This window comes from Gymnogyps californianus, chromosome 2, assembly GCF_018139145.2.
Source record: "Gymnogyps californianus isolate 813 chromosome 2, ASM1813914v2, whole genome shotgun sequence".
Taxonomy (NCBI): Eukaryota; Metazoa; Chordata; class Aves; order Accipitriformes; family Cathartidae; genus Gymnogyps; species Gymnogyps californianus.
The window spans coordinates 121,251,375-121,322,761 of record NC_059472.1 but is presented as its reverse complement, the minus strand read 5'-3'; the positions used below and the strand labels follow the sequence as shown (position 1 = coordinate 121,322,761).

The 71,387-nt window shown below is 45.8% G+C and overlaps 1 protein-coding gene across 5 annotated transcripts; it reads left to right on the top strand.

The window, feature by feature from the left end:
- The first annotated feature begins 34,520 nt into the window (after positions 1-34,520).
- On the top strand, positions 34,521-68,124 carry POMGNT2 (protein O-linked mannose N-acetylglucosaminyltransferase 2 (beta 1,4-)). Of its 5 annotated transcripts, none has more exons than XM_050891226.1 (3): positions 34,542-34,571; positions 62,158-62,307; positions 65,823-68,124. In XM_050891226.1, exon 3 carries the CDS (start codon positions 65,915-65,917, stop codon positions 67,649-67,651), a length of 1,737 nt encoding a protein of 578 aa, XP_050747183.1. In that variant the 5' UTR covers positions 34,542-34,571; positions 62,158-62,307; positions 65,823-65,914; the 3' UTR covers positions 67,652-68,124. The 5 variants fall into 5 exon arrangements, with proteins under 5 accessions (XP_050747186.1, XP_050747183.1, XP_050747188.1 ...); XM_050891228.1 differs by lacking the exon at positions 34,542-34,571 and adding an exon at positions 59,170-59,193; XM_050891229.1 differs by lacking the exon at positions 62,158-62,307 and having other exon boundaries at positions 34,521-34,571.
- The last annotated feature ends 3,263 nt before the right edge of the window (positions 68,125-71,387 follow it).

Genomic DNA, 71,387 nt, shown 5'->3' with positions numbered 1-71,387 from the left:
TTTCCTTCCCAGTATCCATACTGGGACCTGGGGATGTCCAGATGGAGACCCCAGAGCCAGGCAGTGGCACAGAGCGGGAAAGTAGCACAAGTCTCGGGGAGGGTGAAATTATTGGGGAATTCCACCAAATTACTGAAGTTCTTACATGTATCTTAACATATGGTCTTGTTTTCCAAAGGCTTATACCTAGCTCAAATTTGGGAAGATTTTCACAGGAACAGCAGAAGGCACAGCCCAAAGGCCTCTTGCACCTGCCAAATTTCACAACTCTGCTCCAAACCATGGAAAAATAGAGCTCGGAAAGGTCACTGATATTTTTAGCCTTACTTCGTAAGGAAATACAGCTATGCAATCACGCTGCCGCTTGCTCCCTTTGCATTCCCCGCTATTACGTTGGAATCGTTGGCCGGCCTCAGCCAAATTTGACAGAGGAGCGGAAGGCGCAAAGATATTAAGTTCCTACAAGCTTCATGAAAATAGGAGCTGGGCAAAGCAGAGATCTCAATAACGCCAGCAATGAGAGGGAAGCAGCAGGCGCTCAGCCTTTACTGGACAACAGATTAAATATCCTTCCCCTGCTTTGGCAATAGGTTCCCTCTAGGATATAGGGGATATATTTTGGTTGCATCGTATGTTAGCACCTCGTAGTCTCTGGGGCCAGAGCTGATGGGCTCACGGGGAAGGGTCCACAGCTCTCTGTTCCCTTTATGAGATGTAGCAGCTGGAAGAGTCCCTGTGGTGATGCCCTCGGTGCAGCTTTGCAGATGGTGTTAGGGTGATCTCCTCTTGCCTGGTGATGGTGTTACCTGGGTGTAGTCAAATATTTGGGTGAGTTTGTGTTAAATAAAATGTATTCTGTCATCTCTAGAACCTGAGGATTTTTCTAGAGTATTAGCCAATATTTAAAAAGGGATGCCTAATATTTGAGTAACATAATTTATTTGCATCCCTCAGTGTAAATATTGGCTAATTACTTTCTCACTTTAACTTCAATGACCTCTCGCATTTTATGTGGCGTATAACATCCTGAGAGGACATAAAAAATGGCACACAAATATGAGGCTATTAAGGCAAAGATTTATTTGCAACATTTGAAGGAAGGATGTTTTGTGCCTGAAAGCAAGTCCCCTAGAGATTCTGAATCATCAGCAACCCAAAGACAGCAGGACTCTGCCCTTGGCCCCCAGGGACGAGCCAGCTGAGCACCTATGTCCCTTGTCCCCCAGAGGCAGTCTGAGTGCGGGAAGCCTCTGGGAGGCCACGTGTCGAGGTGGAAAATAACTGCAGTCCTACCTCTGTAGGGTGTGCAGTGCCTCGAAACTGGGAGTAAAGAAAGAGAGCTCTGCAACTACAAGGAGCCTTTAATAGAGCAACAGGCAGGTCAACAAACAGGAGGAGGAAGAACTCGGGAGGCATCCGAGCGTCGAGCAGGTCCAGGCTGGCTGATGCAAATGTCCGGGGGGCTCTGCCAGGATCTTCTAGGGTATTAAATTGCAAATAAGGCTCTTACCAAACTAGTTAACCTCACAGGCCGGATGTGGGCACAGGTCACCTGCCTTGTCAACATCTTCTGGTCCTCAGATGTATGGGTTTATGCTTGGCTCTGCTCACCTGAGTATTTTTTGCTCAGGTGCACGTCACCAGGTGATGCTGATCTGTGATATCCTTTCTTTGTTACTGGTGTATCCCACAGCATCTGTGTCACCCGCAAGCATTATCAGCGGTGATATTAGGTTTTCTTCTAAGAAGTTATGAAAAATATTAGCTGTAATGGAGACAAAATAAATGATCCCTGAAGTGGCCTGCATGCAATGCACACAAGAGAAGATGATTCCTATTCACAATTTATTTTAAGATGTAGACATTAAGCAGCTTGTAGTTGCTTAATTTAATTTAATATTGACACATCATTGATTTCATGCCATTCTAGTTTCTAAGCCAATGTCAGGCAGTACCAAGTCCAAGGCTTTTTATCTCTTTCAGCAAAATTTATCATCTCATCAAAGGCGTCCGGTTAGTTTGAGAAAGTACATTTTATATAAACCAGTGTGGATCGGCATCATTTTTAGTGATCTCCTTTAGTTCTTAGAGCACTGTGCCAGCTGTTGCATTATTTGGCCTGTATCTTATCTCACTTTATTAGTTTGAATCTTAATCCTGTCCTGCAATAGAGCCCTGAAGCAGTTAATGTGAGAGTCCTGTCAGCTTATATAGAAATTACCTGGATAATTTCGTTCTTGTAGTTTCCTCGTCTTATTCCACTCCTAAGCCAAAAGTAAATGACAAATTTTGAAATATCCCCTGGAATCAAAATTCACTTTACAAGAGTATTTTGATTTAATTGAAAGGTTTTCAATAAAACAATGGATCTGTGATGTTTTAATAAGATCAGAACACTTTGCTTAAACAAAGAAAACTGTAATTTTATCAAAATCAGTACACAGGGCATTTTAATTTGTGTAAAAAGGCAATCTCTAATAGAAAAGTGTTTGTTTGGTCAGAACATTGTTGACCAGCTCTGCGTAGGATGAGTGAGGAGAAGATACAGTGATGCTTCCCAAATTATTGCCTACCCAAGTCTGATGCCGTATGAAGCCCTGGCACCTTGCGTGGTGCCCGCTAGCTCTTTTCCTGGTTTGATTGCAGTAAGTCCCACCAAAAGAGGAGACAGACCTGCTGTGTGCGCTGATAGAGATGTGCAGCACTGGCATCCCGCAGCAGGTCTGCCTGCATACCTGGTGGTCAGAGGAAGGGTAAGGGTCTTTTCGAGTCAATTAATGATAAATAGGAAAGGAGATGAGCCTGCGTGCTTGGTGTTCATAACAACTGGGGAAACATCAGTCTTTCTGTCCAAAGGGGAAGAGGAGAAAGAAGGTGAATCGGTTTTCCTGAGCTGACCTCAGTTTATACCACTGTTTTTTACAGTTCCAGAAGAAAGAAATCAACTTTTTAATTCCAGCAGTAGCAGTTTATACATTTACATCTGGCAGCCAGGGCTCAGGCCCCCACGTTGCCTACGATGGCAGTAGCAATACGAGCTCACCAGGGGCACTGATGCCTCAGAGCAGTGATGAGGTCTCAACAGAGCAACGTCTGTGTTCGGATATCAGCTGTTCCACAAGGAAAAAAAATGTCTTAGGAATACCTGTTTTACCCTCCTTAGCCAAAGGGTAACAATTTTTGTTGCCTTAGCTCATGCTGCCTCCGTGGAAGTGGGGAGGTTGCCAGGGGGCTGGTGGGGTGTGGAAGGAGGAGCTGGAAGATTTTTGAGGTGCATCCCTGGACCAGGTGTGGTACCTCTGGCCCCAAGTCCTGATGACCTTTTGCGCAGCTGGTGGTTTGTGCCCATGACTGCCACATCCTCAGTGTGAGCAGGGATTACCTTTTGTAATCAGAAGTCATGAATGGAGAGTACTTAATCAGGCTTTTTTTGTTGCTGTTGTTCTTATGATAGAGGAAAATATTCTCCTGTCATGTATTTATTAACATTTTATATGGAGGTAACATGTCTCAGTCTGCGTCTCTGTTACAGCCAAATGCGAAACCTACTGTTTTCTGTTCTTACTGTATAAAGCAGACCTCTAAGTAAGGGAGGCAAACCCCCTCTGTGTACTGTGGAAGACTTCTGATGTTTTTTTCTTAAAAGCTGCATGTATTTCGTTGAATGTCTATCGTATTATCACTTGGCCTGGTAGTCTAGATACTTTGTCTCCTTGACAACAGATAACATCCAGCGTGGAGTATCCCACTGCTGCCAGATGCTGCGGGAATCTCGCTGCCCCGACGGGCAGGAGGGTGCCTGCAAGGGGAGGGAGGCAGTCCATAGCCAGCCTGCCTTCATCCCTGCTGTGCTCAGCCCCAGGTAAGTCTGAAAAGCCATGAACCACAACAAAATTAACTTTTCTGCTTTTCAGAAATGTAAAAAATCAGTGCGATGGAATAATTAACACAGCTGATGAAAGGCAAAGATTACACATTAACAAAGGAAGATAAGCATTTAATTTCCAGCCTTATTGCATTTCAGACTTGAATATTGGTTCCAAAGGTGGCTGCAGACTTATTTGCCTTTCTATATATGTATGTACATAATATACATACGTATGATTACAATCTCCTGCCCTGCTTTAATAATATGCTTAATTGCTTTCTGGCCCCACCTCAAGCTGCCTAAATTCATTTCACAGGGAAAAGATTATTTGCTGTTGGCCTTTAGCAAGTAAATTGCCTGCCATCCTTAATCTGGGTAATAAAAGGTACTGCATCAGCCTGCTCGCAATTCTGCACGTTGCATCTGCTTCCACACAAAGTATTACTGACAGCTATTTTCCTTGTGCCATTCCCAGCAAATGGAGTGAGTACGTAATGTAAAATGTAAACCCAACTGATTTGCTGAGAGTCGGATTCCTTGTCTCCCATTACTCTTGCTGTGACACTAAGTAAATTATTTGCATATAACATTTGCATTACATATTACATCTACCGTGCTATCTTTTTAAATGCCATGCATTATAATAAATTATAAATATACAGGTGCAATACTTTCATCAACTCATATGTTTGCATATATGCATATTTACACACGAAAGCACACATGCGCACATGACACACACCCGTACATCCACACATCTGGAATCACAGAAACCATGGCTGTGGTTCACACTGTTCAGGTCAATAGGCTTTTCCCCAAAAGTATTATACAACAGGACACAAATTGGAAAGGGGAGAAGACACATAAAAGAGAAAGAGGGACCAATGTTCAGGTCCGATTTTTCCATCCGAGGAAGAGTTGCTGATGTGATATTTTTCATTACAGGAGGGCACCAGGAGGCAGGATTGACCAAGGACGGGGGGAACATGCAGCCCTTCACTCTTATCGCTTTCATGTGGGGGACTGTGGGGAGGTAGAAGGTCCACGGTGGTACAAACGTCACGGCCAGGCAATTCCCAGAACATCAGGTGTGAGGCTGCAAAGATGAGAAGCACGTCACATGCTTTAAAAGTAATCCAGCAGGAGGAAGGAGCTCCTGAAGATACCGTAATCTCCTCCTTGGGGTGCACGCTGCGCTGCTGTGCTTAAGCATTTAGGCAGCTGTGAGTGTCTTTGGTGGAAGAATACAGGGCATTGAAAGCTTCCAGACTGCTTTTCTTTTTTTTTTTATATATATCAGGAGGAAGGGATAGGAGGTGACATTTTTTCTCTGATAAATATCAGACACATTCCACATTCAACTTACCAGAAAATAAGGACAACGCCAGCAAATGTCAGCGCAAATTTTGCCGTAGCCACCTTTTGTACTGGTTTTGTTCAGCTCCCCATCAAGTGAACAGCCAGAAAGGGCATGAAATCATGAGAGGTGGGATGTGGTCGGGACTGGGGGACAACCTGCAGCAGAGAAAATTGATCAAGGTTGGTCCTCAACATTAGCAGACACAGAGGAATACAAGATAGATTGTATATGGGTTTGGTCCTCAACATGCTTCACAGCTGGTCCCCATTTAAAGCCAGGCAGATATGAAAACATATGGGATATTGCCAGCCTGCCTGGTTTAATGATGGTAAAATATCATTCCTCACTCAAGCAGTGGGGGGTGGGCAGCTTCTCAAAGGCAGGAGGTAAAGGCGGTAATTAAAGTAAATTGCAATAATACTCTGATGAGCTCAGGAACAGCAGGGCAATAGAGGAGGTGGGTGCCGAGCAGGGGAGTGCTCCCTCCGCTCCTCATGAGAGGGAAGAGCTGCACCCGCCCCCCTCCAGCCTGTTTTATCCCCGGGGAGAAGCATCCTTTGCCCAGGATGTGAAGTAAGAGATTTCCTCTGTGATTGCTCCTGAGCCTTCCTCACGTATGAGCTCTGTGTTTGCCTTCTGGGTGCTCTTGGGCACGGGCTGAGAAATTGAGGCAGCCGTGCTGTTCCTTCTTCAGCTGTGCTGTTTTCCAAGATGGGCCAAGTGATGCTCAGCTGCATCCCTGCTGCACCGTGGTTGTTTGGTCATGCCGGGAGCTGGACCCAGACAGCCTTGAGCTGCCAACGTTCTCACAGGCACGTCCAGCAACATCATCCCCATGGCTGAGCATGCGTCAAAAGGAAAACAGTGAGACTTTCCGTGTACAGGGCAACGCTGCACATGGCATGATAACCTCAGACAGAGCGTCGCGCTGGTGTGGCTCTTTCTACCTGTATCTCCGTTGCCTCATTGTGAGGTGCCTCAGGTAGATCAACACAGCTAGCGCTGCACTACTGGGCAAAAAAAGGCAGGCAGAAGTAGGGAACGGCTTCTGCAGGAGGATGGGCTGGATAGGCTGGGATGTATCGGCCTGGAAGAGAGATGGCTGCAGGGCAAGGGTGAGTATGCTAGAGGTCTGTGAAAGAAAGGGAAACGGGAAGGAATTTTAATTCCTTCTCATCAGACTTAAAGTCATAATGTAAATTTATTAGGTAGCAGGTTTAATAGAAGCAGGGGGAAAAAAAGGTATTTCAGCATTTAGTTGCCCTTTGAGATTGTTGGCACAGGATGGTGTGGGTGCTGGGAGCTTTGTAAGGGGCCAGAAAACAGCTAGACAAATTCAAGAAAGCAAAAACCTTCAAGGGCTGCTAAACACACGGATGTCACCTCAAGCGGGTGAAGTCCCTGAGCCACCGGGTGGGATTGCCCTGGGCAGACTCGTCGCATGCCTGTGCTTTCCTTACGCCCTCCCTACACATCTGCTCAGGCTGCTGGGTAGGGGCTGGCGGGGGCTGGCTGCCCAGGACGGCTGTTTTCTGTTCTTGCAGCCTGCTGTGCTGTTTTGACATTCCTCCCGAGTGAATCACCTCGGCCAGCTTTGCCTCGTGGAATTAGACATGGCAAGGGCAGAAGCTGAAGAGACCCGGCGCGCTCAGCCCATCGGCCGAGCGGGGAAGTTCCCCCCTGAGCTACACGAGTCCCACACTTCAGGGAGGCCTGAGTATATTTACATCCCTGCCACACATGAAGGCTGCAGTGAGTAATTGCATGCTAATGAACGGGCTGCTTTGCAGATTGCAAGATACTCTAGAATACTTTGCACACATTTGTCACAGGGCTCCTAACTTGCCCTGGCCCTTTTTTTCCCACTTCAGGAGTAAGGCAGCCTCTGTTTTGCAATGGAATATTTTGCTCCTTGTGAATATCATGAGCAGCAATGATTAATGGCAGATTTTAAAAAAACAAATTAAATATGAATTTCAGAGTTTCTCATCTGGCGTCTTTCGATGCCATTTCATTGTGCAGCTTGATGACACTTAAAAAAAAGTTTCGTGAAAACTTTCTGGCATTGCTGCAGCTCCCCATTCCTGTAGCTCTGGTCTGAGAAACACTAAGGCTACAAGGAGCCCTAAGCTTGACTAAGCTCACAGGGATAGAAAAATAGAAAACTTCGTAGCTTGGTGCTCAGGCCTGCTGCCTGCTAACAGCAAGGAAGCTGGTTTTAATTTTAGAGGTGCAAATTAAACCGTACGGGAATAAATTGCGAACAAAAACTAAACCACACAGGTGAAAATCCTAAAAATTAAAGTGTAAGAAAGGCAAGGCAAGGCAAGCTGTGCTGTCTGGAAAGAGGCTTCCCAGAGCCTTCACTGCAAAAGCCCCTGGAGGCTGCCCCCAGGGAGGTCCCCGAGGATGCTTGCAGGCCAGCCAGGGGCCGGCTGGCTCATCAGGTTCCCGGCAGCTTCAATTGCGCTGCATCTTGGATCTTCCTCCTTCCTCCCCCTCTTTCTCACAAAGCGAGTCCCTCAGTACACATAAGGGGTCACGAGGAGAGGCACGCTGCCTTGGCAAGCCCTCAGGGAGCCCTGTGGAGCGGAGGCGGACAAGTGAATCTCTGGACTTTACCCTTTATCTTTCCAAGTACAGCAGCTGTGTCTGGCCAAGGGATGGCTGAGGCCATCATTTCAAAATCATGCTGGAAAGGTAAAGGTGCTGCATGGCATAGCCCTTGCCCGGGGCTTAGCTGTCTCCTCTGGCTGTTGGCCCTGTGTCCGGGCTAGCAGAGCTGGGGGCAGCGGGAGCTGGTGGAGGGGCCATGTGCGCTCCCAGCAGGCAGAGGAGACCCAAGGGATCACCGCTTGCTTTGGGAGGGGGAGAGGAAGAAGAGGTGGTGGGCAGAAAGCCTGGGCAGCCTCGCCAAGGCAACCGGTGCGAGGAGCGGCAGGGGAGATGGGCTGGGGTGTACCCGTGTGTGGTCACCATCCCCGCTGTCACATGTGTCCTTGACTCGGACCCCTTAGGACCTTCTGTGGGAGGGGACTGGGGATGCTGGATACATCGCTGGCCTACCCGTGCTGGCTAATTGGGCCATTCTCCTGCACAGAGGGCACAGCCAAAGGGCAGGTGAAAGGGGCCAGATTTGTCCTTACCAACTTTATTCAGCGTATGGGAGGCTTGGGGGCTGCTGGCAAGGCAGCCGTGCTTGGGGCACACCGAGAGTTGCTGGGCTCCCGCTTTCAAGGGAGGATGATCTGCACCACTTAGCGCCAGGGCTCAGCTTCAACTTAGATTTTAAGATTTTAAAGAAAAGCATTTTTTCCTTCAGTTTCTGTTGGAGGTGGGCTCAGACTGAAGCCCTGAGTGCACACTCCAGCTCAAATTTGGTATGTAAATGCAAATCTGGGGTTCCCAGGCTCCAGCATTACCTGGGGCTGCAGCAGCATCCCAGGCACAGGCATCAGCGATGCCGGGAGTGCCCGGAGCTGGAGCTGGAGAGCCGCTTGCATCTTGGGTCTCTTTACTTAATTTATTCTTAATGAGAGCTGGAGTTGCCTGGGTATGTAAATCACTCTGATTATTGTAGTTTTACTACAGCACCATCTGCTTTCATGGGACTTTGTGGCCATAAAGATAGTGTGCGTGTGTATATTTACACAGGGTGTACGGGTCAGGTATCCTCAGCTCTCCACAGGCAGCAATCCCACTGAAGACTATATAATAATCCAAGAAACTCTGTATTTGGAGGCAGTGCACCTCCGTACACAGAGCAGGTGAGAGACCTGAATTGTTTCAAGACAGTGACTGGAGTATCCGTTAAAAGGAGCGTCTGTTTCCCGATACGCCTTGCTCATAACAAAACCAGCTTCTGTGGCATTGGTAGCCTGATGTCGGGAATTTTTCTGCCCTGAAAGCCTTCTATTTTAATGCTTTTTAAAGTTACTAGCATAAAAGAAGGGATGGGTATTCTTTCCCCTAGTTTAGGACAGCGTTTTCTAAAGAAAAAGCTTGCTCCAGCCCAGGCAAGCAGGTTTCTGTTCCTGAAACCGGCATTTGCACCAGGGCTGGAGCAGCAGTGGGTGACTGGTGGAAACATTGGGTGCACTCAGGGCTTAGAGCATCCTGAGCAGAGCAGGGGGACGTCGGCCCTGGTGAGACAAGCGAGCCTCGGACTCCAGAGACAAAGCACAAAGACCTGCTGTTGGAGAGAAGTACGAGAGGAGTGAAGGAATAAATCTGTTAAAAGAACAAGGTTTTGTATATCCAACAGAAATAACATTTCAGACCTGCAATAACACGTAGCATTAAATCAAGCAGAGTGTTCGAGCTGCTAATATATCTCATTGTCATGTTTCTTCTAGGTTTGCTTTGTGCTGAAGGGATGCTGTTAGAGAACCTAAGCCAAAACCTTCAGGTTTATAAAACAAAAGGGTCTTTTTAATTTTTTTTGTCATTATTTCAATAAAATAAAATGTCTATTGCTTGTTTAAATGTCCCTGGCTGGTCTTGGGAAGAGAAACAAAGCAGGGCGCTCTGACGCAGGAGGAGCATAAAGCATGAATGGCAGCTGCGTGTTCTTGTCCCGGCCAAGCAGGACATGAAGCATGAGCCCACCGCCTGAGTCCTGGAAAAAACACTGCATCCTGAAATGTGCTCGGATAAAAACACACCCCAGGTCTGAAGGGCAGCTCAAATGAGGACAGAGAAAAGGAGTTAGGGGGCTTTTGTCCCCTCCCCGGCTTTAGCAGGAGGCCTCAATGTTTGATAATATTCTACATATCTCAAAATACAACTGCCTTGCTGAAGAAGTTCGGGGTTATTTTTAAGCATTTGGGATTGTTTTTTGTACCCAAAAGCTCTCTCCAGGACTACAAACAAGAGTCCAGCTGGAAAGCTCAGGTTTTAGGTTTGCTTTGGACGGCCAGCGCTTCCCGGAGAGCTGGGGAGGGTTTGCTCCAGCCCCTGGTCCCCCAGCAGCACGGTGGCACCAGCAGCAGGGATGCTGGCTGTGCAGGCACCCCGCATCGCAGGGACAGGGCATGGCACCACTGCTGGCCCCAGGGTTTGGAGAGGGAGCCCCGGAGCACTGTACCGCAGGTGCCTGCATGGCAGCCCCACCAGCGGGGTCATGCTTTGGGATAGTGAGCTGCTGTTTCCCCCCTCCCCGAAAGGACCAGGATGGAAATATCCTGATCTGATCTTCTGGGGCTTTTTGCTGATTTGTTTTCTTTATGCCCCATGCTAACACTGTGCTGGAAGGTGCAGTGTCTGTCATGGGGACTGGCTTGTATCTGCCAGGGCCATGCGTGCAGCCTGTGCAGCAGCAGCTCAGAGCGATGGTTGCAGTGCCACAGCTGTGCCCCATGTGAGTGCCGGGGGACAGAAAGCTGCGTTTCCCATCGGCACGTCTCACAGTGATTATTTACAGTCTTTTGAAGAGATTCCAAAGATTTTTGTAAAAAATGTTCAAAGTCTTTGAATTGGGGCCGGACCCTGAAAAAACAGGTGTTACCTCTGGCAGGACTCGTGAGCTCAGCGTAGGAATCGCTGGGTGAAGCTTTACAGCTGAGTTGCGAGGACATAAAACCAGATAATGGTAATGGTTTCTTCTGGCCTGAATATGGACAGGAATTGCAGGGAGCGGGACGGAGCCTGGCTTGGTAAAACCAGGGCATGGGGGAGGCTGGGCCACCCTGCAAGGTGGAAACAAGGTTGTCCCTCAAGGCCTACCTCCTCCCAAGTACCCTCCACCAGTTTTGGCATCCGGACGGGGATCCGCAGAGGACATCGGAGACGGGAGCTGCGGGATGCCGTGCAGCGTAGCCTTCCTTCGCACTCCTCCTCGGCTGAGCTCGGAGCCGTGCTTTGCCTGTCCCGCTTGGCCAACCTGGGGCGTGCAAGGAGACGGGCGGGAGGGAGGAGCTCTGAAAGTCCATTGCGGTGGCCCCGCTTTTACAGCCAGTTAATAATGAATCACATTTGAGCAGGCTGCAAACTGAAGGTTATAGCATTGCCAGAGGAGGAAAACCCAGCGGGAGCAGGTGGCAGGAGAGCTGACTCCAGGTACTGTCAGCTATGCTGGCTCGCAAGCAGATGGCATGGGGAAGCGGAGGCTCTGAATTAGCGAGTTTTGGGTTTATTTTAAGCGGGGGACAAAAAGCACTATGGAAAATTGACCCAAGGTGCACGCCTGTAGTCTTGATTTTTCCCCGTGTGTTTCTGCGGGGCTGCACTAGGTTGTCACCTCAGGCACGGTGCAGGTTCCAGCTCTATATTTATCACACGGGGAGATAAGCCCTGTGCTGCTTGCACGTTACGCCTTCTGCTTTGAGGTTACTATCTGCCAACAACAAGCGGGATGTTTGTTATAAAATAGAGCTGTTTTTAGAGTAGGAGGCCAATTGCTGGCCACCTCCCGGTTATCTCCGGAGAGGCAGGCAGCCACACACCAAACCCTTCATTGACCTCCAGGGCAGGCAGTGGGAAGGTGAAGAGGACTTTTCACCTTTAAACTTTTCCATGAAGCATGCCCAGGTGACTTGCAGCAGTAAAAGCTATTCCCAGCGTGGCTGGGTGAGGACGGTGCCGGCACGGCTCCCCGGCAGCCCATAGCTGGCATAGCTCACCCCGTGGGGAGCGTGCTGCTCCAGGCCCAGCTCCTGCACCAGGCACACTGCCCCGCGCTCCTCCTCACAGCGTCTGTTTTGTCTACAGGCTAATATTTTCCATTCGGTGCATCCAAAAAAAACACAGCCCAGCTGGGCCGGAGAGTCCTCTGCACCTTCACGCCCCGGGACTGCAAATATCCCCCCTTCCAGCAAAGACCTGCATCCAGGGCTCTGTGCTCCCCACCGCCCCAGGAGGCAGCTCCCACTGCTGGTGATGGCTTTTTTGCCTCCTGGGCCCCCTAAGGCGGGCTCCTTGGGGCGGCTGGATGCTGGGAGGACGGATTGCGCTTTGCCCATCTCCGGGCACACAGCTGAGAGCTGGGATGAAGTGATGCTCCAGCCAGCCGTGGAGCTGCCAGGCCTCCATGCTGGCAACTAGGAAAGGCGGCAGAGGATGCAGGTGCCATCCCTCCCCTGTCTTAAAGTACAAACTGTCTGACTGGGGTTGCGTCCCTCTCTTTCTTTAAAACATCTGGTAGAAAGGAAAGCCATAATCTGAGGCTGGCTTTAGGCTCTTCTGCCTCCTCGGGGCTGTATCCCACAATGCATTTTCGGAAAGCGTGGTGTTGCACGAGGGAAGGATTCCTGACAGGTTCTCCCCCACCATCAGGTAGGAGGAATGGCTCAAGGTGCCAGACAAAACCAGCACGACGGTGATGGCCTTGCCGAGCGGGAAGGCTGCAGGCGTCTGGCTGCATAGCATGGCGAGCAGTTTAATAAGCTACCCATCCCTCGCAGAGAGCTCAGGACTGGCCACTGAAAAGTGGCGGGGGGAGAAACCCAGGGTGCGTAATGCAGACCCGCCGTTGCACGTCTGCCTCAGCTATCACACAGCAGCCCCGCGGCTGCTGCACGAGGGCATCGCGCTTGTGCCAACCCAGCAAGCAGCCTGCCCTGGCACAAGGGCATTTGACCCGGCAGGGCTGATGGCCAGCCAAAGCAAAAAGCAGTGGATGTGAAACTCACGGCCCCAAAATGTACTGAGAAGAAGAGTAGAGGACGACAAATGAATATGCGCCAGGGAAGCAAAAACTACAGTGGGGGAGGGATGTTTGTATAAATAAAACTAATTGCCCGGCGTGGCGGTGGCCTAGTTTTGCTGTTTATATCTTTTCTTTCCAGGTTCTGCCTATCCCAGATTGCAGGTGCAGCACAGCTTCCTGCAAAAAGCCACAAAGCAGACCAGCAGCAATGGGAAAACTTCCCTGGATGCCTCTCCCATGCCTCCGGAAGAGTTGCACGACACGACCTTGACACGCACAGCAAAGAGAGTAACCTTGCAGCCTGGCCGGGAAGCGCAGCAGCAGCACCCGCTCCTCCCCAAAGGCTCGTGAAGAAATTCAAGCCCTGATTCTGCGACGGACGTGGGGGATCCTGATTACTAACACACCTTGCATAATCATGACTGGGAAATCGCCCCATCTCATGAGGGAAAGCATGGCAAAACAGAGACGGAGGCAGAAAATAAGGAGCTGCGATCATTTTCGTCAGGATAGCTGTAGGAGCGATTTGCAAATTCGTTAAGAAGGCCGGTGGTGTTTAATGCATGCCTTAATGATCTGGAAAAAGAGGTGAGCAGTGAGGTGGCAAATCCGCAGATGGCCCCAAATTGTTGCAGTTGCTCAGGATGAGGCTGTGAAGAGCATTTTTATGGTGAAGCCCTGCCCAGGAACTTGGCCTCCGATTCAGAGCGTCACGGTGTCCTGCTCATTTGGGGCTCGCTGGTGGCACCCTTTGTATTCTGGCTATAGCAGACAAGGCAGCGGGGCTTCAACTGCCCCATCTTTCAGATGGGTCCCGAAATAAAGCATGTGAAAGCAAATTTTGGAGTCCCCCACCAGTCAGAGAGTGCGCACTCTGGGGTGCAGTGCAAGCGGCGTAACAGGCACAGAGGGCAGCTGTGCAGGCAGATGGGGAGCCGGGGAGGAAGCAACGGGGAAGGTTTTCCTGAGGCACAGCCTCTCAACTGAGGTCAGAACGAGGGGGGCTCCCTGCCCTTATCTCCTTAACTCTGCGCCCATAAATCTGCCCTTCACTCATCAAAACCAAAGGAGGCTGCTGCTCTTTTCTAAAAATCAGTGAGACTCTCACCCGAGGCTGAACTTCGATGCACCACCGGGAATCAAAACAGGTGGTTTTGCTGGGCCAGGAATGCCTGCTTTCCCATATGTTCCCTATACAGTCGAGTGGTGGCCAAGGAGGGGTAGGCCGGCACTCAGAGCGGGCTGCATCCCACCACCCATGCACCCGCGGTGGCCCATGCCGGGGCCCTGGGCTCTGTCCAGGCTGCATGCGTGCCCCTCTCACTGACAGTGAGTTGCTGCGTGTTGCACATTGCCAAGTCCAAGGAATGCAAAAAGTCATGTGGAAATATAATGCATAATCAGAGCTTAGTCATATATATATATACGTATATCTGTAACTAATATATTTATATGGAGTGGGTATAAGAAAGAGTTGTGAAACATTGGAGAGAGGAATCAAACACTCTATTGTCACAACATTTTCTTTGATTTTTCAACGCCTGTGTATAAAATGGAGATAGCGCTTTACACAGCGGTGGCCTGCTCATCAGTGTTTGTAAGATGCTCGGACATTGTCAAGGTTGCAACCACACAGGCAAGCAATAGAGTGGCACTGTGATTCTTTTCATAAGAGTCTCATTAATCTAAAAATTAAATATAAGGCATTTGAGACTTACTGAGAATGGAATGGAATGGAATGGAATGGAATGGAATGGAATGGAATGGAATGGAAAAGAAGAAGAGGAAGAGGAAGAAGGCGGGAGGGGAGGGGAGAGGGGAGGGGAGGGGAGGGGAGGGAGGGGAGGGGAGGAGAGGAGAGGAGAGGAGAGGAGAGGAGAGGAGAGGAGAGGAGAGGAGAGGAGAGGAGAGGAGAGGAGAGGAGAGGAGGAAATTCAATTTCTGCCAACAACAGATGCCAGAGCCTCCCTCTGGAATAGCCACAAATCCTGAGGAAAACAGCGTCATAAGCCACTTCCTCTTGGACCAGAAAACAATAGCTGTGTGCTAAGCCTCTACTGCATCCAGGCACAGGCTTAAATGAGCTACACTGAATGGCAAGACACCAGCGTCCCCATGTTTCCTAAAGATCTTTGTCGACCTGCCTGAAATTCAGGGCCTGACTCAGCAAGACAGGGAATTTACACCCACTGAAATCCCAATTTCAATGGGCTTAAATATGTGCTTAGCAGCACGTGAGCCTGATGGACCGGACTGTTTAATGCAGCAGCCTACAAAGCTGTGGAAAACACTAAGGCTAGGTCTCATTGCACTTTCAACTTGCTTAAAGATGTTATGGTGTGTGCGCTAAGATGCTGTGCTGAATCAAACCTAAGAAAACCACCTTGTAATGCCGTGGTCAGCGTGTTAGATGGTATTATCTTGTACATGGGAGGAGCTATCAAAACTCAGGAAGATTAATTGTGTATAGCTTCAAAAAGTATGCCTTACCTTCACGTTTTCACATATATAACAGTGTCGTGGCAGCAGTAGTGAAGTGATAAAGCCGAGTCTCGAGGTAGCTCAGAAGGAATGAATAAATCTTCATAATTGACAGGCCGTAATAATAATAATATGTGAAGGCTTTATTTCTCCCTCTATCCAGTTAGAAAATGACTACACGGGAATCCTAGCCAGCAACTGGGACTCTTCTAAATAATTACCAAGTCAATCCACTCTGCAACCTCTGCCAGCTTCAGCATCTCAATAATTAAAAAGGTACCACTTGTAGCTAATGGTAAAGAGAACAGATGTTTCCCCCCGGAAGCTATTTCCTTCTTCTTTCCCATCGTTTCCACGGCCTTAAGTCATATTGAGTCTGAGTATGACTGTTATGCTGGCATGCCTGTTCCAGCAGGTCGCAGAGGCAAAGCCTGGTGCGGCCCCGCACCCCGGAGCAGGTGAGGGATGTATCCGCAGAAGAAAAGCTGGGTTTGTTGTACTGAAGGTGATCACTCTCATTAGCTGGAGGGTGAAGCAGCAGCATGTTCTCAGTAAATTGGCTTAATACCCTTACCCATTTTCCTGCTGGCGCCCAGTCACCTGAATGCCAGGCAGGATGAAACACACAGCCACGTGCCCAGGCTGGCCAGGGGAGGAACCTTCAAAGCTTTTCCCACCTCTGCATGGAGGTGGCTCATACACAAAACTGGGAGTCGTTGTCTGCTAAAGGTTTGTACACCACCCTTGGCCCCGGCACTGGTCGGGGCCGTGCTCAGCCTCTGCATTCTCCAAGTGTGAATTTTGAAGGTCACTCTTCGAGGAGTGGAATCATCTGCTCGATGGTGCTGTTTTGCTTTCCTCTGACATTATAGCTCTTCTGTGGCCCAGTTTGTTTCTGTTGCTACTACAACCACAGAGTATGTTATCAGCACTCAATAAATGCCACAGCCATCTCGAGGTGAGATAAAAGATACGAAATATGAATACATCACTGGTTTTTTGGTTTGGGGCTTACAAGATGCTTAATGTATCACAGCATCTCAAAAGGCGGCATGGTTGCTTCTGTTTAAAATTTGTGTTTTACCCTGTGAAATGGGATTGTTGCTGCTTGCTAGCATTTGACATAGTGAAAATGACTACTGGAATGCTACAGCTCACTAAAGGATGTTAGCAACAAACTTGCAAACATTTGCCATGTTTAAAAGGATTTTTTCCATTCAAAGCTTAAGATTTATGATACCATAGTATTCTGGATTTGCAAAGAAGATAAACAGAGTTGCTGGGTTTGGTCTCAGCAAAGCTCAGTCCTCATGCACCTGATGATAGACAGCAGCATGGTAGTGCCATCGACACAGTTTTATGCTTGGTTGAGCTATTGGTGACTCTGATCTCTCCATTCCTGCATGGTGCCCAAAGTGCTCTATCTTTTCCTCTTCTGGTAGCAAATGTGAGCAGGTTCAAATTTAAGCTGTCCTAAGTCAGCCAAAGCCTAGCTGGCTCGTTGAGCTAGAGTCGTTAAGGCACATAAGATGGTGTGGCTAACACTATCTTCAGCCACCTTTGACTTCATGGGTCAGATATGCATTTATAGAGGGGCAGGCAGGGGAGGTGAAGGCACAGATGAAGCATAGCAGTTAAAAGCCCATCTCGGATCCATAAAACCTGTCATGCACCTCTCTGTACATATACTGCAGTCCATAGGTGAAAGCAGTGGAGCTGCAAGGATTTCACCCAGCCAAAGATCCCTTACAAAGTAGGCAAACTATTGGCAGCTACAGCCAAAATGTCATGTTGCTCTGAGCACACCATTGCTCAAGGTCCCTTTGGGGTGGGCAGTGATCAAAGGGACTGCAATGGCAGCCCAGTGACACACCTTCGGCCATGAAGGGTGACCAGACGTGGAGTGGAGTCTGGCAGAAATTACAGCAGAAAGGCAGTAACTGGCAACGTGCGGGGGAGGGAAGGGAGTCGATGGGCACAAGGAGCCAGAAAGGGGGCACAGCAACCTCTCCCTCCATGGCGACCGGCCACCAGCACCACAGACAGTTGGCAGTGCCCACATCAGGCTGTCCGGCTGCCGTGGCACGGGGGGTACCAGGCCTGGGGTGCAACCCCGCTGCCTGGACCCAGCCTGTGGCAGAGGAGCAATGAGAGGCCCCAGGACCCTCATCCTCAGCGTATGAGACCTGACAGCTTAGCTGAACTTCCCTCCACAGACCCTGGCCCGATCAGGTCCAATTCGACCTCCAGGTAAAGCTGTACAGACACTAGCATCCTTCCTAAGGCAATGAGGCGCTGGGTGAGGCAGGAATATCCTCATTTCCCTTTCATTGTCCAAATATCCTTTGCCCTGGAGGGGTTGCACAACGCCTGCCTGCCAGGACAGCTGGACAATATCTGTCAGCCTGCCTTGGCTGTGCTGCAGGGAGTATTTCCAAAAGCAGCCGAGTGACATAGGTGCTCGTATCGTCTTGCAAGTCAACAGGACTTGTGCTCCTTTGAAACCTTTCAGTCTGCATGAGCGAAGGCCTTTAAATATTTTTAAAGCCACTCAAGAGGCACATAAATATTTGGGTACAGTCAGCCCTGTTTTAGACAAATAAAACTACCTACAGGGACCCTCAAAGATGCTCACATCATGCCAATGATCAGTGTGGGGCTGATGTCTCCTCTGAAGGTTGCTTGTTTGATCTGTTTGCTGTTCTGATCCCTCTTTCCTCCTCCTCTTCAGCCTCTGCAGAGAAAAGTGGTGACATGATTTATAGATGTATTCCAAGGTATTTGAATATTTCCAGCCAGCTACCTTGTTCCTGCTACCTGCTCCGACGGCTGCTGTGCCAAGGGCTCCCTGAACAAAGTCTCAGGACAAATGAATCCTTGTCTTCACTCCCAAGAAAGGTTTAAAAAGAATCATCTCCTTCTTCTATTATTTCCTTGTCTTGTTATTTTAATTTTTTCCCCTGTGCAGACAGCAGCATTAAGCCCACTAGAGAATGAATGAATATCAATGAGACGGGGAAAGATGGAATATGCAGCAGTTCTTCCCCAAAGTTGTAATGAAAATGCCTACAGGGAGGTGGCATTGCAGCAGGTAGCACACACGCACCCCCACACAGCATTTTTGGGAAACATCCACATTTACTGAAAAATACCTCCTATGTGGGCAAGTTTCTAAATGTCCATTCAACTTCATGGTGCACAACGGTCTTCTAACAATTTCATGTAGTGATTGCCTCCTTTCTGTTACAAACGGAGATGCAGCCAGAGCCCAGGGATACACTGGACTGGGAACACTAGAAAGTTAGACACAGGCTTTGCTGTGAACTCCCAAATCAAGGACTGTTTCTAATTACAAAATGCATTACTCGAGTATTAAAGGAATTGATTCCTTGCTGGCAGTGAAAAGAAAGAGAGACGTGTTTCTAACAGAGGATAGAGACAGAGAGGGAGAGACAGTGTCTATCCCATCATAAACACTGCACCAGCTAAATCATCCCTTCAAAACTTTCTGCTTGCACTCCGTCTGAGCCCACACATTTGCCTGGGATGCCTTTCGGCAGCCTACCCTCCTGCTGCAGCTGCGGGGATGCCCTTGCAGCCCTACAGTTTTGTTAAAAACCAGGAGGGAACTGAGTCTTTTAGTGAGGCAGGGACTTGAGCCCAAAGCTGGGGCACAAGACCGATGTGTGCAGTGGTGGGTCGCCAGATACTTTCTCTGCCCTCTGCCCCCCCACCCCGACTCCTCGTTTCTGTAGTCCCCCAAAACAGGGGGACAACAGATGGGAGTTACAGGACACGTTTCCCTTACAAGGCTGCCCAGGTAGTACCCAGCTTCGGAGGCTTTCATGGCCTTGGTAAAGGAGGAGCAGCACGGCCCTGGCAAGGGGCAGACCAGAAAGCAGAATTTTCCATGAAGCTGTGAGCAAAGAAACCCACCCCTGCCCTCCCCCTGCCAAAATATTCCCAAAAAATAGCCAGCTTTAAAAGGAAATTTTAGTGAAAAGCTGGTTGATAACACAGTTTTTGAAAAATGTGACTGCTAGGCTTTTCACTGCAAAGAAATGGCTCACAGCGGAGTAAACATTTTGTAAGCATCATGAGCATTTCTTGCAATGGAAAAAACATTTCCCACGGAAATTTCTGATGGTGAAAACAGGCCTTTCTGACGGGAAGCATAAACAGAATTGGCTTCTGGTTTCGGTTCTTTGCAATCTGCTCTCCACTCACCAGGCACAGGGGCAGGGTAGCTCCCAGGAGGGGCTCTGCAAGGGCTCATCAGCCCAAAGCTCTGCACAACCACCTCCGACAGCCACTGTGGGACACAAGGGACAGAAGTGGTGGTACAGCGCATCCCGTTCTGGCAGCGCTACGTATGCAGCGGGCGGAGACATGGGTGCCATACGCATGTAGGGTTTGAGGATGCGATGGGAAAAGAGGGCTGGGCGGCCATGGGCTGTCAGTTAGCAGACAGCAATGAGCTGGACTACCAGGAGGGGGAAAAATATTAGGAGCCATGAAGCACAACACAAAAGCTTGCCAGTGGCCGGTGCAAAAGGTCAGGATGCTGTTAAAAGAGGGGTAAAAGAGCTGCTGGGGGAGGGAGGGCCAGCAAGGGAGCCCAGGGAAGGACAGAGGACTTTGTAAGGGATCTTTGGCTGGGTGGAATCCTTGCAGCTCCACTGCTTTCACCTATGGACTGCAGTATTTGTACAGACAGGTGCATGACAGGTTTTATGGGTCCAGAGATGGGCTTTTAACTGCTATGCTTCATTTGTGCCTTCACCTCCCCTGCCTGTCCTCTGCCGGGGCGGCAGTGCGCACAGATGCTCCTGCCAGCCGGTCGTGCCACTTCTCTCATCCAAACGCTTGCTGCTGTCACATCTGCTCTAAGTGCGAGGCCGGCTGCGAGCGTAAATGCAGCTTACTCTTGTGGCTCCAAGCAGGGGCAGAGGAGGCTGCAGGAGCGTGTCAGCGGGCTGGGGGAGCACAGGAGTGTGGGCAGGAGATGCTCGCTCTCTTGCAAACCAGTCCTCATGTTAAGTCTGCAAGGCTGATAGTCAAACAGCAAGAGGTTGCCAAGTTTTTGCAGAAAGCACAACTAAGCAATGTCAGTTGACTCATGCTTTGTATGTAAATACTTCCCCTTCTCTGACTATGGTGGCAGCCCTGCTTCGGGGTCATCTACAGCTAGAATGCTGTGAGCACCACTAGTAACAAACAGCAATATAATTGTTGCTTCTGTCGTGAACCGAAAACCATTTTCCCTTCATCTTCTTTCCCAACTGCGTAATCACCGGAAAGCCAAGAAGTGTAGGTTTGGGTTTTTTTTTTTGTATGATAAAAAACTCAATGCTGCCCTCTGTCAGAAATGCAGCAGTACTGGTCTTAGATTGCTTGTCCTTAATTAACAAGTACTACGTGTTCTTTCCGTGGCGCAGCTTTTAACCATAAATCCCCCTCATCACATCCGAGCCTGCTCATAAAGGCGACGAGGTGATCCAATCGCTTTCCGCTGTGCTATTTCATGTGCTAAACATCTGATGGTGATTAATAACGCACCTCGACTGCTCAGCTATTTACAGTGACGGCTAACCTAAGGATGACTTAATGAAAAGAAGATATATTACTGCCCAGGTGAAAAAAAGAAATAGTGCTGTTACTGCTTGTGTTTAGTGCAGTTTAAGTGGAAGAATACATGGGCGCTCTGTTAAATGCTAATTAACCTATGGTGCAGGATAACTTTCCATTTCATGAAGGCCAAGCTATACTGGGAGAAAGACAACACCCTCCCCCAGTCTGGCACAGCCCCCCAGCTGCTGTAGCTCAGTCCCATGCAATGTGGCTGTAAAATGTGTGTATGGTGGTGGTGTCCGTCCCGCCTGGCTGGGGCGCAGGGCTCGTGCCGTCTGGACCTCTGCCCAGGGGTGGGTTTAACGCACCAGGAGAAGTGATTGCCTTTAAAGGGATAAATTACAGCTCTTAGCAATGTATCTATCAAATAAATGGCTAAATCCGGAGTTGTTTGGTCCCAGCACACTGTGCCGTAGTAGAGCAATCAAAAAAAGAGTGCCGTTACAGGGGACGCTGCCTGGCTAAGTCACCTCTTAGCAGGGGCTGGCGAGATTTACACGCTGCAGACTTACAGATTGCTGCCTGCAGCCCCCAGTGAGCGGGATGCGTGTGCCGAGCACTTCACAGCTGCCCCTGGAGCACATCTGAGACACCTTTTCTCTGTCACAGTGTCCCGCAGGCACATGAGTCTATCTCCGTAAGCGCGTGACAGCTGTGGAAGGGATCAAGTGGCCAAGAGGGCGATGAGAGCCTCCCTTCTCCTTGCACCCCAACACACGTCGCCTTTGCACTCCTGCTGGGGTCACCAACATGCAGTCCTTTCACCTCCCTACGATGAGATGCTACGGGGGAGCCCACCTTGCGGGCAACCTGCCTGCAGCCAAAGCAGGTCTGCCCTCAGAGGCCACTTTGGACAGCACGGCCACGCTCTCCAGTGCGATCTGGCAAGGCCAGCAGCCAAGAGAAGGAAATCTGCGCTTGTAAAACACCACATTTGGTCTGGAGCCACAAGCACAAAGCACTGGGGTGCGTCGCTTTTCAGGCAGGTGTTGCCCTGGAGAAGGCGCAGAGGTATGGGATGAATTTTCCTGAACACTGACTGAAGACGCCGCAGATACCACTTGGTTTCACAATGAGTCACTGAAACTTGAGAAAGGCAATTCACCAGGGAAATCAAAAGGAGTAATTAAGAGAACATAGTAATTAAAAATGTATCCTAAGAGATCCTGTACATGACATCCGCACCAGACGGAGAAGCATGCCTTTACCCACCCCAGGTTACAGAAGTCTGGAGAAAGCTGCAGGCACAAAGTCGCCATGGTTACAGATGCACAAAACTGAGAGCGATGAGACGTCCTGCTCTGCCACGACCACAGCGTGCATCTTCGAGCTGCAACTATTTAATTGACCCTGGATTATGCAATTTAAAAAGAAAGAACCCCAGAAACTCCTAATATATTCAGGGATATAAAAGTAGACAGATTAGAGGAGAGATTTTAATATATGCACACTATACAGGGTGTGGGGAGAAATAGATATTATGTTATTGGACTGTAAATTGAGGTACTCATTATGCAGTCCTCATTCCATATCCAAAACTTCCGCTTAGATTTGTTTATATCACCTTCTGTCCTAGAGATGCCTGCATTTAACACACTGATGTATTATGTGTGTATTTGTGTGCATGTAGTCATGATACATCATAAACCCTACATACTTATTATCACATGCTAATGTAGCAAATTAACCATACGTTAGTTTCCATCAAAAGCAGATTTCCTTTGCATACAAGGTGCCAGATACAACCTCATGTGGCCTGATCAGAGTGGAAATGACGGGTGCATAATAACCACTTGAATACACTTTCCATGCTATTTTGCTGACATAAATCCTAGTGATAAAAGCATAAGAAACCACCGAGAGTTTTAACATCACAGTGTTTACTGCACATGATAAGGAAACTGGATTTCACTGTCTGAATGCATTCCCAAGGGCACACTGATACACAGACATGTTTTTAGGGTAGTGATAGTAAAATCCAACCTCACTTTTCAGATTTCTTAAGGTGTCTTGCTACTTTTCCAAACGCTATCTTCGTCTGATGCTGAAGGGCTGCCACAGCAAACTTAGCAGGCAGTATCTTGATTCTATAAGCAAGTCTATAGGCAGGAAGAAGTTGTCTGGCAACACAGGCTGTGTCTACAGTAGGAAATAACTCACCTAAGGGTAGGACCAGAGCCAGGTCCTATCTCTTGCCCTGAGGCTCCCAGTCCACAGCACTGTATTGACCCACCTTCCTTGTCCCGGTCATCGGAGAGCAAGCAGCTTTTCTGTGGCAGTGAGGAGCCTGCTCCTCCCTCCTCGAGCATGGATACACATGGGACAAGCAAATTGCATATTCATACTCATACTTTTTGCACAGATGTGGCTCCTAGCTACGATTTAATGCTTGCTGAAGGTGTGTAGATGGAGGTACGGCAATTTCCACTGAGCCACAGAGTCGATTGCATCTCACCAGCAGCTTACAGGAGCACAGTTCTGAGTTGAGGCTGGCTCTCAGCAGATGCAATGGGATAGCTGGCCTTGTTTCTGGGAAGAGGAGGAAAATAAACAGCAACCTTTTTGCTCAAAAATCTGAGCTTTCTTTTCGTTTTCAACATACAGGTTTGTAATTCCTAAGCTATGGATACGCAGTGTAAAAGGTAAAATGGTTTTACTTGGAAGCACTGGAAACACCTGCTCTACAGATGATAATGCAGCATAACACAGAGCAGCCCAAGTTTCAGACACCAAATTTCAGTAAACCTGTTACAAGTAGTGGTTTGTAGGCAATGAAATTACTGGCAGGATTATAACTGGTGGGCTGGTAATAGGACTCAGGCATTACATAAACCCTGATTAGAAAGGGAGTCATTTGCCTACCTGTACACAATTAGACCTTAGTCGTGTCACACTGCTGTCTTGGCTCCATTTCCCTATAAGTAAGGTGACCGGGGCCTGTAATATCTACCGTGACATGCGTCTGCAAGCGTTTTGGTGTGAGCTGTGCTGCCTGGTGCCCCTGCAGCTCCCACGCAGCCTGTGCACACAATTCCCTTGGCCTGGACAGGACAATCCATGGGCTTCTGTGGCAGCTGAAACAGGGGCCATAAGTTTAACTTTCAGCAACTGGGGCTCCTTTACCCTAAAAACCAGCCTATTCTCAAAATCTGAATTTTTCTGAGCAGTTACTTTCCTCCGTGCTATCCAGTTATTTAATTGTACAGAGCATCAAGCTGCCTGTCTGTGCTGCTGACACAGGTTCTTGCTGCTTGTATCAGCCTCGTTGCCTTTGCCGGCTATTTGAGACATCGCTTTCCCCTTGAATTGTTCAAATATCAGTAGGGGGCATTATTGTCTGTGGCTGCCTAGTCTCAGAGCGCTGCCTGTGATTTCTTATTTTATTCCAATGGAGACCGTGTCCATGAACAGATTGTGTGGCGAGTACAGAACTAAGCTCACTTTGGTGGGTAATGCTACCAAGAGTTAATGATCCTAGTACCAAAGCCACAGCTGAGAGGCTGGGACCATAACTATCATACTCACTACCTATTTGAAGAAATGATCTGTAGCATAAATTTGTCTATAACACTCCCATCAGTAGAATCAGATGTTTATAGCTCAGATGAGTTTTGTGGGCACCTTCTTTGCTATGTTAAATATCACTATGTCTCATAAGAAGGAACAGAAGAGGAATATAGTCTACTGCAAATGATTCAAAGATGGGAACACGTCTCGAGGTTTCCATGTAGAAGAGTGGTATTTTGCAATTTTACTTTTATAACACTTAGATTTTTAAAAGAGTCCAGATTCCATTCACCTCCAAATTTTCACAATATGTCAGCACTCAGTGTCTCTCCTCTGGTCAGATTTTCTTTTGCTAATCTTTGACTTTGGAACTAATAAAGTCATCTTCAAACATGACCTACAGCAGTGCTCTGACATGAGCTTGTGCTTGTGCCTTGGATCCAATTCATTCACGTACAGAGGAACTAGCAGAGGGATCTATGTGCCACTAACATCCTGAAAATAGGACTTGTGGAGTCTCTTTGCTTACTTTGGCCTTGAGGCCACTAAGGGTGGTGAATTTCAACTCAAAATTGGACTTCATCTTCAAGCTAAAATGTGATTTTCACGCCTGGGCTTTACTTACTAAAGATTTCTATTACAACCCCAGGACAAAAATGCTAATCCATCTTTCTAGAGTCTCTGTCCCATCTCATTCCCCAGCCATATTCTGGGGTCTGCTCTGTGTAGAAGGATATGCTGCAAGGAAGGCTGAACAGATGCCACCATGCTGCTTTAAACAGTTGTGTATTTAGCCACTAGCCACTATGAAAGAGCTGGAATTATTTTTCTTGCATAGCCTCCTCTATGGAATAACTCAGTCATTCGCTCCACGAAGGAGCAAAGACTCCTCCTTTCCTCCGTGCCTGCTCCAGTACTCAGGTGAGACCCATCAGATCTGCACCACACACAGTGAAGAAGTGCAGAGGATTATTCTGTCCCTTAAACTGGAACTTAGTTGGGGATGCCAGCCTCATCTAGGGCAGCACAGGAATTGCCATCAGGAGTAACCCCTCAGGCCATCTCATCTGGTGCTCTTCCCAAGAGAGAGATCAACACCATCTGGCTTGGAAAAAGAAGCAAGAAAACCTAATAGTGCTGCTACAAAGGTTAGCTTTGGTCTGGGACCATGAGGACTGGCAGCTTCTAAACGCTTTGAATGGTACATTGCTAGTGAACATGACTCTCGGCTGTTCCAGCTCTCCATATGGCAGTGGCTTCTTTCAGACAGATAATAAAGAAAGCCAATGGTAAAGACTGGGGAACACTAGAAAGCTGCAAACAATTCACACATTTAAATCAAGCTCAAGTGAAAGAAGCAATTTCCAAAGTATTGGTTTGCATATTTACTGTGTTGTATGTATCACATATTTACTGTATTGTATGTATCCCATACCAAGAATTACTCAGTCCTGGCAGCATCCTTGCCCGTGAAGCACAGTAATTGCAATTACACTTCCTAAAGAAGTCCAGCACTTTACCTTAAACAATGCAAATGCCTTTTGCCAAACTCACCTGCAAGGAACTATTTTTGATGAAATGTTTGAGAAGTCGCGACAGCCGTCAGGTCTGACTTCAGTGTAAGCATCCCTTCATGTGACGCATCATTTTTGTGCGTGGAAAAGAAGATTAAAGCTCTTTCACCACTGGGTGCTACTCTGTAAGCTAATCACTACATTAATGTGCAGATGTTCTTTTGAGATGACCTTTTTTATACTCTACACAGTGGGCTGTTTAGGTTTTCTGTGAAGAAAATGGAAAGAGACCCAGTGGGTGCCTGAAGTGCTGCGTGTTTGTTATTATCTGCCTCACTCATCATAACATCATATGAGTCGATGTGCCTGTGATTTCTTTTTTTTTTGAACATCTAATGCAGTCACTAGGAGTTGCCACTGCAGTGGTTCTGTCTGTGGAAAATAAAAGGATCGAGGAGAGAGGACAGGTTTAAAATCTACAATTTAAATCCAAATGGCACAAAAGGAAGAGCTTAATTTTCAACATCATTTCAGGCGTGAAGCAGAAGGTGACCCCATGGAAATCATTTTAATAATATAAATGAGATGGGATGTGTCATCTGTAAGTGAGGGAGCAGGGGGAAGGCAGCTGCGGTTCACGGGGGGATGTAGCTGCGGGGAGATAGAGAGGCTTCAGCCGGAGAAGATTTTTCTGTCAGCACAAAGCGCAGGAGGGGAGAGCCGGGGCACGCTCACAGACAGTGGTGCTTTGAGAGAGGAGGGAAATGATGCTGTCTGAGAGACACTCTGCCTTTCTGTGAGATGAATGCAAGGAGCCAAATTCCCTGCCCAAAATACACGGACAAATGTTATATGTTTTTGGCTACAAGAAAACAAAGAAAAGAAAAAGAAAATTAAAGAAAAACAAAGGAAAAAAGAAGAAAAGAAAAAAGAAGAGTGCACAAGGAGCTGTCGCCCTGGAGACTCCCCATCCATCCTGTGTACAAATTCTCCGGTAAACAGACAGGTGCTCAATTCATGTTACAACCTTGAGGTCCTGTGTTCCCAGCAGAGCAGAGCCTTATTCTTTGTCTTGTTTTCATTTATTTTGCTATGTTAGTTAAAAATTGAGCTCCTAGCAACATACTTTCTAGGGCAGGCAGACTCCAACACGGGGACCCAGCTTTAATAACCGAAACCAGTGTTAGCTGGCCATAGCCCTCCCAATTCACTATTCTCTTCAACTTCTGCAATACCTAGGGCTGCTACCGAGGAGAGCATGGTTCTAGTAAGCTGTGTGCAAGTTCACAGGGGCCAAATATTCCCACTTCAAAGTGATGCTACACAAGGGTTGGCAGTGGGCGTGCTTGCCTTCTGGCTGGCCTGGATCAGGGTCACCTAGAAAAGCGGGACAGCCAGTTTCCCTTCTCAGTCATGGTCCAGGCCTCAGAAGAGGAGACAAAGAGGGCATTTGCTTCATGGTCACTTTGGGCACCTGAGAAGAAAGATCAGAACGCTTTCAGGCTGGAGCCAGCCAGCCAGTCCAGCCTCCTCGACGGATGAGACCTGCTGGAGGAGTGGTGGGAGAAGGGTGGATCTACCAGCACTTCCCCAGGAGGCGGGCCGCGGGCATCACTGAGCAGAGGAATCAGTCATAACTCACCCCCGCTCAGTTTTGGGAACCACAATATTTGTACTTGCATGAGAACAACTAACAGATTGCTGAAAATGGAAGTAATCTGTCTGAAGGAAGACTGGGGTGAAAAGCAAGGGGGTTTTTAGCATCAGGTTTGATGTTTCCTATTGTTTTTCAGGATGGACACAGCTCTCAGCTGCAGTCAGTGGGAAGCTGCAGTCTTGGAAGGGCTTATAATGCCTCCTCATTTCACAGCCATGTGTCATTAAATGAAGGTGACGGAAGTTAGGCTGTGCTACGCTGGAACAAAGCTCACATCACACGAAAAGCAGGTACAAAGAGCAACAGGCTCGACTGCCATCACAGCTCAACTGTCAAGTGAAGCAGGAATGGTTATCTTCTATGTCCAGACCTCATACCTCTGCTATGGAGGTGTAAGACATAAAACTGTTTTCCTCACCTCTAAACCAACTTCCTAAAAATAGGACTTGCACCCCCCAAAACTGTATGTGAATGAAGGGCATCATAAGTAACTAGAGATGCAGAGGGGATTCAGAGTGAGGATGATCTGCAGCAGAAATACTCTTAAAAGGAAAAAACAAAATTCTCTCCTGTGTGATGGCTCATTACCAATGTCAATAATCACTCGGGATTTCAGACCTGAAAGAGATGGCTGAAGACAGACTTTCCAAAGGACTGCTCCTCTCAGTGAATTTCAGATATCAGCAGGTTAAACTTCAGCATCTGAGCTAACCAGTGACATGGTCACCTGCTCAAATTAGGCATCCGAAAATACATTCTAGCCACAAACTACCAGATATTTTCCTGAGAGGTACAGACGGATACTTGGGAGCAACAACACAGGCTTAAAAAAAATGGAAAGCAAATATTCTGCTAACCACAAATTGGCAGAAAGAACTGCTAAAAATCCTGTCCCCAAAGAGCTCATGAATAAAGGAAATAAGCTCTTTGGAAAGAGAGACGGAGCGTGTGAAAGCCGAGGTGAACCACATTTTTATTTGTTATCACCAGCCTGAAGAGTTAACCGCTCTTTTATTTTGTTACAAAGAGTTACATGTAGAAAAAAGGAAACTACTCCTCTGTGAAGACTTTGTTTTGTTATTTTATTAAAGAACAAATGCCATTTCAAGTTACCACTTGCTGATGTTAGTTTTGTTTCTCAAATAGTAGCAGGAAACTCTGCGGTACTGAAACCAAGCTGATACATAACCCTGGTACTTTTAGCAGTAACATGTAAGCAGTATTTTATTTAGTTTACAAAATCAGGTGCTTAAGGTTTGGCAAAGGCAGATCTGCAGCCTTAATCCATCCTGTTGTGACTACAGACTGGAATCAGCCTTTACACATGCATAGTTTACAGGAAGAGGCAGAAGGAATAGATGGGGCATATTATTAAAAAAAAAAAAAAGTGAACTGATAAATTATACTTCATGATATGTAAATAAGAAGGTAAGACCAGCTGCATCAGGCCAAATCAAAGGTCCAAATTTATGTAGTCACTGTTCAGGTTGCAACAGTCCGGTGAATACACAGATACATTGCACATTTTCAGTAATGTCTCTTACCAACAGTAATTCTCACAGAAGCAGGACACAGTCCCACGTTAGAGGAATTCCTGCCAGCAAGGATGGGAGGATGAAAGAAGTCATGGTGGTAGGAGCCCCTCTTTATGGAGAGCAGCAGATGTGAGAGGGTAGGTCAAGGCACACAGGGCTGGGGAAACTGAGTCAGACAAATGAGAGGCAGGAACGCCATCAAATATGGGGGTCATTCTTAACGACAGGGACACCAGGCACTGAAGTTGGAGGGCTTCTAATGACAAGACGTGGTTAGCAGGTCTCATATCCATCCCGTACGGAAGAAGAGTGATTAAATGCATCGCATTCCCCCTGCGTTCAAGTGATCCCCCCTTCTCATGCCCTCCCAGTGGCAACGGGCAGCATCGCTCCTGCCACTTCCAAAACCGCCTCTGGGTTGGACATTGCTCAGTGCAGAAGAGAACTGGTCTCTTAGGACCTGTGTAATATCCACATGGGATCCGGGCCCACATTCTCCCATTTTCTGCCGGACAGCTCTCCACCTCAGCAGTTAAATGAGTGACGGCGTTGTCGTCTTAAATGGGCAGATTACAGAACACCAGAAATAGCAGAGCATCATCAATTCAGTCACTGAATGGCACGAGGTACTAAGAGTAATGAATCTTTCCTACCCAGACAAGAAATGATTGATTTGAATAATTGCCCAAGAATATTCACATGACACTCGAACACAGTCGCTGTCATGATTACCAATGTCTCTCTTCCTCACAGCAAGTCTATAATTGGCAGGAGTGTCTCAGATAATTTATACAGCAACAAGATTTTCACACTTTCCCAGTTCCGGATAGTTGCTAATATTTCATGAGACAGTCACTTTAACATACAAGGGAGCTTTCACGAGCTTTTGGCACATCTATTGATGCTGACTGTCACTGAATTTCTCCATTTTCCTGTCTTTTTTATTCATTGTCACTAGTAACTACCTATTCCTTCTTTGTATTGTGGAGGTTTGTATTTAGTCACAGTATTAGATAAGTGCAAGTCTTCTTCTGTATTTAAGAGGAACATCTACTTGAAGTCCATATTTGAATCTCTCTACGATCCTGTTATGAGGGAAAACTCCTTATTTCTCAAGTCCCTCAATAGCTTACCTGTACCATGTTGTTGAATAAATGAATGGCTAAATAAATAAGGTGTTTGCTTATCTAACTGTCCTGCATTCCAAACTAAGCAGACCACTCCAAAACCAAGAACTTGTCACCACTCCACGAGGAGCTAGAAGAGAGCTACCCTCTCCGCTGCTTTGCTGCCGTGTTAGCGCAGATTGCCACATGCTGCTCACTTCTGCGGTCAGTGGGATCCTATCGCTAGCAGCAGAAAGCAGGGGTCGGTGCCCTGGTTGTGGGACTGGTAACTCTTTTTGTTCTCTTAATACCACCACAAAACTACTGGATAGCTTTAATTGACGTTCTTAGAAGTTTTTTCAGTATCTCTTTCTATAGAATAGTCATGTTTGCTTACCTGTTTAACAGCACATGTGCTCATTTCACCTCATTTTACCTGCAACAAGAGAGACAAAGCCTTAACCTTCCTTGGCAACACCAGCAATTACCCAGCCCTTGGGCTCGAGGAGCAAAACACTGGGATCAGAGCTGCGCTTTCAGAACACCAAGTGACCTCACCGCCTCATAGACATGAGTCACTTCAGTGGCAGCATTGCTCAGCAGCACATTTTTTTATTTCTTTTTTTACTCTTGCATGTGTTCAACATCAGCATGTGAAAAATTGATACCAAGGGGTAGGTACTGATCACGATAGAGCTATTACTGGCTGTCAGGTAGTCCAGAGAGTGGGGTCACTGCTTGCATTTTCCAAATGAGAGACAGTTTAATGAAATCTTGCTCTTCGGAGGGAACAAAGTGTCTATCCCCTCCAAACAAATTCATACACCTGAGGTAGAATGATACGAATATGTATAATTTCTTTAGTGAACTACATGAATTTGTAAGAGAGGTTTGAGGCATGTAGCGCTTTCAAAATCCCTCATTCAGCTCGCTCTGCTGCCTGCATTTAGAATATGCCGAGCCGTTGTGCAGAGCGCTACATGCTGCCTTTAGTCCCAAATGGCTTCACTGACATTTTTGGCTGAAATGGTGCTCTTTGGCAGGATGATCAGACAGCAGCACACTCCATGGATGTCACTTATTACCTTTTACAAGACTTGAATCACTGGTGCTCATCCAGCTTTACACGCTGGCTGGTCAGCCCACCAGCTCTGCTGAGCTGTGACTACACCACAGGAAGACTGCCACATCCCTTGGGTTTGTGTGTCCCCCTATTCCCACCCAATAAATTTTACAAAGCTGACATTTAAAAAAATCTAGGTGGCTCAATCCCAGCAAGATCCTGCCAACAACTTGTGTAGATGCTTCTGTCTGTCCTGGTGTAGAAAGGTTAAGAGCGCAAGTGCCCACCAAATGTTCATTTGTGCAGCACACACAGACATAGCGAAAACGGAGGGAGAGCAGAGGCATTAGCTAAACAGACAAAAGAGCTGAGGCAACATTGCACAGAAACACACAACAAAGAAGCTGGTGGATCTAGTTGACTTCAGCTGAGCAAGGCTTGGAGTGCTGCAGTCCAATGTGTTGATGTTCATGAGCAGGCACATCAGCGGCTCTGCTGGATGGGGGCAGCTTCCAGGATTGAGCCCTCTGATATTTTCTCATTCAAAGAGGTTGCACATACAAAGGAAGCTATAACCCAAGTGCAGAAGGTGAGGTGAGGACGTATGAGGGGGAAATATTTCAGTGTTTGCTTGAGGTTGGAGATACAGCTCTGTCTATTGGATGTAAAAGGTGGCTCAACTGTTCTAGCACCTAATTGTGAGCCCATCCTCTGTCTGTGTCTCTAAAAGCTGATTTATTCCCTGAACAGTCACATCGGAAGTGATTCAGGCAATGTAACTGTGTGTGGTACCATGTTGAAACTCAAGTTCAGGCCAGGCCTCTAGCTGCCATTACACCAGTTGAGAGCGTCTTATATGTCCCATGTCGTATCTACCAGCTTTGTGCAGATGTCTTGGGCAACCTAAACTCTCTAAAATGGCACTAAGCACTTATGTCTGGGCACCTGAAGCGACTGTCTCTGCCATTAGCGTATTCACACTGCTTTCACCAGGTATCCCATGTAAAACCTTGTATTAAGGAAACACCCTACCCTTTACAGGCGGTAGACTTAAACAGATGTGGGTCTACAAACTTGTTACTCCAGGAATAACAAATGAACTATTTTGCATGAAAAGTTTATCAGATTATGCTCTTTTCCCATTGCAGGTTATTCTGAAGCAGACATGACAATAAATCACTGCAATCCTATGAATATTTCATAGAAACACGTTTCAGCTTATGGGTGTTCTTTTTTTCTTGAACAATTATGTCTGTGTCTTTGGCCATTCATCGTCTGTGATACGTGACTGGCCACTTAATTCAAATTACTGTAATGTCTGGCTTTTTGACTGGTTCATTAAATATTTCATAACAAGGAGGAAAAGTAGCACTGCAGATGACATTTATGTGAAAATGCAAACAGGTATTTGTGAAATCTTAGTCAAGATTTCTACTCACAAATGATTTGGGAAAATTAATAGAGATCTCTAAACATTGTTGAAATAAATAGTGACTTTTTATTCCAACAAATGTTAATGAAAATGGTGACGATTATTATTTTGCACCGTTGCTCTAGTTATAAGGATGCGGCTCCAGCATTCTGAAGTGTCTCTAAGACTGGAGTATAACTCACAAACCTAATGAGAAATGGAGTAGATGGGATCTCTTCCAATGGATTTCATTAGTGTAATAGTTCTTGTACAAACTCTGGAAAACAAATCTCAGAAGCCTGACATTTGCCTTATCAGTCCATGGGAGCTCAACACTAAAATTCATAGAAACTGTAATGAAATTAAATTCAGAAACAAGCGTTTCTGAAAACCCTCAGTTCTCATGTGTATCTCTTATAACACAAGTTACTTCTTCATATCGTTGGCTACAAAATCTGCAAGACAGAAAAAGAGGCTGGAGGAAGGAGTACTAAGCTATTAAATTTTGATTTCCCCCAAATGTCTGTCAGCTTTTCAGGGGCAAACATTTCAACGGTTAAAGTTTTACATTAATTTCCTGCATGCATGTTTAGCAATCCTGTCACTCTGGGAGCATTTAATTATGCATACAAACACTAGCTAACGTGCTACCAAATGGTAGCTAATGCTACCAAACCATTAATTGTCCTTCTCATTGACTGAGAGCACTGCGTAGGTGTGGAAGTGGAAAGCTGCCATGAGAAATCACAAGCCTCAGTGAAGTGAATGACAAAAGCCCTGTTGGCTTTGGGAGAGGCTGGGTCAAGCAGGGATGCTGTACACACGCGTGTCCATATGCTCAGTCAATTCGACCTCTTGTATCAGACTCAGCATGCTCTCGGTGATTTATTCAAGCTGTAATAATCTCAGGGTTGCTCTGGTGAGGTCTGACCTCACCAAACCCCACCATGTGAACGTGACCTGCCGCTGCTGTCACACTTTCCCTGGCAGGAAGGAACCTACCTCCGGTAAAGGTGCGGGTGCCTGCTATCTGTCAGGTTTTTCTGGTAGATTTGAAGCCACGTATTTGTAATAAGGATGGTTGCCCTCCGCTTTAGCACGGATGTTCTGAGTGGAAGAAATCAAGAGGCCAGGGAGTACGGGCAGCAAGCAATGAGGCTCTCGGGCAGAGGAAAGCTGAGGGTCAGGGAGGGACCCTGAGGGACAGGGGCAGGTCAGTGTGGGAAGGCGGTGGGAGGACAGCAGAAGAGTGAAGTGGATGCTGAAGGAGATTTGGGGAAGAGATGAGGAGGGGGGGGTGAGCAATGCTGACGACTGGGAGAAGCGGAGGGGTTAAGGACGTTGAGTGGACAGGGAGGCAGCCTGGGGAACAAGCGGTGAGGGGAAACCACCGGACTGAGGTGGGAGCAGGGGTGATTGGGACCGGCTAGAGGGTCTGTACTAAAAACTCCGGCAGGAAGCCCACCTTGAGGGGACGTGGCACCCAGGCACCCGCAAACTACACCCCCCAGAATGCCTTTCGCGGCGCCCGGCACTGAGCATGCGCCGCGGCTCTCCCGAGCACGGCGGGAGAGGGGCCGCCCGCCCCGCTCCCCATCACCGCCCTCCGCCGCCGCCGGGAGCGCGGGGAAGGCGGTGCCGCCCCGCCCCGCCGCCCCGGCGGACAGCGCCCGCCTGCCAGGACATGGTGGCACCGCCCGCCGCGGGCGGGGAGGCCGTGAGGAGGCGGTAGGGGCGGCGGGGCCGGGCCGAGCCGCGGGGGCGGTTGCTGCCGTTGGCGCCGCGGGCAGCAGGTGAGGCGGCGCGGGGCGGCCGTGGGGCGGGGGCGGCCCGGGCCGGGTACCCGCAGGGGGCGGTTCGCGGGGACCGGCAGCTGCCGCCTCTTTTCTGAGGGGAAAGTGGGTGAAGGGGAGGCGGGGGGGACCGGGGCACCGAGGGGATGTCTCTCGTGGGCGGCGGCGACTCCACAGTGGGGAGCCACGGGGCGGTGGGGCAATAACCCACGGAAACCCCCCAGGATTGCACAGAGCGGAGCTGACACCTTGGACGTGGAAACCTTTCTTCTCCAAAGCCGGGGAGCGAAAGCGGTCCGGACCGGTAGCAGGGGCAGGCGACGCTGTGAGGTTAGCTCTTGTAGGCAGCTGCCTGCACCACAGAAACACGGTTCAATTAAAACTCTAATAACCTCCCTAGAGGTCAAAGACGCTGCAGGTTTAAAGCCTACCAGGGCAACTAAAGATGTAATTATGTTCTCCTGACAATTTTCCTTGATGGCTGAGTGCCTTGGGAACCCCCCTAGACACCTGTCTTCAGCTTTTAAAGCTTAGTAGTCCTTGTGAATTTGGCCCCAGTGGATATGGATGCTGAATTTATCGCATCCTGACCCTTTTAATTATTGTGTGCTGACTAAGCTTGGTGCAAAAGTTTCTCTTGCGTATGTCAGCTCTGAGTGCGTTGCACATGCATGTTCTGAGGTCAGGCTTACTGGTCTGCTTGTGTCCCCTTGCTTCCTTCCAGCCCCTCTCAATTAACCTAATGTTGAAATAGGTTATTAAGATAATGGCTGCTGCTTTGGGGGGGGGGGGGGGGAAGCGAAGAGGCACACTCTTCTCTGGTGATGAGAATGATGACTGTATCTGAACAACTGGTAAAGGCAAGGGAACATATTGGTGTTCTCACACCAGTACCATAGTTGGATAACTATTGACAAATGCTGACTTTTAAACGATGACTGCTGATTCAGGAGAATCTGTTGACTTTGGTAATAAAACAGTAATGACTCCTTTTACTAGCAATCTCAAAACACTTGAACTGATAGATTAGCTTGTTAACTCAAGCCTTGACTTAGCTGAGAACCAGAAGAGCTCTTATTCTTTGGGAGGACCTTCTCCCCCAAACAAATCTGACGTATGCTAAACACTTCAACTGTAAGACAGGGTGTTTATTTTGCAATGTCATTTTCAAAAATGTGGTAGATACGAAATGCGTGAACTAGATACAGGAAACCTGCTTTGCAGTCTGCTTTTCTGCAAGAGTGCATTTTGAACGGCTTATGCTTGCAAGGTGGCAGTTTTACTTGGAGTCTCACTTTTGTGTTTTAATTAGCTGTCATCAAAGCTGGAGTTTAGCCTTCAACACTTGTGAAGCGTGCCATGAACATGCACTCTAGGTACCTGGTTAATGTTTTGGGACTAATTATCTAGAGCCCATTCTCTATTAAGCAATGTACAAAATGGCTTGACTATATGGAAATCTTTTTCCAGTTAAATTTCCAATCTCCTGAGTTGCATCTCACTGTGAACTTACTGAGGTTTGCTTCAATCATCTGAAAATTGGGTATTCTCATTCTCCTTATTCTCACCCCCTTCTCTTAAAGATTGTTGCTTTAAAGTCTTTGGTAAGTGCTGTTGGTTTAAACAGTTCCCTATGACAGCAGCCCACATTCAGTTACTGTTCCCCAGAGTTTTTAACAGATTTATATCTGACCTGTGCTCTAACACAGCAAGGTCTTTAGGAGGTGTTTTAAAACATAGAGGCTTAGAGATCCTCCACTAGTAAAACTATCATTTTATTCAAATAAACAGAGCCGTAGATGACTTCTCTCAGCAGAAGAACCTGCTTTCTATTTAAAATGGCTTTTCCAACTGGAGCGTATCTAGGCTGCGAAGGAGCAGATTTTTCTAGGAAGTAGTGGGAGGCAGGAAGAATCATGAAGAAGAAGGTGGCGCAAAGGAGAGCGTTAAACCACAGAACTAGAACCAGATCAGAGGTTCTCAGCTGTACAGACAAAATTTTGCCTTCTCACACTGTGGGACAATAATTTGTTCAGTTGTTACCCAAGATGGTCGCAGAATTCAGTTTTGTGGTTCAGACTGAGGGGTAGAATGGGTGTATGGGTCCATAAAGCTCGGGGAGGAGTGGGCTAGGAAGGGTAAGTGGAGTTTCAGGGAAAATGGGTGACACTTCCCCTATTTTGCTGGCTGCCTTCCTGGGGAAGCCAGTGGCTGTTCCTAAGGGACTTTGCACAGTCGGCACAGAGCGTTGACTGAGAGTTAGCATTGGTCAGTGGTTCTGCTGTGCTGGATGAATGCATGACATGGGACCCTCTTCCTTCTCCTTTTAGGTCTTCACCCCTTTCCTTCACCTTCTGTAGTAGGACGTGTTCCCTCCTTCTCCATCAGCACACTGCCTGCTCCGACACCATTCTGCCTTCTTCCCCCTGCAGCTGTCTGTCCCTGTCCTGGAAGTGAACTGGTAGGTGTGAGGTGCTGGAAGAAAGTAGGTTTCTTTCTTTGCCCTCCAAGTACGCAGGCTGGGCCTGGTGGCACAAGCAGTGGAAAGGTGGCCGCTCGCATTTGGTCATGCTAGACAGCACTCAGCTCTGCGTGCGTTTGGAGCAAGCTGTGAGCGGGGCATTGAACTCAGTGTGGTGGAATTTAAACTGCGAGTTTTCAAAGCCAATTACTGGACACAGTCTGTGTCTGACGAGCTTCAGTTTCATTAGCTGCTTCCCAGGAGTATCGAGCTGCACGGCTCACCTTTGCAGAGATCAGATTCTCCTCTGTGATGTTATTAGGTGTTTTTAAAAATAGCTTCATCAGTCCACTTTAAAAGAGCTGGTCTGCTCTGATAACAGTGCCAGCTGGTGCTTTTCCAGATAAGGAACTTGTCACTTTTCCTGCTGTCATACATGCAGCTTCTGCCCTATTTAGAATACAGCTTAAAAAAAGACTACAAAATAACCACCAGTCTTGTGTAAAGATTTATGTGTTTGGTTTAGGAACAACTGAACACTCTTTATTTAACTGCTTTGGACAGTCTTGGTTTGTGAAGAAGATAGGATCAAACTAAATGCAGAGTTGAAGGTAATAACTTCATATACCTGTGTCTTGAGGAAATCTTGATGATAAGATCTCTTATATAACAAAGTGACAATAGGGCAAAGATCTCTTTTCTTCTTTCAGTCCCAATTAGAAGCTCATTAGCTTTTAAAAGGATCTGAAGTACTACATTGTGCATGTATGTGTGTAATCTATATGTTGGTGGGAAGCAACCAGATTAAATAGTATAAAAACAATTTCAACCTCTTTTGAGGGTCTGAAAAGTAGTTGTGTGCTTGTGCACACCAGGAGTATCATGAGGAAACTGCAATTGCATGACATACCTAGTACTTCATTCTATAATGGTGTATGCAGGAGCAATGTTCTAATTTACTCATTTCTTTGACGTTTTGTGAGTAGATGGCATTTTTAAAAAGGTCCATTAATTCTGTGGGAATTTGATAATGGCTAATGGCTGGGGGATCAGAAGAGAGTAGGAGTCAAAGTGAGGCTCCTGACTTCTCTGCTCTCAAAAGGAGGCAGCCCTCTGCGGCTTCATTCGTAAGCTACTATGCTTTTAGAAATCCTTGCTCAAGAATATTCACCGGTGTCCTCAGCATAAATTGGGAACTTGGTGATCACTCTTGATTAATTGAACTGTGCTCCATGAACAATCACTTACTATTACAGGAAAAAAGCACCGGGGAGGTCATGGCTTGTTGTAGGACCCAGTGCACTGTGAATTTTCGTAGGAAAGCTCTTTACTCTTTCCCTGTTCTCACTTGCTTCTTGGTTCCTTTCTCCTGTTTCTGTCTCTTTCATCATGCCTTTGACTTAGGTCTATTCATGTACTTTAAGCACCTGCCTAAGTGTTTGCAGCATAGGTCATAAGTACCTATTTGCACTGTAACATCAAAGGATCACATTTCAAAATTACAACTTTTCCTTTGAACAAGAAGAAAAAAAGATTCCTGGTTACTATGGTGATAAGCGCTATATAAATGCCTATAAATAAATAAACAGCTGATTCTTGGACTTTGATTTGCAGTATTTTTGCTTTTCTAATGAGACATAATTAAATATCAAAATGGGAGGAAGTGACATTTTGCCAATTTTATTAAACACGTATTATTCTTATGCCTTCTGTTTTACAGTATTTCTGCTGAGAACAATTAAATAGCAAGTTGTTTATTTTTCTCTCTGTAGAAAGTTGATGTTTTGAAAAATAGTAGTCTAGTATTTATAGAAAAACTTCTGGATGCCAAAAGGCACTCCACTAAAAAGGTGGTGTCCATTTTAAGTTTGATCAGAACATACATTTTGAGCTAAATGCTTATTTTTCTTATCTCTAAGAGACTATTATGTGCTGTCACAACATTTAAGTTCCAGTCAAAAGTGTCTGTAAGTGTAATTATGTTCCTCTGCAGTATTTGAAACCCCACTGGTACACAACAGCAAAACTTGAAAATGTCACTGACTTTTATGTTAAAATGACAGAGTAAAAAATCAGATATTCCTTGTTGAAGTTTGAAGAGGAGGGGAGAACTGACTTTTTTGTAAGCCTTTTGTTCTCAGGTCCATGTTGTAAAAGTAGCTTCCTCTCTGTGCTAAAGGTGATAATTGTAAAATGAATGGGATGGAGACAATAAACTGCTGCTTCAGAAGTCAGCGAGTAGCCATCAGCCATTGCTAAAAAAGCCCTTTTCATTAGTAATCTCTGGAGCAGAGTCCACTCTCAGTTTCTGAAGCACGACTGCAGCCCAGTTCCCCACCAGTGCACTGGAGTATTCCCCCTCCCAGGTGTTTCTCACTCAGGAAATAGGTGCACTTTGTTTAACAGCAAAGGAGAGTTTATAATGGAAGGAACTTTGCTTAGGGGAAGGAAAATAGGTATTTATAATATACAGAAATACTCCTTTGTTAAAGGCTCAGTCTAGTTTCTTGGTGGAAACATTTTGCCACAGTGGCCTGAAGAGAGATTTCTTCAGTCCTGAGCTGTGGAGTGCAACTTGTGCACTGGCAAGGAGTAGATCTGCTTTCTGCCACAGTCACAGCTTTATTCAAAGAAGCTCTCGGATTTCCAAAGAACTTTGAAGCACTATCCTGTCCTGTTAAATGTTTGGTAAAATAACACCATGTTATTCACTGTCTTTGTTCCCTGTGTGCATTCAGATTCATATCTACTTGCTCTACCAATTTAAAATATATTTGACTAAACACCTTTTACTTCAGAGCATGTGTAATTGGGAGGACAAGGATACATGGTATTTTTTTTTCCAGTTACAGTTACTTTCACAGAGCAAAACACGTACATCTGCACACAGCTATTGAAGGTAGGGGCAGAACAGGAGTGAGGGATGGTGTCCCTGAAGGTCTTGCTTGAGCAGTGACAGCCTGCGCAGGTTTGATTTATGTTTCATAGCCCTGTCGCTTTTGTCCCAGCTGAGCTGCTGCTGTGGCCAGGCTGGTGACACTCACCTGAAGAACAGTGACAGCTTCAGTGTTTTCCTGGCAGTGAATTAACCCCAGAGCTGCCTCTGAACCTGGTGCTTTGTGCCATGGGACTGCGCTGACCTCCCAGAGGGTGGCACAGCGTCCTGACCCTGTGCCTGCCTCAGCACTGTGTTTTGTGTGAGCTTGAGGCCAGAATCAGGAGCAGGTTGTGCTCTCTACCTGCTGGAAGGTGGTTTGAGCTTCGTGTGTATCAAAGGCAGTTTTACCTGCATTGAGGTTAGGCCTGGACAGTCAGTGTTTGACCTGCAGGTCTCAGCTGCCTTCACGGGATTGCGTGGCTGACAGTGGACAACGCAATCCCAGGTCTCTCCTACAAGGGCCGTTGCAAAGGCTGATGAGGTTTGTAGGCAGGCTGAACCCAGACAGAATCTGTGCTGCCTACAAGAGCAACAGGGAGATGGGAAGGGTGGTGAACAGGGAGTCTTGACAGTGCTCCAAGTTTGCAGCCACTCCCAGGGCTAACTGCTTGGGTTTGGTGTACCTGGAGACCATGTTGATGCTGGAGCACAACCAGGCTCCAGAGTCATTGAGAGAGTTTTCTCAATTGGAAAACACCATTACTACTAGTACATACTGCCTTTTAATGGAGTGGCATCTCTATTTAGAAGCCTTTTCTTAGGGTAGGAGGATGAAATACACATATTGATCTTAATGACAGAAGGATCTGGTGAGGACAAGAGGTGGAGCTATTGTGTGTCTCCTTTTCTGGCACGGATAGGACAAAAGGTGAAACAGTGCATATACTGGATTTTTTTTTTTTTCTTCAGAAGTTCTGCTTTTCTGTGGTGTTTTTTTTCTTTCTTTCAATTTTTTTATTTTTTTTTAATGGATGGATATGATCCAGGACCATCTGGTGGAATTTGCCGTTGTCACATCTAGGTTTTCTGATGTATTGCCTGTCAAGTTATATTGTATGTTCAGATGAGTTTCTCGTATGATGTGCTGACAACTACTGACAGCCCTGAGATGGGAAGTTGGAAGCTTGGGGGAAAGAAGAGAGGGGCAGAGTTAGCTTTAAAAATGTAACCTTGATTGCTCTTGATTGGTGGGATTTAATTTCTGGTACCTATGGTTGACTCTCTTAGTAAAGAAAGATGAATGAGTAAACTGTAAACCAAGAGCATCTAAGTGCACCTAAGGTATTGTAATTAAACTTGGAAGGTTTGTAGTCCACTCCTAGTTTTGTCATTGATTTCCCCCCCCCCCCCTTGACACAGAGTTCCTCACTTAATCTTTCTCTGTCCTTAACTCTCCATCTGTAGACACTCTCACACTTATTTAAATTGCAACCTTTCCTTCCTCCTTTACTCCTCAGTCCTTCCCCAGTCCCTCCTTAGAAAGGAGATCTCAAAATGTTTCTGTGTTTATTAGGATACCACCAGGTATCCTAATAATTGTAGTATCCCAGTATCCTAATCCTAAATCCTAATACGCTAATAATTCTGTAGTAAAATGAACTAAGATTTTTGGCAAATTAGTATTAACCTTTGCAGACAGATCACATGTATGAAAGCAATAAGCAACTCTGAAATAACCACAGTAATTCTTTTCTTGCTGGTTTAATACTCAATTAATTAAAGCAGGTTTTTTTGATGTAGAGGTCCACAGTGCAATTGCATTTCCTCACACATTGACAAAGATAATGCTGTACTTTGTAAACCAGAATCCAAACAAGCTATAAACAGTTCAGTTTTGTGCCTCATTTTTTCTGCCATAATTTGAAGCCCCGAGTAGCAATTAGGCTGGTGACAAGATAAATTTCACAGCTTGTTATCATTCTTCATTTTTTTAATTGGCCAGATCAGTAAAGAAGTGATTTGTGTTTGAACTTTAAAGGTTCTTATTTTATATAGTACTGGTAGAAAGCATAGTACAGGTACTTATGAATGGGTTGGAAGGAAGCCTGTCTGTAAAGAGAGATGGGATTGCACTGCAAAGGCACGTCCAGGTGTGGTTCTGAATGCAGACTCTACCCCTCTCCCTCTCAAAGCCGTGGTGGTTATACTGGGCCTCCTGCACGTTAGATCCTTCCTAAATGTTGATGAAGTTGGAAGTCGCCCTTGGAAAGGAAAAAACTTTCTTCCGTGGGGGTTTGAAGCTGAAGATGAGAGTCCCTAAGCTCAGGGAACTCTTGCTGCGGTTTGCTAACGAAGAAGCTGGAAAGCATTTACTTGCCTCTGCTTATTCCTGTGTCTCCTCAGTGCTGCTTCCTGGCCTGGGGACTGCAAGTGCCCTTCTGTAACTGTAGAGAGACATTGTGTTAAGCTGACCAGGCCAGTAGGGCCTGAATATAGGAAAAAGTAACCACTGTTTCGTACTCTGATCTTCTGCAGTTCCATGCTTTGTGAGTATCAGATAAGGAGACTTGGAAATGATCCAGCTCCTGTGCTGTTATAGGGGAGGGACTAGGGTATGCAAGGGTCAGTGTGAGGGTACAGCAGCTCTCCATGGTGGTGGTGCGTTGTGTTGGATGGAGCACTGTTCTCATACTGATCAAGCATCAGCTTAGCTATTGTCATAAGAAGTGGACTTTGGAGGAGACCCCATGGATGGAATACGGCCAAATTCGCTGCCTGTAACATGTTTGATAGCACTGCAGGGAGGCAAGGCTGGTCTTCAGTCCTTAAGCGCATTAAATTAACTCTGGGCGAGCTTGCTGGGAAAAGGGTAATGAAGCAGGTCAGAAATGGGATGTGTGTGCTCAAGCACATGCAGTGGGCTTAATACTCCAGGCAGCATTCCCGCAGGCACATGGCTGGGGAGCAGCCAGGTCATGGAGCACGCTGTGCTGTTCGTTAAACGTATCGCAGTCCACAGATGCAGCCGAAATCACTTGTCCAGGCATAAAAGATAAAGTCAGTTACGAAGGAGAGCAATCCCATTGGGAGAAACTTGTGAGAAGAGCTGGATGCAGTCTAGTGTAATGCTGGCTGTGTAGGGCATGTACTAGCCAGTGCCCTCTCAGAGGTTGCCTGAGTCTGTTGCAGCAAAAATTTCAGCTTCTGATAGTGGAGACTGATGCAGATCTTGACACCTCTATTCTGTTGTTTCAGGTAGAGGCGGCTGCTGAATGGATCTGCAATGTGACTGACGTTGGGTGGTGCTTCATCTTTATTTCATGTGACGAGGAGGTGGGAGGGTGGAGATTACTTGAAGTGCCTGGCTAGAGACAGAACGTAATTTATCAGTGTTCATTTGTCTGGAGGCATACACAGCCCATATATAATTCAGAAATGTGTTAAAAAATAGGGAGCTGTTGTCTTTTAAAATCAGTGAGCACTCAAGTCTGTTGGTTTAAAAATCTTGTTTCTGTGACACATAAATGCACTGCTATGCATTTTGTATTTATAGTGTGTGTATAGTATAAGCGATATGTCTAAAATTAACCAAGAAAGTGTGTATAAATAGTACTGATAAAACTAAGGCCTTCATAAACTCAGAGTAATGTGTATTTTCCATATTTAGGCTGAAATACCTGGAACTGGACATCGATTTATCCTAGCCAGTTCTTCTGAGATCACATTTAATATAGGTGTTCTTTTCATATGTGATCTGCAAATGGATTTTTTGTTTGTTTCTATTGCAGTAAGTATCCTTTCCCCCACTTTTTTTCCTTCTCCCTTTGAGTCTTTTTTCCCCTTTTTCTGATTCAAGCCTGGTGATGATATGCTATAGCTAAATTATCAGAGGGGGAAAAGGGATATTGGTGTCCTCCACCTTGCTGTTGAGAAATCTATATTTTTGTTTTCTGCAGTGTACTGAGAGCAAGAGAAATAAGCAGGGTGTTGCTATCCTTTATCACAGGCAGAATGATAAATTACACATCCTGGAAAGTTTAAAGATGTGTAAGAATGCAAATCCTCGGCCCACAAGGATGTGTGGTTGAAAGTGCTGATCCAGCCAGGAGTTAAGCACGTGCTTAAATCTAAGCACATGCATTGCTTCCATTAGGGGTATCTACCTGACACCACCCTGTGTGGGGTAAGCAAAGCTTTTGCTGTGAAAGGAGGATTGATTTGTTTTAGTGGCTTGAAGTAGGAAAAGGAAATGGGCCTTTTCCAGTCACCTGGAAGAGTGGTCTGTGAGTAGTGCAGGTGTTGCTCTTCTGTGTTACTGTCCTTGACTCTACGATGTGAACTGATGTAGATGGAAACCCTAATGGTTTGGCGTTTGCTACCTTACAGTGCATCTATCCATTTCCCCTCCTCACTTTTCACACTCTGCCCATGTCTGCTTATTGTGAGCAGAACACCTTGTCTGTAGTGGATGGTATGATAGTGTGGTGCCTCTGCCTAGAAGGGCTGAAGCATTAGAAGAGACTGAGAACGTTACAAGAGAGTGCATAACTTTTCCTCCCTTGCAAACAGGGGAATATGTAGAAATTTTCAATAATTTACAATTCAACCTCTTTCCCTCCTGCCCAGTGTAAAAGCCTTTGGACCAAAGCTCTGTACACTGGCTTGCTCTGCCAGCCTGAGAAAGAAACCTCTTGGAAAAGTGGCTAAAGGAGGATTGTTTTTTTTTTCTGGCTGCTGATGGCAGTGTGCAGTAGGCAGAGTGGTCTAGATCTTTTCTTCATCTGGTTCTTACTCTGGCTGTCCTTTAGCGGAAGCACTCTTTTTGGCTCTGTTTTCTTTCCTCCACTTCAGTTCATTTTCATGCTATGTTTCTTGCTCCTTTGAATTTGACAGCATGTGTGCTTTCTGAGGAAGCAGCATATTCTCTGCTCTGGGTGCTGTCCGCGTGCTCCTGGTGGTGTGAAGTTGTCTGTCCCCTTCCTGCTGGAGTTGAGCTTGCATTCTAATTGGGTGGGGAGACATCATTTTTATGTACAGATGGAAATGTGTTTATTGGTTTTTTTGGTGCTGAATTAGATGTCATCCCTCTTGCATCCTTGAGACTCTTTAAAGAGAGATGGGGGCTGAGTTTTCCTGATGCACTGATTTTATAGCATCATTCGTTTTCACTGAATTACCTCCAACTGGTCCCACAGCATTGCAGCTGGCACTGCAGTTCTCACATCCATCTCCTGTGTTTTAAGTGATTTTGTTTACTTCATACAGTGCAGTGAGGTCTCAGGCTTATGATTGGAAATTCCTTGGTGCTTTACTGATAAACACAGATCAAAAAGATAATCTCCCAGTCTGGTCTTTTTTTCTCTGGAGCACATTCTTCTGCTGTGCATCCTTTGTCCAAGTGTGTCGTCTTTTTGTTCTCTATTCCCTTCCTACTTGTTTCTTTTCTTTCTTCCCTTTATTTCAGTCCTATGTCTTCTATATTCTTTTGGTTTGCTTTGTTTATGTTTGAGAAGAGACACACCTGAGTTAAGTATAGTTGGCTATTTGGACTTAACTTGGAAGTTTTCATTAGGAATGCTTTGTAAGCGAAGGGCTCAATAATTTGCCCCTTCAGCTCTTAAAGCTTTTTCCACTGACAGCTGGAAAGTTTCACTAACTTTTCCCATCCTGCCTGCAGCTTTCATTGCCATTTGACTGTCTCATGCACCAAAGCTTGCTTTGTCATACCTATGAGAGGCTGTGCTGCACAATTCTTACGGCTGAACCAACTGATGTTTCCCTTTTCCACTGTAAAATATTTCGCCTTTTCCTTTCAAAACACACATGCAAGTGTCATCCTTTCTCCTGGCCTTTGGTTCTGCCTTACAAAACTGAAACAGAGATCTAGATAATTATTGACAGCTGGACTCCTCTGCACAGTTGCATCCAGGAGCCCCTTCTTCAGCTGCTAGATGTTCTGAAGACCACACGTGTTAAAAAAGGGGCCAAGGGACATTTTGATGTTAAACAAGGATTGCTTGGTTCTTGTGTGGAGATGATATATATGGAGATTGGGATTAAAGATGAGAGGAGTAAGAGTTTATTTGATAACAGAAGGGTTTTTTTGTGTTTGTGAAAGTGTTTTTTGTACCATCCAGCTTACTTGCCAAAGTTCAACTGAGAAAATGTAATTCTCAATAAAAACAGTTTCATTTTTTGGTTGCAAAGATTTCTTTGTATATGGTGTGAATTTCCTTTCCATCTTTCTACTGGTTTACCTTAACGATTTGATTATATATGTATTTTTGCTCTTGAGAGACAATGGGTGTGATACAATCTTTGTTTTAAGCTGTTGTCATGTAATTAGCAGGGAAAGATGTCTAAAGTCTGATCTGCCTGCTTCTTTGTTGCTCAAGGAGCAAAGAGGAGCTGAATTCTGGGATTTGGGCCCTGTCCTGTTTTCGGCTGGGACAGAATTAACTCTCTTCTTAGTAGCTGGTACAGTGCTGTGTTTTGGATTTAGTGTGAGAATGATGTTGATAACACTCTGATGTTTCAGTTGTTGCTAAGTAGCGCTTCTCTTAAGCCAAGGACTTTTCAGTTTCCCATGCTCTGCCAGCAAGCAGGTGTGCAAGAAGCTGGGAGGGAGCTGACCTGAACTAGCCAAAGGGGTATTCCATACTGTGGAACATCATGCCCAGTATATAAACAGGGGGGGAGTTGGGCAGGAGGCACGGGTTGCGGCTCTGGCATCGGTCAGCGGGTGGTAAGCAATTGTATTGTGCATCACTGGGGTTTTTTCCTCCCCCCCCCCCCCTTTTTCTTGTTATATTCCTTTTCATTACTATTATTATTATTATATTCATTATTATTATTGTTAGTATTATATTTTACTTTAGTTATTAAACTGTTCTTATCTCAACCCACAAGTTCTGCCTTCTTTCCCGATTCTCCTCCCCATCCCACCGGGAGCGGGAGGGGAATGAGGGAGCAGCTGCGTGGTGCTTGGCTGCTGACTGGGGTTAAACCACGACAGGTCCTTGTTTGGAAGTCCTTGTTGTATAGATTTGGCGTAGGCTACTTCTGTTTCAGAGAACCATCTCTTTCTTCAGCTTAGAGCTGTGTAGGTGCTAGGACCATGCTTGCATGAAGCCAAGGAATTACAATGAGTTTCCTAGTCATGCTCTATGTACCTCTTATATGAAGTGAGCTTGCACACAGATCTTTCTTATTCATCTAGTTATGCTCTCTGATACAGTAATCAGTAGACCATATAGTTTTTAAAAGATTACTTTATGAAGTCTTGTGGCTAGCACTGAAAAATAAGCTTTGCTCTCCCTTCTCAGAGCTTCCTGTCTTCAAAACCAGCCTGTTTGGGGTGTTTCTGCTACATTTTCTTCTCAAAGCCATGCTGTGAGTTTTTCATTGCTTTTGGAGCTAAAATTTCACCCATTATGTTTTAGGGCCCACTTTTGCATACTGTTCTCTGAATAACACTTATTCTTGACAGTTTGGTTCCCTTCAGTGGTGTACTAGTATGAATGTGTTTTGTTCTAAGAGTGGTACCCAACTGAGAGTTTAGACCCTGATTTCTTTAAGCTCAGAAACCCATGCGTAGTTTTAAGCTGTATGTGAATTTTGGATCACTGGTGACCAATGAAACATCTGAGCATGGTCTGTGTAAAATACCTTGGCAATTGCAAGTGCCTTGAAGGAATTTGAAACCATCTGGCTCTGTCCCTTCTTTTGTCCCAGAAAAAAGCCCTCCTTAGTTTGGGTGTAGGGGCTGTGTTCCCTGTTTGAAGAGGAATGCTTTGTATCGTCAATGATTCTGGCAAGCAGACAGTCAAATGTGGTTACAGGATGACCACAGTCCATTGCATGGGGCAGTCACTGATGAGCCTTTGATGCACTGGAAATGAATTAGCTGTGAATTGTTTTGTGTCTTAGTTTGCTGTTGGCTTCCCCTCTCCCAGCTGGCCACCTGTAATGGAAATTAAGTGGGATGTTGATGGCTTGTGAACTGAAATCCCTTTGCACTGGCAAGATTAGTTTCCAGTGTTTGCTCCCCAGGCAGATGAGCCTTTCACCCATACCTGTGTGGACAAAAAGCCCTCTCCAGAAAGGTGTGTGACACCAGTTTCATGACCTCTTTTTTTTGCACTGACTCACCACATCATAAGCTCACTTGTGTGACCCAAACCAGACTGAGGCTGTTCCTGCTATTGTGAATTTATTTCAATTTTTATTTCAATATTTTCCTGCTTATCTTTCACAATGGATGGGAGGAGTGGAGGGAGGGAAGAGGAGGAGGGGTGGAAAATAAAAAGGTGCACAAAGATTAATTTGCTGTGTAATTCCCTCTTTTAGAAGGAGGGAGACACACACCTGGGAAAATAGGTTATCAGACCTCTAAGCACATAGATGAAATAGTGTCCTTTCTAATAGACACTCAGGTGTTGCACTGAGGCAGCCACTTACTCAGCACTAAAACTATATGACCAGATTCATTTTGAGGAGACATGAGGTGGTTTCCTGTGTGTGTGCATTTTTACTGCCTTTAGCTAAGTTAGGGCCCTTGGTGCTTATCACTTTTTAATGATTTGTTCTTACCCCTGCTCCTTGCTTCTGGCTGTTTGTTCTTTACTACTTAGGTTATTACTCATGTTCATGCAGAGACCTGAGAGTTAATAGAAAATGAAGATTGGAGTTGCTCTCCCCTTCCCTTCTCCTGTAAGGTTATCTGGGACAGCTTCGCACACATTTATATATGGCTTTGCAGCTTCTTGGCTTCTGACTGTGTTACAATTGTGTCAAAGGTATAACACTAAAGCTGGGAAGCTAGCAGCTTATTGAAATTAATTTCTTTAAATTTATAAAGCCACTGATTAATCATCTTTTAATGCAGGTATAAACTTAAGAGCAATATATAGTCTATATATTAATTGTAATCTTTTATATGAATTTTGTAGTAGTCATACATGCGTATTATATACCTATATATATATTTAGCACAGAGGTAACAAAGTCAAGTTATACAAAAAGTTCTCTAGTCCTTGCTTAATTTATGTGCATGTCTTTGTCCTTTTGGAACACAGGGCTCTTAGGTACATGCTCATCTTTAAGCACTGAATATATTCAAGCAAATTAGAGAAGAGGGTTTTTATTTTAGTATATTTTAGTTTTTATTTTAGTATATTTCATCACCTTGATGGTAAAGAAATGGTGGTTATTTTGTGTAACCTCAAGTCACTTAGCAAGATGGCTGTTTTCTAGTCAGTCCTCAGCCTCTGACTTGGGTGCTTTCTCCTGTCAGATACTTGCTGCATTAATACAGGTGCAGATTTGAGTTTTCATAGTTGCAAGAGGAGCTTTTTGTGGCTGTAGCTTTAATCCCTTTGCCTGGGAAGAAGGGTTGGCTACCTCAGACTGTTCCTGTCAGCCTCCAGGACAGATTATGAGCACATCGTTCTGCCATGGAGAGGGTGGAGTTCAATGAGCCAAGGCAGGAAGGTTCTGCCTGGGATGATGTATGTCCTCCATCTCTGACCCCTCCAGACTTGGGATGGGTTTCACTGCCTATTAGCCGATACATGTGTATATTTTAGTCTTGTCTTTTCTCCAAGGTCACAAGAACCTTCCTCTCTGAGGATGATGGGTGTGTCAGCACATATGTTTTTACTGTGACTCATCTTGGGAATTCTTTGCAAGTGAGAGGGTTCAGACCTGCTCCAACCCTCCCTATGCTTGGGTAATGCTGCAGGGCGTTCATAATGGCTTGATGACCTCTGTGGGGAATGGCTGCATCAGCAGCAATGCTAGCAGAAGTCTAGAGGTGGAGAAGCACATCTTGATATAGGATGCTACCTGCAGTGCCCTTGATGTCTTCAGATACTGTGTAAAGTAGCTGAAAGACCACTCTCTTCTTGACTTTGCAAATATCTGCACATGGATCCAGAGCTGTACATAATGCATGGCGGCAGATGTTCTTAAGCGGAGCTGTTTTAAACAGCAGTTGGTTTATCAGGCTGATGTTGCTCTTCTCTCAGTGACAGTCAGGTTACACTTCAGTTATTTGAAGAGATTCTCATTGCCAAATACTTGACTCAGCATTTGACTCAACAGAGGCAGGAGATCTTGCCGGTGGGAAGGAAGGGAACAGAAATGAGCTGCTGTAGCAGGGTTGGGTAAGGAATCTCCCATCATCGAAGGACCAGCATTGAATAACAGCTATGTCAGTAGGTTTGCAGATGTTCCTCTCCTAACATACTTTCTGCTTTTTCTCTGAAACTTGCACCTTCTTGTGTGTATTAAATGTCATATCAGCTATTTATGGGGGTGTTGTAACCTCCACAGAGGTGGGGTGAGAAGGTGGGGTGTAGGGAAATGATGCATTGATTTATTGGTGGGATTTATGGGGCAAAAATTAACCACCTTATTTTTTATTACTATTAAAATAAATATAACAGCAAGTCTTATACAAAAAAAACCCTCAAATCAGGCTCGAACCTCTTCCTCTTGCTGCTGTGCCCTTGATAAATATGCCTAGATTCAATAGTCCTTCCATGAATTTTCAAGCTGCCAAGGGCATGAAGAAGTTCTTCTTAGCTATTGAACTGTAAATTGTTGCATATGACACCTGGAGGTGTTGGAATGTTTTTGTACAAGTAACTCAGTGTATTCCTCACACTTTCCCTATCGCATGCAGTGGTTCACGTTGAAGCTGAGAAAGATGATTCACATTGCATTCTTCTCTTCCCCCTGTCAGTAGCGTGGTAGCCCTCAGAGCAACATTTGAAGCAATAAATGCCTGGCCCACAGCCATGTGTTACTACTGCTTTGCTGGGCCCTCTGATGATACTGTAGTCAGATGAGAGACAAGGTAAGAATTGTTCTTTTCCACAGGGAAAATCACACTAGGATATTTAAGTACTAATCGAAAAACAGTTTTAAGGAAGTGTTTAAATTGGCTAGCAGACATTTTTCAGTCCTATGGCCTATGCTGTCAGGAAACACCCTTTTTTTTTTTTTTTTTTTTTTTGGCTCCAGTATAAGTTATTTTAGATGATTTGTGAGACCTTACGCTCTGTTCTGAATTTTCATGTGAATATTAGCACCCCTGGGATATGCTGCCAACCCAGAACACAGATGTTTGTGCTCCCTTAGCTTCGGTCTAAGTGGTTACACTGGGGGGGGTATCTAGTAATACTGTGCTCCTATCAGTTGTTAATATTACGCTACTATCATATGAATAGGGTTGGGTTATAGTCTGGCTGCATCCCTTTAAAATGTGAGGCTGTGGTCTACAGGTGTGGCTGAAGGGGATGTTGGAGGTAAAACAGTCTGTTTGCAATTTTGGGACTCAAAATGGCAGTAAACCTTTTTATTTCCCTTGATTTGATTCAGATTCTCCTTTACCTTGGCTCTCAACTGCATTCCTGTCATGCTGCTGTGCTAGGTACCTCCGGGCATTTGTCAGAGACTGGCTAATTGAAGCACACGCTCCAGCTTGGATCGAAACTGCTGTTTTGATCAAGATTGTAGACACTGCTGCTGTTCCCTTGTGGAGTTCTTTCCATGAAGTAGTAGGACTTTGGTTTGTAGGTTTTAGTTCTCCAGGGTTTGTAGGAGAGCACAAAGTCTCTGAACATACCAGAAGGTGGAAGCTTAGGGCAAAGGCAGCTGCGGGGAACAGTCCTGCTGTAATCCTGCGTGTGAACTGAGATGTTCTCGTCAGTTCTGGAACAACTGCAGCCGACTTGCAAACAGGTGTATAATCCAGTGAAGGCAGTGAAATGCTTGGACATCTTAAGCTCTGTCCTTCAGATACTTCCACACACTTATTAGCTCTTCACCCCTACAGATCTATCAAAGTGCCTGACTGTTCTGTTGGTTAGCCTAAAATGCAAGTTTTGTATTTCTGTTATTTCTCTTCTTTTACATACCTTGGCGCCCCTATGGTGTTCACATTCAAGGATGTTTTTCCTTTCAACAGCTTTATTTTGCTGTGGTATTAGCATCTTCATTTTCTAAGACGTCTATGAGACTCGCTGGTTATGACTACCCTGTTTGTCTCAACAGACAGGAAAAAGGGTCTCTCTCCCTTTTCCTCCACCCTTCTCGGGACAAGGCCATGCTGACAGGGCCTCCAACTTCAGGCTAAGTTGTGGCTGCAGGGGGTCTCCCAGGCATGCAGGAGGCCCCACAGCCCTCTGTGGCAAGTGTGGATGGGGATAGAAGATGGGAGGAAGGTGTGCTGGGAGCAGAGCATGTTAGGCTTATGGCTGCTCCACCAGCAGCTCTTTCAGAGCAACAGTGACAGAGCTGATAACTTAATCATCCCTGTCCTTTGTCATGTTTAAACTGTCACCTGTGATATTGCAAGCCCTGGCTCCTATATTTAGCCCTGCAGCCCGTGGAGATGAATACAACCTTGGGGTACACAAGAGGGTTTGATTTTTGGTGGGTTTTTCACAGGAAGCTGCTACCGTATTGGTGGCTGCTGGTGTGGTGTGTCCTACCCAGATCCCTTTGACAGTTTCAATCTTTTCATCTGTAAAATGGAAGATGTGTTTCTTCAGGTGATGTTGTGGTGATAAAGGCCTAACATTAAAGTGTCATCTGAGAGAGGGCAGATGAACTTACTGCCACCTAGGCGAAAACAGTTAACAAGCAGTGGGCTGTGGGAAGCACCATGGTGAGGCCATGAGCAATACCTAGGGGTCTCGCAGACAATGTTTTACCCTTGGTTTCTCATGTCAGTCTAGGTGAACATCATTTACTTACCAAGCTGCTCTTATGAGCATGAATTATCTCTGCTTCCTTTACAGACACATTGGTATAGCTGTAGGAGAGGGAATTGGTTTATCTGTGTCACCCTGCTGACCTGTCATTACTGATGACAAAATGGGAATCTAAAAGATCACAAGTGACACCTAGCTTGAGTCAGAACAGCTACTGAAGCCATCTCCTGCCTTGGGAATTAGCAGGTGACTCTCCCATGCCATTCATCTGAACACACATTGCATACAGCTGCAGGAGCAGGCCAGTATGTCCCTGCAGTGCTGCTAGGGTGGTTACTAATGGGGATGGAGGGATTGTTAGAGTGAATAGTTTAGCATATGACAAATTCAGATAGCTAGTGTGCTTTTCCATAGCAAGTATATATTTTATCTGTATAAAATATGCACATATCTGTGGAGGAGAATAAATATCTGTGAATTTGTCAGGTTGATGTAGAGACATGTAACCTAAGTGTGTGCGTAAAGTGTGTTTGATCATACTTACACCTTTGTAAACCTAATACTTATGCAAAATTTGCATCCTACAACTCTTAAGCCTGGGAGTATGTCATGCTTGAAGCAGTTGAGCAAAGTGGGGTTTGGCCATTGAAATACTCTTCAAAAAATACCTTTTTCCCTGTCAAAGTGTATTCTTGCTTAGGAATTTTCAATATTTGGCTGAAGTCCTGGTCCTTTGGCATCAGTTTTAATGTTAGTTTCTGCAGAATCAAAATGCCATCCTGTGTGTGTGGAGTCCCGATCCTGGTGTCCAGAAACCCAATGCTTTCCTTTGTCTCCTTGTGTATTTATCAATACAAGGACTTTTTTTTTGTCAGTTCAGGCATGAAATTTTTTTGTGCTCTCAAACTGAGATGCACTTTTGGTTCAAAAGCACTGCAGGAAGAACAATTTCTTATAGAGCATACTTCTGGGACTATAAATAATAAATGCTGTGACTCAGAGTGACGCAGGCACGCCTGCAACATATACGTGGAAGGCAAAGATTCAGTAAATAATGATTTACCTGCTCTTTGTTAGTCCTAAACCAAGAGGGATCTATTCAGACTTCTTTGCTAGTTTGATGAGTTTTGTTTGTGATGTACTGCTTTTTAGAAGTTCTAAAAATGTTAACTGTTTTTCTTTTGTGGTGCTGTTTTTGGAGGCTGCAACTTTATGAGGGGTATTAAATATTTATCAAACTCTTAGTTCTGAGCCAAGACAACCTACTCAAACCTCACCGACTTGCAGTAGGCTGGTGGTGCTGACTGAGAAGAGCTTGGGACTGCCACACTTAGTGCCTTATGGTGCAGTAGTCATAGACATTATTTCAGAGTTGCTGCATTTATTTGATTATGGCTTTTCCCCCTTTTAATGATGTAGTTTTGTTCAGTTACTTTGTGGTGTGGCAGATTGACAATAGGACCCTCTTCAGGACTGGGATTAAACTATCCAACTCCATGTCATGCGATAAATTGGACCTGTGAAATATATGCATATACCTCATTCCAGGAATAGAGAAGAAGCTTATTCATAAATAGAAGACCAGTCTGTAAATATTGTACTTTCTTCTCCATTAAAATCAAAGCTTGACTAAGATAAAGAGCCCAGCATGGTATCTCTGGGTTATCAGGGGTCCCGCTGATAAAGTCCCTAACCAGAGCTGAAGGTCTGTGGAGTCAATGGAAAGGCTCCTGTTAGCATCAGTGGAAGCTAGGTCATGCAAGCTCATTCAGGCTTTCCGAAATGCGGAAAACACAAAGTCAAGATGTGTTTTCTCAAGTGAAGTCAGCTACAAATCTAACTCCACTCCTCAGCTTTCAAAACTCAGAGGAAAAACATCTGACTTGTTCTACACAAGCAGCACCTTTGCATTCAGAGGGGCCAGAGGGCAATGAGATGAGCTAACAAGAGAAGGGTGAGTCGATATCCTTAGTCCTGACAGGACAGGCTGGGGACACTGGTTGGGCCTGCCAAGGAGGGGATCTCTTCTATTTGCTCTTTTTTTTAATTTATTTTTTATTTACTTCCCCCAAGCAGCTGTGACCGACCGGTGTGTCCCTTTGAGATCCTCTCAGGACAGGCATAGGCTCATGCTGTAGTTCGAAGTCCACCCTGAGCTGGTGGGAAGAGGTGGCACAGGCCTGGAAAGGAGGGTACTGAGGTAGATGGCACCTTGTCCTGTCAATCCTAGTGGTTTTTAATGTTTCCAGGTGGGCCAGAACCATTTTGCTTGTTCTGTACCAAGAAGGCAGAGGTGTAAAAGCAGCACTCCAGAGCAGGACATGAGAAAATGTCTGTTTTACTTCTGTGATGCCCTAGTTTCAGTAGATAGAACAGTTGTGTTAGTTCATCATGTTGGCAGGCTCATTTTTGAAGGTCTAGCTTTGTCAAGAACCTTTTGTCGATTTTGCAGAATGTTATTTGGGTTTATTCTTTGTTTCTTTCAGCTTATTTTTCTTCTATATTTGTCTTTTAACTGGCAGTCAGAAACCCAAGGTTATAAATTCCGTGGTATTACTGTGTTCTAAGCATGTGTGATGCTGAATGACACCCACATTTCTCAGCTCTGATGACGGCTGTGTTCACGCTAGCAGTCCCGTGTACTGCACGGGACAAGTTGTGATATTCCTGGGGCTGCTTTGTGCCTCCCAGTTCTGCCAGATCTCTGCCTCAGGACTACCCTGTTTTCATCGGATATTGGAGAAAGGGCTGCCTCTGCTGCAGCAGGCAGGAGAAGCTGGATGAGGAACATGCTTGTTTTGAGGCAGTGGATCCATGTCCTGGGAGGGAGGAGGAAATACCCAAGTGCCATCTTTGATGGCAGGTTGTCCCCATGCAGTGGCCTCCCTCAGGGGGGAGTCCTGACTTCAGTAAGGTCAGGGTACTTGATGGTGAATGAGGGACCCATCACCTTTAATAATTTGAGACGCTGGTGGATCCTTGCCCCAAAGTTGTAGGGTATTGCAGTACTTGGTATTGTGCTTTATTGCTACTGTGTTTCAAAATGTATCGTCCCTCACTGCCCTGCAAATGCTTCAGCCTGTCACTTATCACAGATTAATTTGGCAGGGCTGCTTTGCCTTCTTGCATGGAAACAGACGGTTTCTCAGGGCTGGGGTCCCACAGTAAGCAGGGGGTGTTCATGGACAGAATGATTGCAGACTTGGTCAACAGTAACCAGCCCAGGCAGCAGACTCCATAGTACAGTGAACCACAACAGATGCTGTAAATGCATTTATCCCCTCCCTCAGATGACTTCCAGCATGATTTGGGAGGGTAAGAAGCTGGAGACACCAGCTTGTCTGTGACGCATATTTAGAGCGAGAGTTTAGGTAACATGCTAACACTTGTAGCTGCCAGACTCTCCTAGATGAGCGTTTTGAATACCCCATATCTTACCTAATTGCATTTTTTAATGCAGAGCCATTTGAAATTCTTCATTTTGGCAGTGAGGATAATTACTGCCATGAGCAAAAACCTAGGGATTCTTTTCTCTTTTTCCTTATGTAAAATGGTTGCTCTTCATCTGAAGTATCTGTGTGGCAGCTGGACTAGATGATCATTGTAGGTCCCTTCCAACTGAAATAGTCTATTCTAGTCTGAATGTATAGACATGGGTATACATTGGGTGTTAGAGAACTTTTCTTCTTTTTCATCATTCTTATTTCACCTGTTACGTCTCACTTAAAAGGAAAAAGTCTCTCGATAATCAACAAGATGTATCCTGCAAATATACAGACAACACATTTGCAGCAAGTCTCATATGTTTGCTTGTGATCTACCTGTGAGTATGTCCCTACAGGGCTGAGATCTCACTCCTAATAACTGTGTTCAGTGGTGTGACTTCCTGCCGTGAGCGTTTTGGTGAGTGCCATGGGCAGAATTGGGCTGATATTCTGATCCTGCTTGTAGATCCAGTTGTGGGATTAGGACTTGAATGTTCTCAGTCAGTACAGCCTGTGCCATCTTCAAGAAGCTGCTCAGTCCCCACAGATTCAAGCTCTGCTGAGAAGATTGGTTTAAGACACTTTTGCCTCCATGACCTTCAGCTTGTACGCAGTAAGAGACTCTCTTATAAGTTCCTGGCTCATTTTTGTGCCTTTGTATTTAGGAATACTTGTTTCCACCGTAAAAGATAACTTCATTTTGAAAATATGGTTCCCTGGATCCCTGAAGGAGGGCACTCACAGCCTTGTTCAATACTAAGCCATTTGCTGACCATCACAGCTGGGAAATCGCTTCCCTGGTGCCAAGGGAATTGCTAGAAAGCATGCCAAGTGGCTTTCACGTCCTCTAGCAAGGGGCATTTTTTGCCCTTCTTTCCTGTTGTTTTGTTCTTGTGTGAAGTGTTTGGAGTAGTAGTGGCATTAATAATATTCAAAAGCAGGATTTCTAAAATGTGTTCCCCCCAAACCAGTTTGCTGTCTGTCTCCCAAGACATGCTCAGCTTTGTGAAACAGCACGATGGTGTTTGTTTCAGTGTGGCTGCCCGTTGGGGATTTGCAGGAATACTGCAGCAAATCATCCTGCATGCAAGGCTGACCTCTGGGAGGCTAACAAATTGAGGTGAGCCAGCTGGAGCGATAGGAGACTGCCGACAGACAGAGCATGCTCAGACCTGGGGGAGAAAGGTAGTTCAGTCTGCAGATGGTGCACGGGTTACTGTGCTGAGAGCTGTTAGATACGATTTTTTTCTTTTTCTTTATGGTGGTGGGGAAAGAAGAGGACTGGAGAGTGTTCATTCCCCTGCAAAGCGTAGCTTTAAGGTGTCTTCTTTTTTCTTTCTCCTGTGAAAGAGAGGCACTGGATAGCATTTCCTGTTATTTAGCAACACCAGGTATGCATGCATGTGCTGAAACACTAATCTACCAGTGATAGTACTTCCAAGATTAAAAAGGTTGCAGATGCTCTGAATTACTGTGTTTCTTTGCTGGGTGTTATTGTAACTGTGCTCTGTTTGCTGTGCTGATCACATACGGCTCTGAATTCAGTTTTGTTGGCACTCCTGGCTGCAGTGTACTTGGACGGGGGGGGGGGGGGGTTAGCATGTTTTTTAATGCTATCTCCTTGCTCCCGCCCGCAACTTCACACTGAATCTCTCCTCTATGGCTGTGCATGTGTGGGAAGGAGGTCAGTAGTTCATTTGTAATCCCATGTCTTTGTAGTCCCTCTTGTTTGACTGGTGGTTTGCTTTATCATTTTTAAACAAAAGTCTCATGGGGAACACATCTTTCATCTGGACTAAATTCTGTAGGTTTTCAGAAATTTATTCCTTACTGGACAGGTGCTGCTTTGGGATTACTTATTTTTTTGCCCTCCCCTAAAAACATGCTAATGTAGAGCTTGTGGTAACCAAGGAGGGATTTTCGCTGTTCTTATTGGCTGTGCTGTGCTCCGAACAATTTCGGCTCCTGCTTAGAATTTGCAGCACATGGGAGCGGTCTCGGGCACCATGCTGATGGGAAGCGGGAAGAGCTCAGGCTGTAAATGCTGTTAAGCACCAGTCCCAGTATCCAAATAACACAGGTACTCTTCCCGTCGGAGAATAGAGAAAGAAAGGATAGGTAAAATACAGAGAATAACAAATGGCAGCTGAAGCCCAAAGGCATAGTTGGAGTGGCTGAAGCTCGTCTTGTTCAGTACTTTGGGATTTGGCATCATATTCTTTTAAATTCACTTTTGTGGCATTAGTAAATTTTCCCTTCAGCCACCCCCGCTCCGTATTTGCTTTAGGTAGACCACTGAAGTAAGATAAACCTGCTGCTCTCTGACACTTTTTTTTTTCCTGACAAAGGTATCTTGCTTACAGACTAAAAACAAGAGACCAGGCAAAAGGAGAGGTTTTTTTACTCATGTGACAGTGCTGTTAATGCCAATATAACCTGATAGGTTTCGATGGGATACTCAAGTGAACAAAGATCGGCTGGAATGAACTCTGTCTGTTAAGCTTCCCCCTCTGTCTAGCCACAGTTATTTTGAGTACCTTGGGTTTTCATCTTTAGGCTTGGGACTGTCAGAAGGTGAAGACTTGAGGGCTGAGAGAAATACTTTTTTTTTTTTCTTTTTTAGCTCATTTTTCTTACATCTCCCACCTCAAGCTTGTTTATCAGAAATGCATCTTATTTAGGGGAATTTTCTGGAGATCAGGATTAGTTTTTCTTTGGGGAAAGGATTTCATACTCAATGTCATTCTGGATGGAGAAGAGATCTTAGAAACATGGAACTTAAAAGCCCAAGTATTCTTTCTAGTTTCATACTTTTAGCTCAGTTTTGTGGCTTGCTTATGTGCATTGACTGTTTAGTGTTGGAATTTTTTTTACCTGTTCTTTTGTAGATCAAGACAGCAGTATCAACAAATATTAAATCAATGGCTGCTCGTCAATGTGAAAGTCAGGTTGGATCTCTTCCTGTCCCAACTCTCACAGACTCTGAAATTAAATGGAAGAAAACTTAGATTTTCTGTCCATAAGCACAACTGGTAGGTGTCCAGTAGCCACCGATATTCTCCTGTTCATATTGAAGGTATGTTTGCAGCAGGGACCATTGCATAGAGCCTCAGTCTCCTTGGTTGCAGTCTTGTATAGAAAGATTTACAGTTTTGCTTTCTATTCCTCACTTATGCTAAACCATAAAAACCGAAGAGAAACCTAATTTTGATCACAACTGTCTATAGATACCTAAGGTTTTTGTGAGACAGCTGGGTTTTTTAAAATATGTTGTTATATTTTGATTTTATTTTTTCTGAATAAAGTCCTATTTTTAAAATTCTACTTGAGACTACAGAGCTAAGGTATTCTTATTTTTCATATACCCTCTTTGTATCAAGCTTCATTAATGATATTTATATCTTTAACTGCTGGGTTTGCTCCCTTCGAGAATCTGGCTCTTTTCTAGTTTAAGAAGTCAGCACTTCTACACTTGGCTGCTTTTTACAAAGAAAATGTTCCAGTTTATCAATCATTCAGTGTACCATCCTTTCTTTAATGTGATATGTACTGTGAAAGATATATGTATCTCATTAAATAAATACAGTGAATAAGATAACAGCCTTTTGGGCTGTGGGGATTGACTTGCTTGTAGTTCTGCGGGAATCTGTGACAGAGATGAGAATAAAAGCCAATTCTTGGCTGCCGAATCCTAACTCCCCCTCCTTCCAATCAGGAAAGTTGCCTTCTAGCAACTTCTGCTTTGAGCATGAATGAAGGAGGTATTTAAAACTGCATGTATTACATATACTGCATCCTTAGCTAAGCCTCTTGCATCAGGGATGGGAGAAAGAACAGAAGACATTTTGCAGGGGGAGTGTGAAATGCCATGTTTGCACGCTTTTCTTTTCCTGTACTAGTCCTGGAAAGCCTGTCTAGCAAGAGGTGGATCCGGGGGTAGGGAGTGCTAATGGGGAAAATGTCCTCGAGGAGGGAATATCTGCTCCCACCCCTCCCACTGTGTTGCCATAACAAGAAGAAGGGTCAGGGTCCCCTGCCCATTTCCTGCCCATATGGCTGTGCCCTGACTCCTTCCCTGTCCTGTGGCAGAAGCAGCCCCAGTCCACTTCCAGTTGTGCCACATTTCTGGGAACTGCGGAGGTGGTTCTGCTTGGACACCACTGCCACAACTGACAGGCTCTGCACGGGAGCTGGTCAGCTGGGCCAAACCCAAGTTGGCCTCCGCGTAGAGGCATTTCTCACTGTGCACAGAGTGGTGATGCTCTCTGGAAATGTGTGTCCTTCATGCTTTTTGTTCCACTTTGTGAGGTTTTTTAGCCTGCTGTAGCTCTGGAAAACTGAGCACTGGCTTGGAAAGTGCTTGGGCAGTTGGTAACAAAAGCTTGGCAAGGCCTAAGTAGACAAAACCAGCACTTCTCATTTTGTTAATACCTGCAGGACTAGGTGGTCTCCCTTTAGACATGCTGTTCACCCCAGTGACCCTTGTTCTCCCTAATCAAGTTCTTGGTTTTTTCCGTTGGGGGTCTTAGTAGTGTATGTTTGTGTCTTTTTTTTTTTTTTTTTTGGTTGTTGTTTTTTATTGTGTGGACTTTGTAGCTTTTTTCCCAATTTCTTACCTAGATTGTAATTTTTAAAATGGAGAAGAGATTTAAAACATTGTCAATCATATTAATAGCTTTAAAGTAGTGAGTCATCCTACCCTAGCTTCACAATTAAAAAAAGAACAACAAAACTCGTCTCTTAAATGAATCCAAACAGTCCTTTATGCCAACTGCCTATTAGTAGAAATTCATCTCTCCCATCCCACCCACTCTGATCTCCTCAACATGTTAACAAGAGATGTAGAGCGGTGTCTCCATCTATGCGTCCTGTTGCTTTCCCACTTCCTAAGGATGTTTAAAACATCAGATGACTAGCAGCTAACAGGCAGAAGGTGCTACTGTGTCCAAACTTCCATGAGAGTACTACGGACCTGGAAGATGCTCGAGGTCTCTGCCAGAAGTGCATGGTGAACACACCAGATGCATGCTCCTGAAGGCTTTACCTGCTCACCAGTAGTCAGTGCTAGTTAGAGAAGCAGTAGCTAGGCTGAGAGGATGAAGCTGTGACCCTTTTGCTAAGTGAGGGGGGGGTGGAGGAAGAGAATGGGGTAAGCTCTTCATGCCTGTGATCTCTTTTGGAAAAAGAGCAAAGAAGAGCTGACCAAAACCAGAGTCTCTCCCACAGGCTCTTAACCTCTGGAGCAGCATCCATTGTGGCTGAGCTGCAAGCCTCAGGACATGCTCTTATTTCCACTGCAAAGTCTTGAGCTGCCCCTACACCAGTGTGTGTGTTGAGCTCCCCATCTTTGACCATGTGGCGCTGTAAGTCAGCTGCCCTGCTGCCCTGGCAGTATCGCTGCCAGGGAGATCTGCCACTTCTGTCTACCTCTCTCACTCCCACTTCTCCCCTGCAGCCCGCTCCTGTTGGGAGCCCTCAAGGGCATGTCCTGTCCCCTCCCATGGGGCATCGTTGCCTCTCTGCCAGCAAGCTTTGTGCTGCTTTTACGTGCATGTCTCTTCTGGCTAGGCTCTAGTCTATCAGCTGTCGCATCTTCTGTTGCTGAAGGATGGTGCTTTAGCATTTCAAAGCAGAGAGTAAAAAAAGTCAGTCCATGTGATTTCCTTGGTAACTGGGACGCATTGCTCACATGGAGCAAAGCAGTGGTTATCCCAGTGTCACTGGGAAGTGAGAGGGTGGATAAGTGTGGCAGGGATGGGGAGGAGATTGTCTGTGAGCAACAGGGGGTGTGAACAGCCTAGATGCTGACCTATATGTAGAAAGAAAGAGCACAGAGGACTCTGCTCTTAAGGAGAAGCAGTGTGTCTGGCCTGCCACTTCGGCTAGTGCTTTTCAGTTCTTAAGATGTTCTCTGATGACACCGTGGGAGGGGAGTGGCATCTCTAGACCCATTTTGTGAGGGAGACTTAGTAATGAAAGTTTCTTTTATTGTGAAGCAGCTCTCTTCAGGTGGAAGACTAAATGCTTTCACCTATTTCAGAGTTACCTGCTGCCTCCTAGGAAAGTTTCCCATCCCAAGACTGCTGCTGCTGACAACACTTAATGACTGATCTCAGCTTGGGAGACTGAGGAACCAGGGGACATGGAGAGTGATTGCTTGCCTTCACCCCTTTGGTGCAGCCTCTCCTGGGTATGTAAAAGCAAACAGCAGGATGGTTTGTTCCTGTTTATGTTCTGTCACTCCCTGAAGGACCAAAGATTTAGTTCTCTAAGGTCTGCGTTCACTGAAAGCATCAGATTAAAAAAAAGGTGGATGATAAAATGTGGGAAAACAGGCAAAGAATTAAGACAGTTCCCTGAGTACCTGTGAAATTCTCTTTTCAGTTCTGCCTGCGACACCCCTTCCTGTCCACGTCCCCTTGTTCACTTCCATCAAAAGCAGCTTTCAGCCAAGCAGCATGAACCAGGATTTACGAACTGGCAACAAGGAACAGGAATAAAGATGGATTCCTTTAGCATTGCTAGCTTTTAGCATTCATTCCTGACGCCTGGTTGGCTAAAGCACATACACTCTCTTCAGCTAAGTGCAGGAAAGTGAAAGAGCTCCAGTGAGGGAAGAGATGGAGGAGGGCCTTGCAGGTGATTTTTATTAAAAAGCTGAGTTGTTCATTTGTAGCCATTTAGCAGGTATCGCTGTAGCAGAGTCTGAAATGAAAATTGCTAACCTCTGAACATTGGCCACATCCATCAGGCTGCATCTCTGAAGTGCCTCTTATGCCCTTCCCTTGGGGCTGGAGGGGAGAGAACAAATCAGTCAAGGGTGAAACATCAGAACAGGCTGTTTCCAAGGAGGCCTATTCAGCTCAAGGGATTTGTAATGGTTGGCGGAGCTCTCCACCACTGAGAAGCCCATGAAATGCAGGTGGTATCAGTGGTGTTTTTATGGACTGCTGGCTTCTGATGCCTTTGAAACACCTACACATACACACTCTCCCCACCATACTGGAATAATAAAGAGGCCGTGTTGTTTCCCCCCTCTGCCAAGTTCTTGCAGCTTGCATTGACTCCATTGAACTTGAGGGTGCTTTTTTCTTTTGCCCTGCAATAGTTAACTTTCACAATGCCCGCAGACTGGCCTTCAAATGAAGTGTGTGCTTGTGGCAGAGGACTTGATTGTTAAAGGTCTCCTTCAGGTACTGACTAGCAGGCTTTGCACGTGGCTGCTTGGGCTCAGTCCTTTCCTTGCTGCTGAAGTCATTTAAAGCTGTGCTCACAAGATGAGAGGTCTGTAGTGGAGAGGTTATGTGGAGAGTTGGATGATATCGTTAGATGTCTTTCAAAGATAGTGAAGAAGTAAAATGAAGCTTTGGAAGTCTGGTACCAACAAAATAACTTAAGATCTGTCCCCATCAAAAATTTATTTTCCTGAAGACTGGTTTGGTTGCATTAGCAGAGCCTGAGTGATGTACCGCTGTCCCCAGTAGGTTTCCATTCAAGGCTTTGCATGGAACAGCCATCGTTGAGAGTTGCAAAGCCATCAGGAGCAGCAGTCATCCCCTGTTACAGAGAAGGAAAGATTGAGAGGTGATGTGACAGCCATCATTCATCTGTGCAGGATATCTGTGGCACCTGGAACAAGACCATGTTTAACTTGCTGTGGTGGAAGCAAAGGCTGAGTGTTAGGAAAGAGTTTATCACAGTCCTTCATGCCTTTATTGCTAGAGACTGGCTGAAGAGATGAATGATGAATGACTATTAAGAATGAGATAGGTAAGCATCTTTTGGGAGTGGTTTAGGGAGAGCTGATCCTGCCCTGGTAATTAGATGACCACTCTGGGTCCCTTCCCATTTCCTTTTCCATGGTTGAAATCAAAACACCACCTTTTTAATTTGCTGCTTGCTTTCGGGGAGTTGCTAAATGAGGCAGTTTTTCAGACCACTTGCGAAAAGAGGTGGACTTCATTTTTGTTTCATTTGAGTAGCTAGAGCTGCTCTGAAATTGAAATGAATTTGTTGCTCAGATCCCCAGAGACCACCTCTTGAATCTGTGTGGCTTACAGCTAGCACTCATTTCTTTGGCATTATTCAGTCTCCCACATACTTTCAGTTCTTCCTAAGACAGGGATCCCGCAGGCTGTTGGGATCTCACAAGCTGTAGGGATCCCTTCTAACTTCAATGAATTCCATGAATGATTCTCCATTCAATTCCAGGCTGCATGAACCAGATTGCAGGATCAAGCTTTTAGGCTGCAATATCTCTTTTCAAAAGATCTCCCTTGGCAGTAGAGGAGGTGTTTGCATTGGTCCTAAATATGCCTTGCTGTCTTCCTCCACTGCCATATAAGAACAAGCATCTCTGGGTTAATATGCTAAGGGACTATTGCTTGGGATGTCAGAACATGTGCTTGAGACATTGCTTTTTTCCCCTCCCTGCAAACTTGTATCAAAGGGAGTTTAAATTGCTGCCTTTAAAAACTGCAGCTAGAAACAGTCTAGTCAGGTATATACCAATCAGAAATTTCCTTTCCTAAAGTTCCCCATGAGTTATGGCTGCAATTATTTACAGCCTGACTAGCAGTGAACCTTGATGCTTAATGAAAATTGGAGCCCATAAATACTGTAGGTGAATCAATATCTCAATTGAAGTTCACAGTTGAAAATATAATCAATACTCTGATACAAGCTAGTAGTGTTTCTACATAGAAAGAAAACAGTGGCAGGATCTCTGCCATAACAGAAAAAGAAGCAGGGAGGCCTTGGAGCGGCACAGAAAAGATTCCCAGGTTGGGATGGGAAAACACCAACACTGGAAACACTTCAAATGTATTACCTTCCCATTTCTATAAGGGTTGGCTGTACTGGTGCAAGTCAGACTCTCACTAAATGAAGGTTTGATTGCTTTAATGGAACATCAGTTCCTTGCATAAAGAGCAGAGCTCTCCTTTTTCCCATGCCAGTATTTCTTTTGGAAGACGATGGCAGCTCCTAGCCTTTGATCCTGGATTGCAGCCAAAGAAATGACTGAGTGACTTGGGAGTCTCCCACAGGGCAGTCCATAGACCTGCAAGTCCTCCCCCACCCCCCCAATAAAATTAAAGTGAATGTTATGTTCACCAGTTCACATTTCATATTGGAATGGAGTGTAGAAAAATCTATACTTGGCAATACTCCTTGTACTATTATTATCTGCACAGTAAAGGGGAGAGGCAGAGTTGGGTACTCGCAGGCATGCAAAAGGCCTATGGCAGATCAAGAGAAGGAGCTAGGTCTCCCCAGCCCTGTGTGAGTGGCCCAGTGATTGCAGTCTTCTCTTTCCTCTCACTGTTGGAGTGGTCTGCAAAAAGCAGTGTGAGCCAAAGTCCCAGGGAACATAACATTTTTTTCTGACAAAGCTTCATAGAGCTCATCCTCAAACTCTTACTTTTTCTTCTCCAAAAGGGTAGAAATGAAAACGAGAGAGGAAGCCTTCCTGCAGAGCAGCTCCCAGTTCTGTTTGCCTTTTTTTTTTTTTTTTTTTTTTTTTTTTTTTTTTTACAGTTTTGGGTAGTGCTTTGGCGCTCTTTTCTTCTTTTCCCTTGTTCCTTGGAAGGGGGAAAAATTACTGAAAAAAGCCTAAACTCTCTTGAGTAGTCCATAAAATGTGATTTATGGTGGAGCTGTAAATCTGATGTTTAAATGGTTCCTTTCTTGTTTTATTTTCCACAGGTCTTTGCCCTCACCATGTCAAGGAGTGTTAATGATGTGTTCCCTCTCCATTGCATTCCCCACCTGTCATCTTGCTAGGATCTAACTACAGAATGAACATAGCAGCTGTGTTTAATGCCCTGCTCGTGTCTGTCCTCGCTGCTGTGCTGTGGAAATACATCAGACTGCGAGAGCATGTCTTCATGGTCGAAGAGGAGTTGGTCCTCACACGTCAGTCTCAGGAACTCTCTCAGGTTCAGATTGACTACCATGCAGCTCTCCAGGCACTGGTGGAGGACGGTACCAGGATGGTATGCACCGGCAGGATGCACACCGACCGCATCTGCCGCTTTGAGTCCCTCTGCTACTCTACCGAGGCTGAGGAGTTTGTCTACTTTCACAGCAACTCCTCGGTCATGCTGCCCAACCTGGGCTCCCGGAGGTTCCAGCCAGCTCTGCTTGACCTCTCCTCAGTGGAAGACCACAACACCCAGTACTTCAACTTTGTGGAGCTGCCAGCTGCTGCGCTGAAGTTTATGCCAAAGCCAGTCTTTGTGCCTGATGTGGCGCTGATCGCTAACAGGTTCAACCCAGACAACCTGATGCACGTCTTTCATGACGACCTCCTCCCCATTTATTACACCATGCAGCAGTTTTCCGATTTAGATCTGGAGGCACGGCTCTTCTTCATGGAAGGGTGGAGTGAAGGTGTTCACTTTGACCTCTATAAGTTACTGAGTAACAAGCAGCCGCTCCTCAGGGAGCAGCTTAAAACCCTGGGCAGGCTCCTCTGCTTTACCAAATCGTATGTGGGACTGTCCAAAATCACCACGTGGTACCAGTATGGATTTGTCCAGCCACAAGGACCGAAGGCCAACATCTTGGTTTCTGGTAACGAGATCAGGCAGTTCACCAAGTTCATGATGCAGAAGCTGAACATCAGCTTGGAGGAAAGCTCCAGTGAGGAGTACATTGTGGTGTTCAGTCGAACAATCAACAGACTTATCCTAAATGAGGCAGAACTAATCTTGGCTCTCGCTCAGGAGTTTCAGATGAAAACCATTACCGTCTCTCTGGAGGAGCATTCATTTTCTGACATCGTCCGGTTGATCAGCAATGCGTCCATGCTGGTCAGCATGCATGGGGCCCAATTAGTCATGTCTCTCTTCCTGCCAAGAGGTGCCACGGTGGTGGAGCTCTTTCCTTACGCTATCAACCCTGAACACTATACCCCTTACAAAACCCTGGCAACCCTTCCTGGCATGGACCTGCAGTACATTGCCTGGCAGAACACCGACAGGGAAGACACCGTTACCTACCCAGACAGACCTTGGGATCAGGGTGGGATTGCTCATCTGGACAAAGCTGAGCAAGAGCGCATCATTAAGAGCACAGAGGTGCCGCGGCACCTCTGCTGCCGCAACCCTGAGTGGCTGTTCCGTGCCTACCAGGACACGAAGGTGAACATCCCTTCTCTCATCCATGTGATCAGGCAGACTGTGAAGTCTAAACCCAGACCCAAGAAGCCAAAGTGGTCTGGTAGCCTCTACCCTGGCAAAGTGAGGGATGCCAAGTGTCAAGCCTCTGTCCAGGGCACGAGCGAAGCTAAACTTGCCGTGTCCTGGCAGATCCCCTGGAACCTGAAGTATCTCAAGGTCAGAGAAGTGAAATATGAAGTATGGATACAAGAGCAAGGGGAAAACACTTACATGCCTTATATATTGTCCCATCAGAATCATACCTTCTCAGAAAACATTAAGCCCTTCACGATATACCTGGTGTGGATACGCTGCATCTTCAACAAAAATCTCCTGGGACCTTTTGCAGATGTGCTCTTGTGTAGTACGTAACCTGTTGCGCTACCTGTACAGCTCTGCCCTGCTCTCCACTCCATCTGTGGTTTAAAACTTGTCTTGTAGTTTGTAGAGGGCTGAAGAGGACTAGATGTACCAGTGCCTAAGTGTCCATTTTATTGCACTCCACGTGTATTCTTTAAATGGTATTTATTTCCAGTGAGTGTTAAAAAAAAAAAAATAAAAACCTCTGTGTTCTTCAGAGTAACTTCCAGAGGATAAATTACATGCTGAATACATGTAATTGGAAACAGAATGGAAGTGAATTGTGTGTACCTTGGTCGTGATTTAAATTCGTTTCTATTGTGTGGTGAGTATTTAAGCACAGCGTTAAACCGCAGTTAATTCCATGGCTAGGTGGGCAGTTCTCATCAGCTTTGTCATTGTAAGTTATTATTTTCAATAACTCTGACTGTAACTTTGAGTTCAAGATTTGGTACAAGAGCCTTCATTAAACTGCTGTAAACCTCCTTGATATTTTTTTGCTTTTTATTATCTGTCAAAATCGTTATTGTGATAGATCTATCTATTGCTGTGATAAAATGTGTCTATGGGTAGCTTTTTATTTTTCATATTTTGGCTGAAGAGAATGAGACCACAGTGTCAGCTTCATGTTTAAAATCAGATTTTACTGCACCCCAATAGCAAAAGTCTGGAGTAGCAGGAAGGAGATAGAAGGGATGGAGTGGATAAAATCATTTACTGTGTTTTAAGATGTTTTCATTTTGTGAGTTACGTACAGGTCTGTGGGAAAGGAAGGGGATGGTTTGGAAGAGGTGATGGGGTAAAGATTGCACTTACAGCAATCCGCTCGAGAAAATCCTTTTTTTGGTGTTTGATCAGAATAATCTGTTGATAATAGCTGCTAACAGGTACATGCTTTGCTAAGTAATAGGCAGGTGGTCGCAAAGGGAAGCTTTCTGGGCGCGGGTTTTCCTGGATGTTGGTGGGAGGAAGCAGAGTCAGGCAGGGGACAGGTAGGTGGGTGCCATGGCATTGAGCTGGACAGAGAGTGTGGCAGGGGTTGGGCTGATAACACTCGCACCTCTGTTGCTCCAGTGAGGGGAATAGTTTATTCTAGACTTACACTCATTTTCCCTGAGATCAGAATCTGGCTTCCTTGCTGGGGTAACACACTGACTACTTAGGACCTGATCCTGCACAGTTCTCCTTTAGGTGGAGACCCTAAATGACGCTGTCTTTGAAAAATAGCACTGTGTCAAAAGTACAGCTCTTGGGGAAGAGAGGAAAAAAGGGGCAGGAGCGTGAGGTGTTTCCCTGATAGATGTTAGCATCCTCCGTAGTTTATAACCCGCGTTAAAGCAACAGGAAAAGTGCTTTCTTCTCCTCTCCATCCCCGGTCCCCAGCGTCCTCCCAAGGTCTGGATGGATGTTTGAACAGTAGGATAAATGGCTTGCTTTCCAAGTGATGGGCTGATAGATGAGCATCTCAAGGCAGGATTATGAGTTCTAGAGAGAGCGGGAGAAAAAGATTGCTCTACGAATCAGACAAGAAGCAGGAGGGTTGAAAAATGAGTGAAACACCGCAGTACAACATTGGACCTTCAGGCAAGTGCTACTTCTGTATATTCATTTTCATTATGTTTCGCTTTGTTTTCAAACTTGTTTATGATTTAAAGGGGGGTGTCGTGGTTTAACCCCAGCCAGCAACTAAGCACCACGCAGCGCTTCCCCCTCCCCCTCCCAGTGGGGTGAGGAGGAGGAAAGCAAAGGAAAAAAAAGTAAAACTCGTGGGTTGAGATAAGAACAGTTTAATAACTAAAGTAAAATATAACACTAACAATAGTAATAATGAAAAATAATAATAATAGTAATGAAAAGGAATGCAACAAAAGAAGGGGGGGGGGGGAGAAAAAAAAACCAGTGATGCACAATGCAATTTCTCACCACCCGCTGACCGATGCTCAGTTAGTTCCCAAACCGCGATCCGCGCCTCCCGGCCAGCTCCCCCCTGTTTATATACTGGGCATGACGTTCCATGGTATGGAATACCTCTTTGGCTAGTTCAGGTCAGCTGCCCCGGCTCTGCTCCCTCCCAGCTCCTTGCCCACCTGCTTGCTGGCAGAGCATGGGAAACTGAAAAGTCCTTGGCTTAAGATAAGCGCTACTTAGCAACAGCTAAAACATCAGAGTGTTATCAACATCATTCTCACACTAAATCCAAAACACAGCACTGTACCAGCTACTAAAAAGAAAGTTAACTCTGTCCCAGCCGAAACCAGGACAGGGGGAAAAAACCCAGAACAACAATCCCAAAGACTGTGTTTGCTTTGCCATTGTAGCCTTGCCAACTAATAATTTTTGCCTTGATATTTTAAAGGGGGGTGTGAATACTCCTGCTGTTGTTTCCTTAGGACAAAATGGGCTTCTTGCTGAAGTGAGCGAGCCATGCTCCAAAGTCTCCACGTGGCTGCACATCACGAGCCACGTACGTCAGAGCTGAGGTGAGAAAAACTTCATAAACGGGTGACAGACATGAGAGCAGGCTGTTTAGGGAAGCCACCAGGACCTGTAGCTCCCCAGGACCTCACTGGCTGATTAGCTCCCACTCACAGAAGGGTTTTGCAGCAATCTCGCATCCCCACATCCATTCAAGCTCAAGGTAGCCCTGTGGCCAGTGGCCATCCTCCTGCTGGCTGTTGCAAGGGTGGTAATGTTGGCACCCTGTGAAGTCGGTATTGAGTGAGCCTTCAGAAGGCTGAAATTTAATCAGCATTTGTTTTGCATCAGTTCTCAGAAGTAGTTTTCTTTGGATGTGTGAGCTGCCTGTGTTCTCCTAATCACCGTTCGTCCTGAGCGGGGTATTGGTCTGTGTCTTGCTTTCCTGCCTGCCTTTCTCAGTGCCTTTTGTAGCAATCCTTTGCCCGTAATTTGTAGACCATCCCATTTCACTTAAAATTAGTTTCATATGATTGCAGATTTTCTAACATTTGCAGATGGGTTACAGCACATTAACTATTTTCTTCTCATATCCTAATGATTCTAATCAACAAAATTGGCTACAGAGCAATGAAGTATCATATATGTGGGTTTCCGTGCTCTTAACTCTAGCATGAAGCGGTCTCTTGCATTCAGAGACTCGCTTTTTCCAGAAGGTAATCAAATGTGCTTTCCAAAAATGTGCATTCAGGTTCTGTCTTCCTCATCAGTCCTATGAGTACTTTACGAGGTGGAAACAAAATTAAAGGATTTTTCCTTTGCAAATTGTGAGATAGCTGAACACTGAAGTTGTGACGGTGATGTTGCCATTTGCCTCCAACACCTGCCCAGTGTAAGAATGTCTGTACTGGAGCCTCACTGCTATACCTGAATTCCTCCTCTGCTGGAGTGTGCAGCACTCAGAGTACGTGGCCCAGCCTGTAGCTGTCATAAATTGGGCACAGTAATGTTACGCTGATTTATACTACCTCAGGAACTGCTCTGGAGTGCTAGCATCTTCCCGTAGTGAATTTGCTTTCCTTTTAATAACTTTGCCATCAGTGCTCTGCAGGCCCGTTCCATTTTTCGCCCCCAATCCTCCCCTGTCCCACGGGCTGTTTGTTTCCCTTGCTTCACACGACTATCCTCTCACACAGCCTCCAGCCTTCACGTTTCAAGAAAACCCGGCGGGACTTTTCTCTGTCAGTGCCACTTCTTAATTGATCAGAAGGAATGCTTGCGTGGCATTGCTTAAAGTTTTGTCCTGTAACGAATGCAGGCTCTCCATGCACAG

What these genes read in the sequence shown, in the direction of transcription:
- POMGNT2 (XM_050891229.1), top strand. Translation starts at nt 65,915, where the DNA reads ATGAACATAGCAGCTGTGTTTAATGCCCTGCTCGTGTCTGTCCTCGCT.